Source organism: Styela clava, chromosome 4, assembly GCF_964204865.1.
Source record: "Styela clava chromosome 4, kaStyClav1.hap1.2, whole genome shotgun sequence".
In the NCBI taxonomy this organism is placed as follows: Eukaryota; Metazoa; Chordata; class Ascidiacea; order Stolidobranchia; family Styelidae; genus Styela; species Styela clava.
The window spans coordinates 23,869,959-23,930,906 of record NC_135253.1 but is presented as its reverse complement, the minus strand read 5'-3'; the positions used below and the strand labels follow the sequence as shown (position 1 = coordinate 23,930,906).

Below are 60,948 nucleotides of genomic sequence, written 5' to 3'. Positions count from 1 at the left end.
GACTTACAATTTTTTGTAGTTTTACAGCGAAAGTTTGGTACTATGATTTCTTGGAGAAGTCCAAAATTTAGACTGCGTAGACGTTTGAAATTTACGCTACTCTTCAAGTATGCGTACCAAGATGGTGGACACCAGAACGTAGTATGTGTACCTGGTTAGGATTAGGCAATAATTTCAGGTACAAATACTACGGTGTAACTTGGCTAGTCCCCGAACTCGTAATAGAACTGAAATGAGGAAAATTAGAAAAAATTGAGGCCTGACCCTAACCTGCTACAAATACTACGTTCCGGTGTCCGCCATCTCGATCGACTCTGGCTAGTATGACCTATAAGTTCACACCCAACTAGGCAGAGAATGTGAGAGTAATAGAAAGTAAACGACATGGAAAGGTAAAATGAAGTTACTGATTCATATATATATACACAGTATTTAAAATAAGAAAGCATAATTTTCAATCAAACTTTAGTTATGTTTAACACAATGGACCTTTCCCCGACCTTTGACCCCCGAAAATTTTTTCCTATACTTTACCATTGCAAAATTTTTGGGGCTATTTCGAGAGTGCTTTTGCGAGTTGGCGCCTGTAAAATGGGGTATGTGTTTCAAACCATCATAATTATTCATCGCATACAACAATCAGTTTTTTAAAAGTACCGGTAAAGAATTTCAGCCCAGTCTATCACAGCTATTTCTACACTAATTTTTTATCACGTAAAACTCAATTAAATTAAAACTCATAGGAAGACAGAGTGATCATTAAAATATCTGATTTATATTTAAGTTTCCGAAACACAACTAAAAACTAACGAATAGAGTTCAAAAACGCGAAAACGAGGTATGGTTTACAACCACGCTTGAAAATCTGTCTGAGTGAGAAAAGTGTCTGAGCGGATGTGAAATGGGAGCATTTTTACGTCATTTTTTGCATCTTCCTAATGGAAGCCAATGTCACGAAGTAAACAAGGACGTTGATGCTCGAGGAAAGATCCATTCTGTTTTCGCGACGCACTTAGCAACTCGCCACGGCGCATTGGCGTGCCGCCCGACTCTCAGGGTACGCTGGGTTACACCATTTTTCTATGCCAATTTTACCGTATCATTCTTGGTGTTCCACGAGGCCAGTTAAAAAAAACGTAAGTGTCTTTGTATAAAAAGTTTGGGAAACGCTGGACTCTAATATGTAGATCAGGAAATTCTTTATGGTTTATTGCCTGCACTGAAAACCAGTATCGGTTGTTGCTTATAGCACGACGGTAATTCTGTTTGGCGTTAGGACTTGCTAAGTTTTTAGTTACATATTCAACGATAATATATCAACAAACCTGTCGTGTACGAAGAGTTTGTTCCAGTTTTCAATAGTCACAAATGACTGATCACTTTTCTTGGAGGAAGGTAATCCTTTTTATAACATTGATGACCAAGTATTATATCTGAAACTCAATGCAGTCTAATACCCAATGAAACTGAACTAAAAAAAGTAATGTGCACATAGACAAAGCATACATAAATGGTGACAAAGCAACACAAAGTCAAGAAAATACCACGTGGACAAAGCTGCATACATGGTGACAAAGCAACACAAAGTCGAGAAAATACCACAAGATAGTCTTTCCGTACTCACGGGCTGACAGAACAAGCGCAATACAGATGCTTTACAGCGTCTGTGCGATATTTATATTATTGTTTTAGTACGAAATCAGAAAACAAAGGTCGATACAATATGACATAAGTTTTTAAACATCACTCTAACTTCAGATTCAAATTATTGGAATAGAAAAAGAAATACCAAATAACGACTAGGCCAGATCAGGATTCTGTTTCGCATGCAACTGCCATGGTGGTGGGTAGTGAAACGTGCTTCCATCGCGCTTCAAAGCAGTGGGCACGAAACCCAGTAGCCTTATAAGCTAACGGCTTCGGACAATAAATAAAACCGAGTATTCAACGAAATTATAAAAGAAAAATGCGTATAGACAAATCATGAATAAAACTGCATACATGGTTACAAAGCAACACAAAACCAAAATGACTGCAATATATAGTGCACAGTGCCATCATAAGATTCTAAAACTGACGCCAACAGTAATTACGGCGCAATTCTTATCCTAAAAAACACGATCTTAGTTACCGCTTATAACTAAGAAAATATTTAAATTTAACCAAAATATTTCGTCAGATTCCAAAAAAATACAGCAAAATTATTCGACCTCCATACGGCACTGATGACGTGGTTAGGTATGATCGTGGTTAACTCTTTTAACCTGAAAATTGTATATATCCCAACCTATCTAAATATTTCAAAAAATAGAGCAAAATTATTCTACTTCATTACGGCATTCATTGATTAACAGGACAACCTAATTCTAGTTGTTTTATTGTGTCTGAGGTGGTGGTCATACTTTTCCTAACTATAATACTTCTGCATGACATTTATATTGCCGTAATAGGAAATTATAGTACAATTCTCATTCTACCAAACATGATCATGCTTGACGCTGATGACTTAAACAATGTTACATCCAAACTTAACTAGAGGTATTATCGTTCCATAATCAATATCGCATCACACAACTACGAGAACTGAGAATTTCAACAACCAGGTATAGGGAAATAACGCAATATTACTCTATTTCCGTTTGCCACTCACCGACTAAGAAGACAAGCAGAATATCTATATTTTACGACTTTTGCGCAATATTTGGTACTCCCGAAGTATGTGTACAAAGATGGCGGACACCGGGACGTAGTATGTGTACCAGGTTAGGCCATAATTTCAGGTACAATTACTACGGGAGTCACTTGGCTAGTTCCCCAACTCGTAATAGAACTAAAATAAGGAAAATTGAAATAAAATTACGGCCTAACCCTAACCTGTGTCCGCCATTTGGTTCACATACTTCGGGAGCACACGCGTGGTATGTGTACCAGGTTAGGGTATTGAGCCATAATTTCATTCCGATTTTCCTTATTCTAATTCTGTTACGAGTCCGGGGACTGTCAGTGTTAGCCAAGTGAATAGACCCCCTTCCTATAGGCTTCCTTCCCTTAACACAACTTAATGCAAAGTAGGCGAACAAAATTAGTTACTCCCAATGTTCTTGCTTTCCGACTCCGAGGTAACAACTTCTTAATTTAACTTGCTAATCTATCCTAAATGTATAACGGCAGGGTCAGATCAGACTGCTCGCCTTAGTATTGCCATATCAGTGTTGCCAGATCCCAGTGATGAAAAAGCCAGGACAAGACACAAAAAAGCTCACAACTATAATCTAGAACAGAACTTCCCAAACTTTTGAGCTCGCGGCCACTTTCAATATCTTAAAAATTTTTGCGGCCCTGTTCCCATTAATCATGCTAAACAGTTCAAAATATAAATTATTGATATTTTAAAGGAATCAAAAAAATATTTGAATGTATGTGAATTTTCATCTTTTAGTGGGCCTACTCGATAACAAAAACAAACAAGTAGTTATTCAGATGAATCTCACTGAATTATTCAGTGTGATGGGCGCGATTGCTTTTTGCAGCACAGCAAGTTCACTCACCAAATTATCAGGAAAAAACTTACGGCGCACCTACTCGAAAAAAATGCTGCCTTCAAAAAATCACAATTTTGTGATCGTTAATGTATACTTTCTGTTTATAAACATGTAAGCCTGAAGAATAAAGGAAAAAAATTAGCTTCTCTTCCTTATCACTGCCCGGGTTTCCTTTAAAATGCTAAACAAATTCACCAATATAAGCTAAACTTGGTTAATCAAATGAATAAACTGCAGCGTACGAAATTGCAGCAAGGGTTAATCTCTACTGTTACGTAACAATAGACCCTATGTAACAGAAAGGTAAAATAATTTTGATTCATATATACATCGTTTACAATATTTGAAAAAAGAAATCATTCAGAAGAATCAAATTTAGAGATGTACCGATACCACTTTTGTCGCCGATACCGATACCGATCCGATACCAGCTAAAAACGCCGATACCGATACCGATACGCCGATACTACAAAAAGGCCGATATCACCGATATTCCGATACCGATACTATGTAATTATTACTTTATTAGGTATGCTGTGTAGGGCAGACGGGTTAAAACAATGGTCTTTAAGCGTTGTTCATAGTACACATTATTTCAGATTGAAAAAAAGATATATATATCACATAATATGAAATTAATGTTTGGTATCCATATGCTGTAACTGATCAAGATACATTGTACGGTAACGCTAGTAATCTCGGTGTTCAATTAGAAAACTCATAAGCCGGGATGTCCAATTTGAATTTAATGTTAATATCGCGAGCTTCAAATATCGTTATTCGTGTTTAAAAGAATATCGACCCACACATTCTAGCGCCGCCGTCCTACGTTCAAATTAAAAGCATTTTACAAATATTTAATTTAGTGGCTAATCGTAATCGTCGACGCAATAAGTCAAAGCCAACATGGAAGAATATCAATCAGCAACGACAAAAAGAAGGCCCACCGATAACCGTTGAGGATGTTTTTTTACTTCACTATTTTATAATATTTTACAATTGCCATCCTATATTTTGAGACAGTCTAGGGCTAGGCAGTCAAGTCAATATATCTATAAAGAAATCGTGTAGTTAAGCAGAATTAAAATTAATACCTGTGTAGTGGGATAATTGTGTCGGAATTTAGTTTATCGATGTCGACGGACTAAATGACACTTGTACTTGACGACAAACAGTCAGAATTTATACCCGTGCCAAAAGTCCATGTGCCGTTAATAAGGAAGGACCCCAATTCCACTGTATGATTTAAAACTGGGCGCCTAGTTGCTTTTTGTTATGTGCTGTGTTGATATATTTCTTCATAAAAACTATGTAATATTAAAAATGTCAATATAAAAATTTGACAGCGAAAAAAGCCAAATAAGTTGAGCTAGTTTAGCTGATAAATAGCTAAAAACACGTGAATCCTATTCTCTCGCAGGGGTGGGGACATGTATGGCTCATAGCTCACGATCTCTCCAGACAAAAATAAATTAAAAAGTAGTATTCCAACTTATCTTTTAAAACATTCTGGACCATATCAAAAAGGTAAATATATCGGTAATATCGGCCTTAATCTAACCGATACCGATACATGGCCGATACCGAAAAAATGGCCGATATTGCCGATACCGATACCCGATACCGATACATCGGTACATCTCTAATTAAATTATGTAAAATATTCCATCGTATATTAGTTAATATTTAACACAAATCTTCTGATTGTCGAGGCGCACTTAGCAATTCGCCTTCGGGGACCACTGGCTTAACGATTAAACCGGCACTGTTATGCAAGCACACGCAAATCGGGTTATACGATCAGAACAGTTGAGCGCAATGATTCTACCGTGTCTTCCTGAAAATGCTACCTAGCCTTAATTTTAAAAATGATTTTAATATAAGTTTGCACCTTAAAACTAGTTTTAAGTGTTTCTAATCAAGTCTAAAAAAAGTACAATAGATATACGACTTGTGTAACATTGGTGTTCTTTTGGCGGCCCCTAGTTTGGGAAGCTGATCTATGATTATATCGTCGCAGTCAAAAAAGGTTTCTACAATCTCACTTCAAGCCTGTCCTCGGTTTTGATTTTACGCACTTGCGAAAGTCGGAAGGTTCTTTTTAATAGGGGTACGGTAGCCAATCGGGGTCTAGTGGGGTGTAACGTTGCCTATTGACTGCGTGATAATTTTTGGATACGTTACTTCTGACCCCCACCTGTAAACGTCATTAAAAATTACGTCACTGCGATCGTCGTTATACTTTGGCAAGCTTTGTTACGTAGCAGTGGCGTAATTTTTTAATGACGAAAATAGCTATTGTTGCGTCATAATTGACTTATTGATCACTGTTTCCGAAATAAAGAGGGAAATCGATGCCCGGGAAAACATATATTAAACATTGGCGGCGCGACACATCCAGTGTAAACGCACCTATTACAGTATTTATTACAGTTTTGGTCTGACTGGGACTTGTTTGTTCGGCAAGTTCAGTCTATATTCTGTACACTTTAAACGATATCTAAGGTTTTTATTAAGGTTGAAGGTTTCGTCAAGAAGTAGTGGTGTGTGTTAACTCACCTAAAATTATTACATTATTTCAAACACGCGCCCACCACACACACACACTCACAGAGAAATTATGTAAGTAAAATGAAAACGCGGTAAGCTTAAGGTAAACTACACATTAAACAAAAAATACTCAAGAAAAAATTATTTGTTTATCATATTAGTAATTTTGTATTGGTTGCCACCGCCAAATTGATCGATATTCTAATCGGGAGTGAACAGTAAAGATAAAGTTTTATTGTAAACTTGTTGTCAGGCTGATTATAGTTGAAGTCAAATGCAAAATATAAACAGGCAAAGCCTCGCTTGAATGTAGGTATTCTCCTACATAATCTGTTCTCCTGCCTCAGTACCATACTGCCTTAATTAATTTTAATTATAATTACTTATACTAATTGGTTATCTTTGATATAGTCTGGACTCCAATTTGGCTCTTTTGGCTTTGATTAATGAAGTGATCTAACTCAAACACAGATATGTCCAATCCGACAAATATGTGCGGGAAGATTTGCCGTCGAACCTTGATCAGCCGTTTACAATAAGAGTTAAGAGGAGTAAACCTAAGTGTATCTCATTTAGAAGAAATTTCTTGTGTATTGTAATATGATGACGCAATATTACACCCAAGTCATGCAACTGGAGCATATTATAAGCTGATTCAGATTCAGATAATTTATTTCCATCATGCAAGAATCAACAAAAATATCAAAGCACGAAAAAAATGTCAAACGTGTATAATGACAATCGTAAAAATGTAATTACAGCTACAGTCTGGACAAAAGAGAACGCTTGATGACGAAATTTGACAGCTACATATAAAGGTTGGGAAGGTTTTTTTGTTCAATAAATCGACAGGACCGTTGTTTAAATATTCCGTGAATCTTTTTCGACCTTCATGTATCATAATTTGAAAATACATTTCGTGCTCACGCACATTGAAAATAAGGAAAAAGAGCCGACGAGAAAAAAGCCAAACTACTGTCGCTGAGTAGCGGTTTGAAGGAGCAGCAAAATGCTTTCTCATGAACTCAGTCCAGTGGTTCTCAACCTTTTTTCGTGGCCCACTTTTGTTGCATAAAAATTCTGCGGCCCACTAACTTTCTCATGCTAGGGAAAAACTACAAGAAAAACAAGACTCTTTTTGTAAAAATAAATACTCTCACATTAATAATCAGAATGAAAAGCAGCAGCATCCTTCATTGCTACTACAAAAAAAATTTGACTATAATGACACGAATAAAACTAAACTTTTCAATAACCATAGTACTTTTTAATAAGCTTGTGGCCCACTTGAAAATGTCTCTATGGCCCAGCAGCAACTGCTAGAATTCAATTATGTGCTGCAGGGCTACTTACCGGTGTAGGGTGGCTCATTCAAGTTACGTCTTCCTCGACCTCAAGTCAACGCATCTGAAACAGATAATTAGCTAACTAATTTCATACCGCGCGGCGCGGCGATGTGGCTCAACGGGCTAAGCGTTAGGAATACGCTCGCCACCGCACCTCTAATCACTCTGCATGGGTTCGCAGGTTCGAATCCCATGCAGGGGTGGTTATGTGCGAGAGGATTGCTGGACTCCTCGCCGTCGTTGAGTGGTTCACGTAACCGCTGGTCGGTTACGGCTTCCTCCACCACCAAGTCCATGCTTCCGAAAACAAACAATACAGTAAAAACTAATCCCATACCCGACTTGGAATGGTAACCGGATGAGAGGCCGTGGTTCGCCATATGGATGAGCCGTATTATCGGCTTTCCTTTCCCCCGGGATAAATATGTAAATCCTATCCTATACCGACATGAACTGGATTAGTGGCGTGGTTCGCCACACTGCCATACGATTAAGTCGTCTTATTGGCCTTTCTTTAACCATGGAAAAATATGTAAATTCTATCCCTGTACCCTAACGTTAAATTTAGAATGGTGTTTCTCAAACAAGATCCCGGTATATTAGAAAAAATAGTTATATGTTCCGTAATTATTTCAAGTCTGGCGAAGTAAAGTTGTAATGCCAAACAGACTTGTTAAGTAAAGTTTTTATGTTTTTTCTTCTTGACAGACGCATTTTCAGTTGTTCAATTTTCATCTGAGCAGGATATACGGTACCTTGTGCGAGACAAACTTCTATTTAGAAAAATCCATGACATTTTTGACTCACTAACGCCAGCGATCTCTCTCTTATCGGTATCGTTACGACGAGAAAACGAGAGAATTACCTTGCTCGATTTCGGATGATGGTCTGCGCGACCACTACGTCACTGCGACTTCGTAGTGATGTAATTTTCGGATGACGTAGTCGGATGGAGGCTAGGAATGACATGCAAAATTGTTGAGCCAGGCCAAGTAGAGGTACTCGCCCACCTGACTACGTCATATAAAAATTACGCCACTTTAACATCACAGTAACAAAATAAGGCCCATCAAATTATACGGATTGTCGTCCAAAACACGCGGACGATCACCCGAAATCAAGCAAGCTATTTCTCTCGTTTTCTCACCGTAACGATCCCGATAGGTATATGATCAAGATTGCTGGCTTCAGCGAATTCGTTATCGTTGATATCGAGATACTAATTAGGGCGATCGTACCGGTACCGGTAGCTTTTTTGGCAAGCTCTATGGCGTGACTGTGACGTCTTAGTGACGTAATTTTTGGATGACAAAGTCAGGCGGGGGTTAGGAATAACATATGCAACGCTACGCACAACAGAAGTAGTTGTGGTACTAAACTGGTACCGGTAGGTACCGGTACCAGACCCGAGTTTTTAGCAAGAAAAATATGACAGTCTCAATGCAGCAATGATTTCAAATTAATATAGACGTAAGCATGGCGGATTCTGACGCCACTTCTGTCATGCCGGACACCTTTCTGCCTTTGTTACAGAGAAAACTAGAGTGTTTGTTTTTTCTTGAACCAAATGTTGGGACATCTTGAAATTAGAGAACTTACCGTACCGTACTGTCTTCGGGTCTCGTGTAGTTTCGTACCTAACGTACTTCTAGTTTGCATAGCATAAATTTTTTTTGATATGTCAATCCTAACCCCCATCTGACAACGCCATCCAAAAATTACAATCACGTCATAGAGCTTGCCAATGATACGTACAATCGCCTGAAATGGCATTGGCGCCGACGATGAAGAACTGATTGACATTATCGATCTTTCTCCTATTGGAATTGTTGCGATGAGAAAACGAGAGAAATAACTGTCCGATTTCGGGTGCTCGTTTGCGTGTCTTGGATGGCAGTTCGTAAAGTTTGAAGGGCCCTATTACCGGTACGTCACTGTGAGGTCGTGTTGACGTAAATTTTGGATGGTGTAGTCAGGTGGGGGTTAGGATTGATACATGAAAAAATTGTCATGCTACGCCCACTAGAAGTATGTTAGGTACCGGTACGAAACTACATGAGACCCCTGTCTTCTGCCAACTCATGGTCTGGCATACCAATTGTATAACCTTAATATTTTTCAGCAGCTTTTAGGTCCACTGTAAAAATGTATTAGTAGCTTCCATATATTTATAATCATGTCTTCGCACGACTACGGCGTCGAAAACTTCATTTTAAACAGCAGTATATGCAATGTCAGTATCGAAGATAATGTATTAGTGATAAATTTCCTGCCAGATGGAAATACAGATAAAAACAATTCTGCAAAGCCACGGAAACTTATTTCATTCTCGGAAATATTATCTGTGAAATTTACTCAGCCGGAGAATCTTACAGAAAAAAAAAGAGGATTGAATTTTATAAAGAAAACAAAAGTTTTTTGCGTCGAGATTAAAACTGTTAAAAAATGCAAGGATTATCGATGGAAACTTACAACGGTGAAATTAAAATCCGCAAATGATGGATTTTGTAAATACTGGGTTGATATTTTTAACAAAAAATTATCTAAAATTAGTGATTGCCGCCCAAAAACGCTGTTAGTATTTGTAAACCCATTTGGGGGTAACGGTGAAGGGGTGAATATTTACGAGAAAAAAGTTAAACCTATTTTTGGCGAAGCTAAAATAAAAACAGAGACAAAACAAACTGCCTTCCGGCATCATGCGAAAACATTTATAGAAACAAAAGATTTGTCCGTATATGATGGTATCGTAGCAGTGGGAGGGGATGGGATGTGTAACGAGATCATAAATGGACTTTTATGCCGAACACAATTTCAACAAGGTGTTGGTATACATTCTGAGAAGGGAAACCCTCGCCAATGTCCGAAGTTTGTTCGTCCAGATTTGAGAGTTGGAATCATACCTGCTGGTGAGTGGGCTATTTTGTATTTGAATTTGCCCAGAACAAACCCATATGCACTCACACAAAAGTCGACTCATCTGTGAGAGAACTTATTTGTACCCATTCAGAAGTAAAGGAGACTCATAAAGAAGCCTGAACTCTGACTGGAAGTATATAAAAATTTGTGACCCTGACTCCAAATCTGTGAAAGTCAAAATATGATAACAAAAATTTTGACGGATCCAAGATTTTGTAATTGACTGTTGAGAACTTTTAGGTATCTTGTTAATTATTTTTATTTTTTTTGTAGGAAAAATTCATCTTTGCTTAACACCATTAAAAATATGAAATTCTGACTAAATAATTTTGATTTTTTGAATATTCGTAATAGCTTTAGCTAATCGTTAGATATCAGCTTCTACTTTGCATGTTTGAATCCCATGTCGGGATAGTTATATGCGAGGGCATTGTAGACTCCTCGCTGCTGAGGTTCAAGTAACCGCTGGTTGGTTACGGCTTCCTCTACCATCAAGCCCAAGCTCTCGAAAACAAATTACGGTAACTGGCGAACTAATTCCATACCCGACCAGACTGATAACCGGACGAGAGGCCGTGGTTCACCGTATGGTTAAGCCGTCTTATCGCCTTTTCTTTCTCCGGTATAAATATGTAAATCTCATCCTTGTTCAGAGCAAAATACATGAACAAACAACCTACTGAAAATGTATTTTCGTTCACAGGGTCTACAGACTGTATAAGTTATGTAACGCAAGGAATAAACGACCCAGAGACGTCTGCGTTACACATAGCTCTCGGCGACTCTCATCCAGTTGATGTGGTCTCCCTGCACAACTCAGATGGGTTACTTGCACAGTTCTCAATGTCTTTGAATGGTAAGTTATGTTAGAAGTAGGTCAAGGTTTTAGTTTGGTTGTTGCAGCATCAAGCAGGCTTGATGGAAGTACCCAACGGACCGGCTTCCCTCTCTCCCCGGGGTGATAAATATGAAATTCCTGTCTGTAAATAGTTTATCTATTAAATGCAAAAGGTAAACGCTTGTCCCATGCTAGTAATAATAGCATGATACAGGGAGTCCTCGCTTTACGACGGTCGCGACTTACGCTGTTTCGAGGTTACAAACGCACTTCATAAAAATATAAAAGATAATACTGTACTGCAGTGTTCACTATTAGCGCACTTTTTTGCGAAAATTGCGAAGCACTTTCGCAACTTTTTTTAGGGACTGCGAAATAGCACTTTTTTCCGCTTTTGAAGAGAAACAGCACTTTTTTCCGATTTTGAATGGAATAAAAATTCAAAGTTAACAAATATTTTCGAGTATTAAGTTGACAAATAAGTAACATACTAGTACTTTTGTAACTCAATTCTGCATATCATAACGATATTTACCGGAATTTTAACCTATGAGATGCAGACATAGGAGATAAAGCTTTTGCATAAACGGCAAAATTCTTGTTTATAATATGATTATTATACAGCACACCGATTCCGCTTCTCCCGCAAAAAAACGCTCCCGGGTGATTGAAACCAGATGTTGGAATAATACGCAGTGCGTTTCTTTGAAGAGAGTGGTCATGTGACTATCAATGATATCGATGAATTCAAAATGACTATAAAAGTGTTATGTGTTATAGTCACTTTGGATGAATTCTGACCAAACTGCACGATTTTCAAATCAGACGAAACTTTTAGCAGCATGTCACAGATTTGCAAAATCACCAAATTCACAAAATACCATTAAGTGCCATTTTATTGTAATCACAATGTTGAAAGGAGTGGCATTTTCCGTAATTTTGCAATATTTACACAACTATTTCTCATTGATATGCGAGGACGGGTGGGCAAAATTCAATATTTTTTTGAATCGAATATTTTTAAGGAGTACCGAATAAACGTTGGAAACATTAAAAAATCGGCAACAAAGCCTTGTAATCGCTAATTGTTCTTGTCACCGATCGTTTTGGCGGCGATATCCAGGTTTTGGGTAATCTATATTCCCGCCCTCTCTTTTTTACAAATATGAATTCTTGTGGGTTGGCGGACATCGAAGTTTTATATTTCGGGTTTACCGGTTCGTTCACATCGGCAACAGCTGTTGAAGACATTGAGGACTCAAATTAACATTTGCGTTGGCCTTAATATTACCTATCAAGATTTGTATATTTACCGTCCCAATTTTATGCGAATGGTAATATTGTTGTCCATACCGTGATGCAGATATTTATTAAGACGATAATTAACTTTCTCATGTATTTCTATGGTGATAAACTTTGCAAATCTGAAATTGTGCCAATCCTGAATGTTGATTTAAAATAGTGATTGAATAATTCGGCAATAAAGGCATTTCTGCGTGGTCATAAGACGATATGACGTTAATGAACAGCACTTCTTTTACAGGATATTTTACGTATGCGACTTAATGCTAAAAAGATTGGGCTCGAGTGCTTTTTTTTTCGAATTCTGGAGTGCCTAATAGAGGTCAGGCGCTAATTGTAACTAATTCCCTCAGGTTTCAACTGTTTTCAACAAAACAATACCCCGGCGATAAATATAGCTAAAATGTTACCGAGCAATTCACAATTTTATTTATGGAATTTGCAAATTCACCAGTTTCTTGACGATTTTGATATTGTCACGCCCTAATTATTAGTGCAAAAAATACTCCCCTTCTTCCGCGGCGGTTTGACAGGTTCTTTGTTCCAATCTTCAGAAAGTTCTGACACGGGGGATATAGAATACTGAATCCGGAGGGTTGAATCCCTGTCCACTTACTGGTGATTTTCCGTTTTAAAATGCGTGAAACATTCTCTATTTTAAATTAAATGACGTTTCGCGGGCTAGAGTTCTCCCCGGAAATGATGTGTTCCAGGCGTTAGTTAGACGATAGATAAAACATTAGATTAATAATTTTCGTGACGCCCCGTTTTCGAAAATACAAAGTTATATCGCAAAAAATGCGTTATGATACATTTGGAATGAATCATTATTTACGGTTAATTCAGATCATATTTTACTCTTCATGACACCCGGTATCCGAAAATACAGTTATATCGCGAAAATGTGTTATGTTACTTTTAAAATAAAACATTTTTGCGATTAATTTAGATCATATTTTACTTTTCAGGACACCCGTTTTCGAAAATACAAGGTTATATCGCAAAATGTGTTTTGTTACATTTAAAATAAAACATTTTTGCGATAAATTTAGATCAAATTTTACCTTTCACGGCAACCCGTTTCCGAAAATACAAAGTTATATCACGAAAAAATGCGTTTGGTTACATTTATTTTGCATTCCCAATAAAATACATATTTTCCCTAATTAAGGTCGTCGATGAATCTGTTCCTGTCGTTCAAGCTGGACACACGTTTGGACGAGTGTGGGGCGGTTTTTTGGTCGACGATAAATTAAAAAGTTGTCATATGTTATTTGTATAACGATAATAACTGAAAATTAAGATTTTATAATAGAAGTGAATTTGTCTCAAGATGGTATTTTACGATTCCTGCCAACAGAAAATAAACACGCTGACAGGCTTGGTTATAATTGATATTCGTTTAATTTATTTTACACTATTAATAAACGCGCCAGACCAATTGCGACCATATAAATTGCAGTCGCATCGGTATGGACTGTATGTTTTTGGCGCTCACACATTAATAATAATTTTCAACAAAACAATACCCCGACGGTTATTAAAGCTGATTTCGTTACCGAATAATTCACAATTTTATTTACGGAATTTGCAATTTCAAGATCTCACTTGACTATTTTGATGATTTCATGCCCTAATTATTACTGCTTAAATGCCTCAAAATACAACAAATGTAATCATTTTCGACGATAACAGGCGCAACAATTCGTAAACGAGACGTTATAACGAAATTCGCGATTGATTTTACCTCTCTCTTGTTTACAATTTTAACATCCCGCCGGCCACGTATGGTCGAATAAAATGTTCACATATTCGAAACATGACTTGGCCAAGGATGGAAGGGATCACTACAGAGCTAATAGAAAGTACATACTCGAGGGTATGATATTAATATCGAGAATATTTGTGAGCATATCACAGGACGGAAATATTTTGCACCCGGCTGTTTGTTGGCAGAACAACGATACGCTAAAGTTAATTGATCGAATACAGGGAAGTATTTATTTATCATCTCACTTGCGAACATCGAGGTTTTGGCGGAATTGTACGATCATGTTGTCTTTCTTAAATAATAACTTTTTCAATAAATGTTCATTTTACTTTTGCGTCTTTATTATATGTCTGGTTTTCATTTATTTTAAATTCGAAATTGTCCGAAATACTCCAACAGGTGTATAGGTACAATAATAATAGTACTTACCAAAGTACTTACCAGGGAAGTTTAATACTCACGATGTGTAAAGGGCGTCGTAACTCCCGTTTATTAATTATAAATTTTTTTACATTCTGCTTAAAAAACAACGGCAGGTCATTTCACGTAACTCTCGCGACCAAATATTTTTTGTTTTGTATGGCATCGTCTTGGCGACGAATTTATTGCCGACTGAATTTTAATTGTGTTTTAGGTTAGTTATTTTCTGTTTGTTGGTTTCTAAACTTTACAAACTTGGGTAGCAATTACTAATAATGTGAGATTTGTGCATATGAACGATTGAATATCGCGACTGGATGTCCGATATCTGAGAATGCGTAATTCTCTTTCAACATTAATTTTCAGGATATCAGCGTTCATGTGGTCGAATAAAAATTATTTATCAAATGAATTGGTATTTCGAGACACTCTCAAAATTATTTGGGATCCATTATCATATCATTCGTTTATTTTTTATATTCATGTTTTTCTCAAGGATCACCCTCGGTATATTTAGTGTACCTTCGCAAAAGAAAACTCTTTGATGTCATCGTTCCTATTAGTGTAATTGAAATATATGGAAACCTCGCAAGTGGCGTTGTGATGCGAATATTTGATACTAGGTCAGCAGCATTACAAAGAGTGCTATTTATGAATGCTGAAAGTACATGACATTACTAAACATTTTGCCAATATATGATGTTTTCTGCCCGATTTAAACTAACTCGCACGCAAACCAAAGCATGTGGACATTTAAAAATTACTTGTCTTTGGGTAAGCTCTGAAATAGTATAATATAAATGTAAATGAGAAATTAGGTCACGCTAGCTCACGAAACGGGAGGATTTTCAAAGTGATCTTGTGTAATATTTCGGAGAAAAAAGTTTGAAAGGAAAGTAGGTCAACCTATCCCCTAAAACAGGGGAGTATCCTGCATAATATTTCGGAGGGAACGTAGGTTAACCTATCTTTTAAAACAGCGGGTGGCGACTTTCAAAGTGGTTCAAAATCACAAATTAATAATTATCAGATTAGGTTTAGGGATGAATCGAAAAGTTAAATTTCCAGCGCACCTAACCCTAATTAATTGATTGCTATTTATATTTGGGGGGGGGGGGGGTTATTTTGCACCGGATTTGTACAAACGATCCACCCTGTAACTAATATGGTTTCCAGCCGACCGCGTGTCTGTTAGATGGAAGGAGTAACAAATGTGAAAGTCTTTGCTGTTTACGCGAGTAAGCAACTGACACCGTGATACATTGCATGAAAGTTTTGTCCGCGGCAGGTGTTAGCAGATATCATTTCGTTGCCGATGAATTCGCTTGTTTTAATTAAACATGAATTCGCTTAGTTAACGAAAAGGCTTCTCTTTAATTCATAATATTAACCGGAGGAGCGCTTTTTCGAGTATCTATGCCGTTTTAAATGGGTTATATGAAAGGCTAGGGCACCTAACTTGTTAAAATCGGCAAAAGCACTTTCGCACTTTTTTTTTGGACTGCGAAGCACTTTCGCACTCATAATTTGCTTAGAGTTAACACTGCTGTACTGTAATATCTAAACCTATAAACCGGATCATTGTGATCAAGAAAATTAAGTGTATGGGCTCATTGGTTTTTGTCATTTACATCGTGAATTACGTTGACAATTGCTATTACGATTATGAACAAATAATCACTAAGCTTCAGTCACATGGTACACAGTTTCAGTGATACTGTATGGCGCACGCCATTTTGGTTGTTTAAGCCATTTTTTTTGTAACTTGTTTGATCGTTTTTTTTTAAACTTTTTGCCATTTCTTATGGACTCAAAGCGTAAAAATGTTTCTGATACAGTACGATATGTATAGAGTAATTTATGTACTGTACAGTATAATGTTCCGACTTCACTGAAATTCGGCTTACACCGCTTCTCAAGATCGGAACGACGTCATAAGTCGAGGACTCCAAGTACATGAAACTTTTTCGTTCCAGTTCTTGAACATTTTCAATAAAATGGTGACTTTTATCCAAGTATGGCAGGAATTTAATTGAATGATCATAATTTTGTGTCCAAAATTTAATCATTTATGGATTCAAAAGTCGCACATTTGGTGCCAGTTAAGTTTTGGCTGAGCGATGAGTTTGCTTAAAAGGTCGTCGGACAAGCGTGATGGAATAAAGTGTTTCCTTGTAATGATTCAAAATAAAACAGAAAAATTTGGGTGAATTACTGAGCGTTACAGTTATAGTCCTCTAGAGCAGTGGTTCTCCACAAGGGGGGGGAATAGACAATATTTTGAGGGGGAGTATAGCTAAAAAAAAATATTTGTTAGATTTGATCCTGCCTGCCTTATTTTGAATATTTACATTTCAAAACTCCATTTATTTCATCATTTACGTTACATCCACGTATTTACAGCCTTTTTTTTTAATATAACATACTTTCGCCTTACTATCTGTTAGTGAGTATTATTTTTAGCTCATTGTTATCTAGGTATTTTTGAATTAGGGCGCGAGACTTGACAAATTCCAAAAATGGGGTGCGGCTCAAAACGTTTGAGAACCACTGCTCTATAGAATTCCAATCCTTTAAGTTCGGAATTTTTTTAATACGGTGGTGACTTTTTTTCTGAGAATAACAAAAATTCAGTAAAAGGAACGGTACTCCTTTAGTAGGCCTATGTGTACCAGGTTAGGGTTAGGGCATAATTGTATACAATTTTCTTTATTTTGGTTCATTCACGAGTTCGGGGACTGTCTGTGTTAGCCAAGTGAATATCATCCTCCTGCGTATGGGTTTCAGTCTCTTTACACAACTTGATGTAAAATAAGCGAAGAAAATTATTTACCTCCATATTGGTACACAACTTCGGAAGCGCCAATTGATCCATAAGTTCAGAAATTTGTGTCTAAAAATGTATCATTTGACTTTGCATCTTGGTTTTGTTTATTGACTTGTGACATAAAGTAAAGATAATAGCAATTGTGTTATCGAGCGTATTTACTCACCTTCGTACAATGTCAAATAACAAAAGGCGTGAATTCACACAGTGTTACCATCAATAATAAATCACTCTTTAAATAAAAGAGCAATACTCAAATACATGGGTGCAAAGGTCGTACATCGGTGTTAGCATATCTTCGGCTGAGCATGTGGTTTGCTGAAATGATCACCAGACAAGCATGACAGAATACAATGTTCCCACACTTTATAAAAAGTATACCCTTAAAATAACTGGCAAAATTGTGGATGAATTAGGCGGGTCCATAGGACTCGGAGAATAGAAAAAGCATTTTTCAACAACAACACTTTGTGTGACATCATAATTGGTGTTAAATGACCCGTGACATTACTATCAATTAAATAGAGAAAGATTGACCATTACACAATCTATAACAGGGGTGGGCACGGTTTTTGAATCAGGGCCAAATATTTTGCCCACCTAGACTGGCGGACCATGTGTGTATGACATGAAGAGTTACATTTTATGAACAATGTTTACAGTGTTGCTTGGGCAACAGTAGAAAACAATAAACCTCGTTGCAGAACTAAATTTAACCGCAATCTCAATGAATTCCTTGAGCTACATTTACCTTAAGCATCAAAATTTGGTTTCAGTTTGGCTGTGGCAGCATCAGGCCGGCTGGATTTGGCCCACGGGCCGTACTTTGTCCATGTCTGATCTATAAGCACACTTAGTGTGTAAAATATTTTCGTTTACAAATTTTTAAAAGACTTGTGCAGTATAACAAAATTGTTTCAAAATGTAATATACTTCCATACATGATTTTCTACTATTTGTGTATAAATCAACAAATCCAGATAAATAGGGTAAAGTCTAGAACTTTTTTTGAATTGCAATTGCAACATATTGACTTGCGCTAATGACTTGGTGTCTGCAGGAATAATCATTCATATTAATATTGATTTGATACCATGTCTTGTTTTTGACTCACAGATGTATTAAATGAAGTGAAAAATACCCAACAAATTACTGATTGTAAACAACAAACCTAGATATACTGAGATTTGACTTGAAATTGAAATTGTAAAGAGATTTTAATATGGACATCCTGGTATTACCGTTTATATCAGCGGTTGCCACACTCATATTTTTTTAGTGTTCAACACAATTCTGTTGATTTTTGCGGCGTACTTAGCAACTCTCCATGACGTACCCTTTGTGAACTGCTGGTTTAAAAATAATAATTAGTTTTTTATTATTTATTTATCTTTTTTTTTTTGCTTTGACCATGACCAACCCCAAGCAGCCACATAACTAACAATTCGTGATGAGTTTCTGGTATTTTGACTTGACTTGTGACATAATGAGTAAAGAGAAAAGCAATTGTGTTACCAAGCTTATTTACTCACCTTTGTACAAAGTCAAATAACAAGACGTGAATTCACACGGTGACACCATCCCCATTGAGCCCTCTTCACAATTCAAACAAGAGAGCAATACTCAAATATATGGGTTCAAAGGTCGTACATCGGTGCCAGCAAAGCTGTTAGGATGGGTTTCGCATATTTATCTCAGGGGGTGGAGGGAAGCTATCCGGACGGCATAATCATATGGCGAACCATAGCCTCTCGTCAGTTTACTAGTTCATGTCGGGCATGAGGTTACTTAGCCAGTTATTTTGTTTTCATATGCATTGACTTGATGGTGGAGGAAGCCGTAATTGACTAGCGGTTACGTGAACTACCCCTCGGCAGTGAATAATCCAGCAATCCTCTCACACATGACTATCTTCACTCTGGGATTCTAACCTTTAACCCATGCAGGGTAATCAGAGGTGCTGTAGCAATCATATTCATAATGCATAGCACGATGCATCGCCACTGTTTTGAAATAACCTAATTTTTTTGCTTACAGGTTACGGATACTTCGGTGACATGATGCGTCAGAGTGAGCATTTAAGATGGATGGGGCCTCCTCGATACTCACTTGCGGGAGCGAATGTTTTTTTGAAGAACAAATCCTACAGCGGGGAAGTTCATTATGTGCCAGCAGAGTGTAAAGAAGGTCTGTATATTCGTATATAAGCTCTTGTTTTCTATAAGATCAGGCTAAACCAGTCGACTCACACATCATGGTTTCTATCTGGTTTTTCGCATTTTTTTTTATCAGGGGGAAGTGGAAACCCCTCTTTTCATCTCTTTACCAGTTCAAGATAACAGAATGGTTGGCTGGTTATCAATTTAGTTGTGGCCAACCTTTGATAATAAATACATCTCTTAGCCTATTTTGGACCATTTACTTCTTCCTCACTATGTATAAAAACACCCCCTGGACTCAGATGAATTATGTGCCTAGATATTCATTAATATTAACAATACGTAACACCTTTCGAATATTAATGGAACGACACCAAATACAATTTATCACCATGAAACACCGTATTCCTTCCAGTTTGAGAAATGCCTAAGTAATTGTTTCATATCAGACAAAGGAAGCATATATCATACAGGAAAGTCCTTTTTTATTATTTGAAGCTTGGTGGACATGTGACTCATTTTGGGGAATTTTTGTTCATATTTCTGTGTTGATATCACTGCAAACTCAATATCAATCAAAGCCATATGCTTGCATGGTGTTAGTCTACCAGTCAAGTTTTTATGCCCATAATTATAATGGACTGCTATAATTCTACAAAGTTGCTGCAGCTCTTGGCAATTGTCATTTTAGTGGCCGTTTGTAGCTTTTTCAGAGATTTTATTTCTGAATGAGTGATCGTAATGCACCAACGTAATTCTGTATAGTTTCAGATCACTTATCATTTCATTTGTCAGCTGATCACTCTTAACTTTGTTCAGTTATGTGTCTAACCTAATTCTCGTCTTTTTTATGTTTATTATAGGTCCTAAAAGCTTAAGTTTTTGCCGAACCCCGTGTGAAATCTGTCAGGATGGATTGGCCGACAAGAAATCATCTTTATTCACTCCTGTGACCCCTAGCTCCTCATTTATAGACGCTGAGCAGAAAGGTTTGTTCTTTTTGATAAATTGAGTTGGGTCTCGTGTACTTTCTTACCTGAATAACTTCTAGTGGGGGCGGCGTAACAATTTTTGGATATATGATTCCTAACCCCTACCTGATGATGTCATCCAAAAATTATGTCACCCCCTAGCTCCTCATTTATAGACGCTGAACAGAAATTTTTTTTTTTCATAAATTGAGTGTCCGCTAAGAAATTCACAAATGGTTTATGAAAGTGGTGTATGTATAAATCCTGGTTGTTGAGCCAGAGTTGTATTTTCAGACCCCCTGGATTTAGGGTTGGTATTTTGGATTCCCCGAAATTGAAGTTTGAATTACAGGCTCTCAAATGATATTCGAGTGATAATAATAGGTTTCAATATTTGTTTTTTGAAAATTTGAAAACATTTTACTAAGCGTACCTAACAGTATGTTTTTCAGAAAGGCTTCCTTAAATCTAAGTTTTTATCACCAAGGTTTTTATCACTAAAGCTTTTATCACCAAGGTTTTTATCACCAAAGTTTATATCACCAAAGTTTATATCACCAAAGTTTTTATCATCAAACTTTTCTATCACCAAAGATGTTATCACCAAAGTTTTTATTATCAAACTTTTCTATCACCAAAGTTGTTATCACCAAAGTTTATTTCACCAAGGATTTTATCACCAAAGTTTTGATTTCCCTGAAATTTCCGAGCTGAGGTAGTCAAATTTTCAATTTTTTTTGTTAATTAAGGCATCATAGACGTCGCCTTAAATATAATTAGAGGTTTATAAAGTTGTAGTACATAAATACGCTACACAGACGCGATGCTTATATTCATGGCAAATTTAAATTGTTTTGCGATCTAGAGTTGAAGGGTTTTGCGACCCAAATTTGGGTCGAGACCCTGTATTTGCAGACTCCTGGGTTAGACCTTTCCTGGGCATGGACAGGCATCTAAAAATATAGTTCTATAATATAATTAATAGTGGTTTTTAAACGGGTTAAGCGAATGGGGCCATAAATCACTTCCGAAGGACTGCAATGCTAGGTAGGAAACTGATTTCATTTTACAAGGAAACACTTTCTGCTTAGTTTCATTGCTTGATAATGTTATTTCACAGGGTGTTTTCACTTTGTTAAGCATGAACTGTTTAAAGAATATAATGGGGCCAATCAAAATAACACAATGAATATCACTGTAATGACAAACAGGAGGGTTATCATTGCTAAAAGCAGCCTTCGTAAGGTGGCCACAAGCCATGAAACGTTGGGAGCCACTGCTCTAAAATAATCTCCTTTGAGTGATATCAATGTCAAACTATTTTATTTGAACATTCACAATAGCCAAATAACATGATGCTGCTATGTAAATACTAAAGGGTGCGACCCAATTACCTATTTATCCAAATACTTCAGCTGGATTGGTTTGAATAGTTACAGGTCTTATCTAAATATAAATTACTGAATAGAAATTTTATATTCAGGTGTGGAGAGGGTTTATATTTAGTCTAGATTGGGTATGGGAACACTGATTTCGTGAATCCCAGATTTGGCATGGGAACACCTGATTTTACCAATTTGACATTATTGGGCCGTGGACTCAAACGATAGAGCAATGGTTCCCATCTGGGGGCCCGTGGCCAAAGAGCAGTTGGAGGGGGGCCACTATGTCAGGCAGAAAACTGATTTTACTTTTCCTTTCACAAAAAAACTTCCCGTTTTTCCCAGTTCCATTGCTTGATAAAGTTATTCAACTTATTTCAGGAGGTGTTTTCCCTTTATTGTTTGAACACAATGGGATTTGTAATCAACCAGTCATAATTACACTATAAATGCCTCTGAAATAATAAACAGGGGAAAAGTTAGCGCCATCCATTTATCATGTGAACTACACTTTAGTGGCACGGAAAACTCTTAGAAGGTTTTATCTTTGAGGAAAATTATGGGTGACTCCTGGAATGTCTTGAACATGGAAATCAACCAGGTTTTTGTAGTAGACGTACAAAACCACAGTACTCAACCGCAGAGGAATCATACTAGTGACTACATGAACAACCTTATTAATTAATACAGCAGAGAAATTCAGCAATTCATTCTCAGATAATTATTTCCTGTGTAATTTTAAACCTGCAAATCTGAATAGGTTGTTCAGAGTTGCAAAAGTGTTACTTAGTGTGTTCCCAGTTATTAGCATGGTGTACTAACTGTTCAATGTTAGAAAAGTGAACCATTTGTTCTCATAATATAACTGTTGCTCTCACGCTAGGATGAAAAGAAATTTTGTTTTGTTTTATTTAGAGACAAAAGATTTTACTGAAAAGTATGTTTGTTTTGTAACAATTGTCCAATTGTTATGTTATCTATGGGAAGATAACAAAGACTTAGAAATAGAATTTTATTTTAATCAATATTTTTTTCTGCCATGGGCGATTCAGAATAATTCACTATTCTAGACTAGAGCAGTGTAAAACATCATTTTTTTGTCACTATTGGGTCACTATTTTTTGTCACTATCGCTTTCATATACAGGGTGCCCAAAAGTAGGTATACAGTTATTAAACTATATTATATGCTTTGAAGCTACTTGCAGTTCACTTTATGTTACTTGTTAAGTACCACAATAATTGCTTATTTTTTTAGATAATAAATCTAGTGTGAATTTTACATTAGTTTTCTAGCTGCTTGGAAGGTAATAAAAAGTAAATAAAATAACTGTATACCTACTTTTGGGCCACCCTGTATATGTATAGTTTATACAACTCTTCTAAGCAGGGGTTTCCAAACTGCGTCCACAGGCCAATGACCGCGTGTGTAACGATTTAATATGGCCCGCCTAATTTAAGGGAAATAGTTTGACATGTTTTTACCTTTCTGCGTTCTACATCCCGCTAATTGTTGCATCATCATCACAGTTTAAACATTTCCATAGTAGAAAAATTTTAAATTATACGTATCTCAATTATACGTACCGGTTCTGACCCCTCGCTGGCGCTCCCATTTCTATAGTAGAAAAATTTAAAATTTTTCCTGATTTTATAGTAATATGAGAACTGCAAGCACATTAAGAACTATTAATAAACAGAGACAAAGAAATTCGAATTGGTATTACTATAAAATCGGACACCCTGCATTTAAAAACCCATTAAAACCATTGTAAAAAAGCCAGAGTGCAAATTGAGCATTAGTCTATCTATGGATACATTAATAATAAATAATGGAAGCATAGTCTTTAATGGGACCTCCTTGAGTATGCGCACCAAGATGGCGCACAGCCTGAACTCAGGTTGTGTACCAGGTTGGGGTTCAGGTTGTACGACATCTTGGTGCGCTTACTTCAGGAGTATCCTTTAATGTGTAGTGAGTGAGGAATATAGAATTCGCAAAGAGAAAAAGGAATAGGTATATCAAGAAATGTTGGAAACTAGTTAGCTGGACCATTGTACATTCAGAATATTCAAATTACTGGTATATTTTTTTTAGATCCGACGACGTTTGATTAAATGTCTAATGTCTGTGGTTTTTAACCAAGGTTCCGTGGCTCCCTTAGGGTTGCGCCTTCACAGTTCTGGGATTGCGCAAGTTTCCATCCAAATTATTTTATCTATTTAGCTAATGAGACATTGAATATTGGGTACTCTCGTAGTAATGGTACCAGGTTAGGGGTAGGCAATAATTTTATTCCGATTTTCCTTATTTTAGGTTTATCACGAGTTCAGGGACTGTCCATGTTAGCCAAGTGAATATACCCCAAGCCAATAGGTTTCGGTCCCTTTACACAATAGTGATGTAAAGTAGGCGAACAAAATTAGTTACCTCCTTATTGGCACACACACAATAGTGATGGAGGAATATAGGCGTCCAAAATAGTTAGAAAAATGCACAAAAGGGATGAAGTAATGTATCAGAAAGTATTGGAAACGACTGCGCTGGACTATTGTGCGTTTGAAATATTTAAATTGCTGTTATAATATTTAGGTCTGACGTTCGACTGTGATGGTGAGAACGAAATCCCTGATGAATCTGCAATTGATGACACATTGAATAACAAAGAAAAAGTAACTGAGCATGACGTCTGTTGCGATGAGGAATCAACGCTTCCTGGTAAATATTCATTGTTTGATGACAATCTGTTGTATAAAAACATTTCCTGGTTGGTTATTGGCTTATTGGACAGAAAGTCATGCGCGCTCACTGAAAAGTGAAACCTTTCCATTCATAATTGAGGGCCCAAGCGCTGCTCCATGCATACTATTATAGGATGTAGAAAAGATGTAACTCTTAGTATTTTTGTTTGTCCACTCTTCTGTTACTGCAATCTTACAGTTTAGTTTTGACATGGGCAAACTACAGCGTGTGGGCCAAATTTGGCCCCTTTGGGTAATTTGCTTGATGCTGCCACAACCGAACTAAAACCAAATTTTGACGTTTAAGCTAAAAAATAGTTCATAATATTTCTTGAGAACGCTATTAAATTTTACTCCTGACACGCGATTCATGTGAACCAATGTTTTTGTATGTGACTTTTATAAATCGAGCACCTGTTCTGTCCGAACCCAGCAATGGTTCTTATGACTTTTATGTTTCAGGTACCTCAGATCTTTTGGATTCTGGGATCCAAGAAGATATGACAGAGACAAAGAAGAATGAGTCAGCAATTTTTATCAAACTAGAGAGCATGACTCATGAAAAAGTTGCAGATGGACTGAATGATGATAATGAAATTTCTGCTCAAGTTACAGAGCTTGAAGTGAGCTTTTATTATGTTTGAGACGTAGCCAGGAATTTTCAAAGACGTAGTTGTAAAATTCGTAATTGCTAAGTTAGACCGTAACAGCTAGCGGGTCCAAAAGCGTTTCAAGTTACGAAAAATCACTATGTATTATACAGAAAATGTTTTTTTATATTTCAAAAAATAGGTAGTTCCGACCCTCAAACCTCAAATTGTGTTTACTGTGTGGTGTCAATTTAACAAAAGGTTGTAAATACTTAGTTATTATTTAATTAAAAGTGAATGTTTTACAGGGCCACAGAGATGCGGCCATTGAAGATGAACACAATATTGTCGAGAACGGCAAAGATTTATTTATGACACAAAAATTAGATTGTGATGCAATAAAGAGTATTAGCACTCGGCCTATTAGTCTGGAACTGAAGAATTCAACCGTATTTGAGGATAAAGAAGAATGGAAGGTATTTTGAATTATCTGTGATTCATGAGAAGGCTGCTCCAGTGCTATTTAATGAGCTACTATAACTCATGTTGTATGTGGACCAAGATGGCGGATACCGGGATGTAGTATGTGTACCAGGTTAGGGTTAAGCCATAATTCCAGGTACAAATACTACGGGAGTCACTTAGCTAGTCCCCGAACTCTTATTAAAACTAAAATAAGAAAAATTGAAATAAAATTATGTCCAAACCCTAACCTGGTACGCATACCACGTTTCGGTGTCCGCCATCTTGATTTACATACTACGGGAGTGCCTATTTTTGGACGGACCGAAATCTTTCTGGTATGGCCTTTCCTATCCAATTTATTACACTTATTGTGAGGGGGGGCCATTAGGATTTGAACCAGAAATTTTACCTGCCGATGTTGTCCTACTCAAGTTTAACAACTAGGCCACCGTCCACAAATTTGTCTTCAAAAGCCGCGTCCACAAAATTGTCTTCAAAATCCCTAGCTGTCCTGTTCAAGTACTGTTTATTGAAATGGGAAATTCAATAGGACCCATATCCAATTTTATTCTGTCTGTTTGAAGGTCTTTTTTGTTATTTTCAGATAATTCAAGGCGACTTCATGGCAGTTAATGGAGTCTCAATGTCATGTGCATGTGAGCGGGCACCGTTGGGTATTTCTCCTTACTCCCATCTCTCCGATGGAGCGCTTGATTTGATTCTCGTCAGATCCTGCTCAAGATTTGACTTCTTGCGATATTTAGCTGTTCATGCTGGGAGGTTCGTATTTTGTTTTAGATTATTTATACCCTTTTCTACGTCTTTTGCTTCAAACAAGCCTAGTACAAGCAGACACTGATATTTTTTTAATATGTAAAGAGCTGGAATTCTGCAGTTCAGCATTGCCCAACTTAGGGAGTTGATCATGTTGACTAGAGTTCACATGCCCGCCATCATAAGATGACATCTTACAGCTAATTTGTTGAGCGTAGGACAATTAGCACGAGGACGTTTCAATAAGGTTAATGATTTAGTTGTCTTACTGCTTCTATGCGCACAATAATATATTGTACATGTGCAGTTATGTTTAAAATCTCTTTGCACACTAAAAAGCGGACAAATGCGTAAAATTATATTTTGTAACCCATTACTTTCCCGTATACAATGCCAATTGGGGACTAAGTGACGCTAATTCGTTACCCAACTAATTTGTTAGTCGTTACACTCAGAGTGAGGTTGTAGACAAAGATTTGAATCTGAATGAAGAACCTACAATGCCAAAACAGTTCACCGTTATCATAATAAACGTTTCAAGATGGAATAGTTTTCTCATATTTATCTCAGTGATGGGAAAGCTTATAAGACCTGTAATAATTCCATTTTATTTTTTAACAAACACTGGAGATTTGAATATCAGGAAAAAAATAAAATTCTGTTCTTATTCTGGATTCAATGCTTAAATTTTGTGGTAGTTTGTGTATATTCAACACAAGACACAGAATGTAAATTACAAATTTAGTTGGTGTCACATATTTATTCTTTTTACTGATGTTTATGAAATCTATTATGACTCGTAACAGCAGTGTTTGTTGTGTCTTGTGGGACAATAGCTTTATTTTATATGAACCTGAGATGTGCAATCTTTGATAATAACACAGTTAAGTCTAACGCTAATTCGGTTAATTCAATTAATCTTTGACTTTAATTTTTTGTTTGTTGTTTGTTCTTTCATATTTTTTATTTTCCAGGGGTGACAGGTTTGATTTTCCTTTTATTGAAGTCCACCGAGTGAAAGCGTTCCAGTTCATACCGTCAGTAACGCCGACACAAGCGGTGATAGAGAACGCATATTCACCTCCAAATTCACCACATGAGGTCAGTAGTGGGGGTGAGTCTATACATATAAGCCTTGAAGAACTGAGCGTTCGCTATAATCGTAAAAGCGGAAAAAAAAAGAAAAACAGACGAAGATCAATGAATAGGACTCAGAGCGAAGCCGCTAATATGCAAAGCACTTGGAATTCTGATGGAGAAATAGTTACAGATCCTAACATGACTGTCCGTGTGCATAGAGGGTTAATTTTAATGTTTTGCAGGGGTATAGAGGGTTAAATGAAATGATAGAATATCTTATAGGTAATTATTTTGGTATTACTTTGGCAACTACCAATTTCAGATATCACCAAAATTTTCTTAGAAATACAAATCATGCAATTACCTTACCACATTTGGGAATATGGCACTGACTTTAAATATATGAGACTATTTTGTAGAACAATGGTTCTTGAACCAAGGCCTGCGTATTGATTTAATATGGCCTGTCGAACTTCCCTAAATTTTTGCGTTTTGGGATACTGCCAATTGGGCGCTCCAGAAGTATGTGTACCAATATGGAGGTAACTAATTTTGTTCACCTACTTTACATCAAGTTGTGTAAAGGGACACCTATGGGAAGGGGGTATATTCACTTAGCTAAGAGAGACAGTCCCCGAACTCGTAATAGAACTGAAATAACTCTAACCTGGTACACATACTACGGGAGTACCACCAATTGTTATGTCATTATCACAGTTTAGGCACGTGTATATTCGTAGTAATTCAATTATATAATTATCTTATTTATATGTACGGGTCGCACTTTTGCAAGCGCTCCCGGTCCAGGAATATCCTTTTGCATTCAATTTTGGCCGTCGGACAAACAACTCTGGTGACCACAGTTGGAGAGACTCTCCTATAAATAAAATATAGGAATAAAATTATGGCCTAACCCTAACCTGGTACACATCCCACGTTCAGGTGTCTGCCATCTTGGTTCACGTACTTCGGAGCACCCCTTTATAAAAATAATAAATCAGAATTTTGTCTATCCCTGGCCAGATATTCGTGAATATTGTTCCAAAATTCAACTTATTTGAACTTGTCCCGTATTTATTGATAATTGTTAAAGGTGGTTGTATAGGTGAGGAAATATCATGTATTATTGACCACAATAATTGGTTTGCGCCTTCTGTACAGACAGGGTGGTAATTTATTGCCACACTTAAAACCAGTACATGTATTGTTTTAACAACCGTTGCGTCTTATAGTCTGGTGCAGGATATGTATGAATAAAAATGCAACAATCAAGAACAGTATTTATTGTATATATATTGCGATTATCGCAGAACTATTGCATGTGAACATCAACTACCTTTTTTACTCAATGCCATAATTTTTTGAGTAGAATTTTTGTTTTTAGAACTTTATATTGATCACGAGTAATTGTATTGCACTATTTAAATGATCATGTTTAATTTTTTTTCAAATTTAATTTATTTTATATATTGTCATATATTGTATCGTTATTAACCTTATTATGGGGGGTTATGACTAGGGCTGGGCATTTCGAATCGAATAGTAAATAATTCGAATCGGTTAAGAGCAAATTTTCGAATCGCCGCCATCTTGTTTTACCCTTTTCGCCAATGGTCGAGGTAAATTTCTCAATTTTTTTTTTCATTGAAAACATATTTTTTCAACACAATTCTGACATATGACTCTTTTCTGTATTGAAGTATTGATGAAAACTTTTTTATTTTTATTGTCAGTGATGTATTCTATGTTTTCAGTAATTTATGTGTCTGGAGGACCTAAAATGATAAGAAAGTTACATACATTATCATACCTTCCAAGTATTCAAGATTCGATTCGAAAAAATTATTCGATTCGATTCTGAAATCATCAGGTATTCGAAAATGCCCAGCCCTAGTTATGACCTCTAAGAAAGGGGGTGGGGGAAAAAGGGAGGAATATCTTAGGAAAGTGGATTTCATGAGAAATCTCAAATGTGTTTTAACTTGTTTGTGTTTTAGTCCCTTCATGGTTTAATGGCTTGTCTTCATAGAGATGAAAAGCTGATAAGACAGCTTAAACCTTTGGTGAACTTCCCTCTCGTCTAGGGGTAAAAGACGATAAGATAGCCTAACATATAACAAACCCTGGCCACTCTTTTGGTTACCAGTCCATGTCGAGTATGGGAATAGTTACCCAGTTAATTGTCCTTGATGCACCAAAAGTTTCTATTTTTCTTTCTAATTTTTGTCATTGGGAGAGATCTTTAAAAATGGGAGAAGGGGTAGATATCTTAGCCCAGTGGGTCCCTAATGTTTTCCCTTTGAGTTTTTGTCTTGAAAGTAATACGACAATTTAATCAAACGACACCCCACCGTCTCTCATCCAGTTACCAAACCATATGCGAATAGTCCACTAGTTTCACTAGTTTCAGATGCACGAAAAGGTAGTATTACTCCATATATAAATCTAACTTGAGGGCAGGAAAGTCCGTAAGATATGGTGGATCATGGCTTTCTCTCTGGTTATCTGAGACAAATAACTAGTTCCCATGCTTGATAAGTACTGGCAACAGGATGCGAGGCCAGGGTTAACGATATAATTAAGCAGTCGTTTTGACTTCCCTTTTCCCCGATAAAAAATATAAAATTCCTGTCCTTAACAATATTCTGTTTTCCACCATTTAACATGAAACTGAACATTTTTGCACATTATTTAATCTTGAGATAGCTTTATAATTTTACATTAATAAGACCAACTGAATATGATTAGTAGTAAAACCAGCACAACTAGTAAGAAACAAACGGGCGGTTTTCAAATGTGAATTAGTCAGCTAATCATGAACTATCAATTAATCTTTTTTGATATTTTCTACATCGAAGCAAGATACGCACCTCCTAGTACTGGAACAAAATTAAGCTCTGAAAGTGCGCATTATATATGGATGTTTTTTCCATGTATTGGGTGTTTGTATATTTGCTCTGTCTCAAGTAATGGTGTGTGCTTTTCAGGTGCCTTCAGATCAACCCAAATGCCTTTTCGGGTCACAGATTTTGTTGCAGTTTATCTGCGGGCTGCACATCAAATGATTTGCCACACACTATGAATTATAGCTAAACTGAAAAATGGTTGTAAATGATAAAAAGTATTACGCAATATTGAAGGTTATATCTTCAGCTAATGTTAATAAACTTCTTAACCCAACTTTTTAGACTTTTTCCTGTGTTGCTAATATTGCCCTGCGGCCTGCCCTGTTTCAAAATAAAAAACAAGAAGATCGGTCAGAGACCGAAGACTTATCGATCGAAAGTTAGGGATTCCCAAAACAGCGCTCTTACTCCATAGTGACACCTTGTGTTCCATCACTAATTAATTAATAACTCGCTAATTCTACGACATAATTCATCCAAAATCAATAGACTTCTGGTCCGATATATGATGAATGCACATGCAAAATCTGGAGCAGATTCAATATCGCTTTAGTGAGATATCGCGTTCATCTAACAGACAAACAGAGCGCTATAAAATGTTTGACAATTTGATTTGAACATTCATGATATCATGATATGACAAACTAAAAAGAGGGTCGAATTATTAGACACACGGAGCACTGTTTCAGCAAAATGATGCATACATGAACTCATTGGCTCATTGCAATTACAGAAAAAAACAGACAAATACTTATCAACATACTTAACGATTAAAATCGATAAGTAATTAGTAATTATCCGGTTGTTCTCATGGCTGGAAATGATTTGAAATTTGAATTTCCAGTGCAATCCCAACCAAAATCCTATTTGATTATTCATATATTAGTGGGGAGGTGGATAATGGAAAATAGCACTGGTATTTTTGATACTGGTGACATGGTTTGGTCGGGTGATGCGTTTCAGCATCAAAAACTCGCTGCAAGAAACCTTTCAGAAGGCTATGAGTTGGACATCCTTTTTCTGTAAATTTTTCGTTTTTAATCGAATGCAGTTATGTAAGACAATGTTCCCGGCATTCCCACAACAACCTCATTGAATATAAATTGACTTCTGTCATTGTCAAGAAATACTTGAATTGAAATGAACAACTTGACACTATTTGTGTAATTCATGTGTTTTAATCCACAACTACCGGTATTCTTTTTTTTGTGTGTACTTATTATGTTCTTTATAAATGTTTCATTCCAACTAACCATCTCTTTTTTTATAAAGTTGAATTATGACCACTAAAGGTATTCTTCGTTCAACAATTTGACGATATCAATGCAAACACTTTACAATGGCTGTTTATTGTTGGAATTCAAATATAATCATGTTTTTTTCAGAATTGCTTAAATGGTTTCACAACAAGCCACTTTCAATGCTTTCATTGCAACTAAGTATCTCTTTTTCATAAAGTTGAATTATGACCATTAGAGGTCTTCTTTGTTCGAAAATTTGACGATATCAATGCAAACACTTTTAAATCTCTGTTTATTGTTGGAATTCAAATATATCTATGTTTTTTTGTAGTTACCAAAATGGTTTCAACTTTGAGAAAAAAGCACTTTCAATGTTTTCATTCCAACTCCCTATGTTTCTATTTTTCGTGAAGTTGAATTGTGACCATTAGAGGTCTTCTTAGTTAACAATTTGACAATATCAATGCAACTACTTTAAAATCGCTGTTTATTGTCGGAATTTCAATTTTTCTATTTTTATTTTGTAACAAAAAAGTTTATACTTTGAGAACAAAGCACTCTCAATGCAATATTGAAACTTATATATACAAAATGGTGGACAGAAAATTTCTTTGAATGGAAATTTTTTATTATTATTCGATCGACTAATCCTGTACTTGCCTCCCTCCGAAAAAGTATGAAAATCTTATTTCTCTTCTGGAACCCCCCTCCAGTCCCCCCCCCCCCCCTTTTGTGTGAATTATCGCTGAGTGTGTGTGACTATCCCTATACATTTCATTTTCAATTCCTCTGAAAACTTTTCACATATACTATGGTAAAAATAGTTTGGTAAAACAATTTTATTATTTATTCCCTAAGTAGTCCTAGTATTCAGAAAAAAAAGAGAGTGTATTGTGTGTATAATATGCCTCCATCCAGGAGAAGTAAAAAAATATCATCTCTCTTGGGGGAAAATCCCAGCCCAACCCAAGCTGCTTGCCATAAATTGATAGTATGGATTCATTTGAATTAATGAAGTCTCGAATGGAAGTTTAAATTTTTGTGAAGAAATAGACAGATTTTTTCACTTGCGTGTGTGCCATTAAGTTTTTGTTATTTCTATGTTTTATGTCTCTTTCAATTCAATATTGAAACTTTTCATATACAGTAACTAATTAATAATCATTTCATTGTGTTAATTTTATGAAGATTGTCCATTCATGGGATTAGTCGTATTCATAACCAAATCTTGCATTCTACTGAACACTAACAATGTGATAAACTGCTTGTCCGATCTAGTCTGATTTTGGTCAGACGAAACATACAGAAATACATTTGTGTTAGTGTGCAGCAGGACTTTTGAATTGCATAGTATAGTCATGTTTATTCCTGCTATGCCATTCTTGCATTATACGCAGAACTAGCGCAAAAGAATTGGGAGTTAGACTTGCATATCCTCTATCGATTCATTGTTGTTGTATTGTAAGGAGTCTTGCTTCATTTCGAACAAAGCTCCGTGCAAGTAACCTCTGATACACTAGTATCAAGTATTTGAAAATATTGAAATATTTTCTTGTTCATATAGCCAATTTAATGCATCGTGAGTGTCACACAAAATTCAAATTTTTGTTTTCATATATTATTATGTTTATTTATGTACATACTGTGCAAATTAGGGTAAATAGAATAATTATGTTTTATTGCTTATAATGCTTGATTTTATTGAGTGATTCAAGTCATAGTGATAGACAGCGTTGATTTATGCTTGTCAAAGTTTGGTCGAATGAAACATCACAGAAATATGTTAGTGTTAATGTGCATCATTCTAGAATCACATAGAAATAGTAATCTTTACTCTTGTTACAGCTCCTTTATATGGTCAATGAACACAAAGGTATAGGGCAGCATATGTGACTGTGAAGACAGTGGTTACAGCGGTTTTCTGTTAAAATCAGTGGGAATTTAATGAAAGTATGGGATATAAAGTTGATTACTACTCACTTATTACACATCACATCATGTATAAGTCGGGAGCATTAGAAATATGTCCCATTAACATGATTAAATTCTGTCAAACAAACTTTCTCTACTTTCATTTTCCAAGTTGTCTTTATTTTGTGATAAAACTGAATTATTGCATCATTAGTATTTATTTGGCCTTCTTCTTAGTAAGAACTAGATTATTGCATCATAGTGGTTTTCGGAGAGTTTCAATAGCCATTGGATTGGAAGGCTCCAAGTAGGTTTGAGTTTGACGGGAAGGTTACCAACTTTCAATGCTGAAGGTTGCTTTCCTGTGGTATAGGGTGGGAATGAGTAGCTCGTAGCGACAATACATTGCAGAATTATACTTGCGTTAGTTTGCAACAAGATACTCTGACCTATTAAAATAGTTGTTACGAATGTGTTTCTGATAAAAATGGCTCGAAGGTGTGGCGCATCGTGCTAAGCGGTAGGAATACGCTCGCCACCGCATCTCTGATTACCCTTCGTAGGATCGCAGGTCCGAATCTCATGCGGGGATGATCATGTGCGCGAGGATTGCTGGAGGACTGTAGGGTGGTTCACGTAACCGCTGGTCGGTTACGGCTTCCTCCCAATACCAAGTTCATGCTTCCGAAAACAAATAACTGGCTAACTAATCCCATACCCGACCTGGACTGGTAACCGGACGAGAGGCCGTAGTTCGCCATACGATTAAGCTGTCTTATTTCCTTTCCACTGGGATGAATATGTAAATCCAATCCTATGCTGCAAAACAAGTGCTGAAGCCACCAGGACTCGCAGAGAATATTGATCTTTATTGTTGCTATAGAATCCTTGTGTCATGGTAAATCCTATTTCAAAGATTTTGTCTCTGTGGTGGTTAGACTAGTACTAGTCGCCTGTTTCTCTGAGATAACTTGATTCTTAGAAAAATTTGATTTGAGCCAAACTCTGACACTAATTGTCACGGCCCTTCTCTCGTGGTTTCCATAAAAAGCACAATCATTCAAGCAGTTACCTATTGCTTCTGTATTCAAAATTGTCCCGAATAAGAAAATACTAAATATTAAACTAACTACAGAACAAAATAACACCAATTATATATTATATTCTAAATAAGAGTCCGTTGTTTTAAATACGTGTACTTAGATTTTTCCCAAAGTCAACTTCATTGATGCTTGGGGCCAACAAGGAATATAGTTTCACTGTAAATATGAGCCAACCAATAAGCCAACAGGTGTCCATAGAAACTCGATTCAATTTCTCTATTAAAACTAAATTTAATTGAAAATTGATTAAAAAAAGGCAAAAATAAACATTTCATCTAAATAGGGATGAACAGATCAGGACAATCAATTAAAACAGGATGAACTCCACTTCCATACTCTGACTCAACAGTCTGGTTTAGGCAATAAGAAAATTACTAAATAGGCAACAGCAGGAAAGACAGAAAACAAATTTTTTTCTTCAAAATTTGAGATAATAACCTGAATCAATTCCTATCAACACTCGTGTGTTTTATATTAAAATTACAAAAATAAACATTTAACCTAGACACAAAGAAAATAGACCGGAAAATTACCAGCAGGACTATCATGGAAGAGTACAAATAACACAAATTTGGGCGCTCCAGAAGAGGGTGTACCATGTATTCATTTGGCTAACACAGACATGCCCTGAACTCGTAATAGAACTAGAATAAAAAAAATCGGAATAAAATTATCTCCAACTCCAACATGGGTACACATACTATGGGAGTACCAAAAATTGAGAACAAATTCTCATTGACACTCTGGTATTTTCAAATAAAGTAACAAAATAAACATACAGAAATAAACCAGAAAATGAATGGTGGGACTATTAAGTTCAAAAATAACGCATGTTTGTATTCAAAACTAATTAAATTTCTTTATTAATACTATCTTATTAATCTTGATTGGTAATAAAATAATCTTTCTAATTGAAAAATGAACATTTCATTGTTCAATTACGCTGCAGATGGAGCTGGCAAGCCATCAATAGGTGGAATCGTTTCAGCTTTTTTGCTCATTTCTTTGCTATTTCCTTCCTGAGATTCAGCTGTTTCTTTAGCGCTTTCAGTAGATTTAACTTCAGTGTTGCTTTGTTGTGCAAGTTCTTGTGTTTGGTTATTCAAATTTTCATTTTGTTTTGCTGGAGTGTCCTCCTTCTTTGGGCCTGGTGAACATAACAACAGTTCATAAATAAGTGAGCAATGCTCAAATTTAAGGACACGTAGGTCAAATGTTAAAGCTGTTTTCCTATAGATGGAAAAGAAATGGCAGAATTTGGAGTAACATATCGACTCCTGTAAGACTTTTTGAATAAAATTTAAATAACTGAAAGTAGTCTTCTATCAATTTCTCCCAATACTGAGAATATAAAATTGATTGGCTCATAGTTGCAGAGAGAAGCGATTTTTTTCACATCAAGAATTATACGAATGGATCCATAATATGCTGTGTTTTCATTGAGGTTGCGAATCATAGCTTTTGAGCCCAGGTTGAGTCTCAGTAAAGGACTGATTGACTCTAGCCAAGTCCAAAAATTAGCAGCGCTTGTTAGAGTCTGAGAGATGAGTCATTGACTTGAAGTGCTTTGTTTCGAGGATTCAAATTGACAAAAGAGAAATGCTCCATGGTGATTTGATAAGAGTTTTTGAAATAGCAATAGAAATCTAGTGAGGTATGATTTGAAACGTCAAATAATGTATTGAAATAATTTATTAGCAATAAGCTAACTTGAGCCACCCTGCAACCCTACCTTTTTAACAAAATGGTTCTTACTTTTCTCTCCTTTTTGGTCGTTTTTCTTTGAGCTTGAAGTCTCCACATTCCGTGTAATAGGCACCGTTGCGCACCGATGTAACAGTTTCTTATTCCATGGAGTGACAACAACTTTCCCAGAATCCGTTTGTAGAATTTCATCCCAAACAAAGCTACCATGGAGCTAAAAGATGGAAAAGGACATTTGTGCATGGTCAAAAACCCTAGCCCTAAAGCAGTGGCTCCCAATCTTTTATTTTCAAGCGGCACAAATTTTTTATGAAATCATGTGACCCAGAAATATAATCTAATTCAGAGAACATACTTGTCACAGGTCATATAACTTGTTATTTTGTTGTAAGCAGCATTTTTTTTTGCAATACCCCCAACGACTGTGAAGCCAGGGCCTTGTATAAATAAATTTGGACTGTACAGTGATATGAACTACTTTCGGAATCATTTTAACAATGTTTTCCAGCTAATACCATACAATTCTCTGCTCTAAAAGGATTAATAACAGGTGACTCGTGAGGATTTTCAGGCCATCCATCTACGCGTCGTGACCCACAGATTGGAAACATTTATCCTTTTAATGTCAAGCAGTATTGAAATTTTACATCTCCCTCCATATATAATGTTATTTACAAGGTCACAAATGCCAGACTTCAGAAATATTTGGGGGCTCCCGAAGTATGCGAACCAAGATGGCGGACATCGGAATGTAATATGTGTACTAGGTTAGGGTTAGGCCATAATTTTACGTATAAATACTACGGGAGGCTCTTGGCTAGTCTTCGAACTGATAATAGGACTAAAATAAGGAAAATTGGAAAAAAATGATCGCCTACCCTAACCTGTTACCCATGTTACGTTCCGATGTCCGCCATCTTGGTTCGCATACTTCGGGAGCACCAATATTTGAGTCAAATAAAAGAATGTAATCAACAAGCTACTCCTACCTTTCCTCTGATTGGTTCATTTCTGTCCAATCTTGAATTGTAGTCATGGCGATATGATATTTTTTCGAGCAAGACATCTCCTGGATCTTCTTTGGTTTTTGGAGTATTCACTGGCACTAGACAGAAAAGGAAATGCTTCTGAAAACAAATAACTGGCTAACTAATCCCATTACCCGACATGGACTGGTAACCGGACGAGAGGCCGTAGACGCCGTGTTATTGTCTTTTTTCTCCCCCGAGATAAATATCATAATCAAGGTCTACTCACATATTCCTTTTGATGGGATTGTAAATGGATTGCTACTGTGCCGTGTGTTACCTCGTACCGGAGCTGAATGCTGGTAATCAGATCTAGAAATTGAACACAGAATAATAATGGTGTATGAGTATGTAATCTATATACAATCGTTTTCTACAAAAACGTACATCTAGACTCGAATTAGTTACTGAATCAATAAGTTTCCCTTATCAGACCTTGTTTTGCAATCAAATGAGAGTTTATAGCTTGGCCGCCATTTAGCAAGAGTCAGGGACACGCTTGTCAAGGCACCTCTCAATGGCCTAAGCGAGCTCGAATCTCGTTGGGAGATATTTATGTGCGAGAGGATTGCCATTGTAGGATGGCACACATAACTGCTGCTTCATTACGCACCATTAATTATTACCATGTCTAAAGAATAAATAACAAACTATTCTTATATCCAACATGGACAGGTGACTGGACAAGAAACCTTGGTTCAATATATAATTATCCAGAGAAGGGCCAGGTTTTTGGACCAGGAGCCAGAAATTTTGCCCATCTAGACTGGCGCGCCATGTAAGTGTGACGCAAAAAGTTACATCTTATGAACAATATTCACAGTGTTACAAAAGCAAAAGAGGAAAACAATAGGCCTCCTGCCAAAGCTAAAGTTATTCATAATCTCCACAAATTCCTTGAGCTATTTTTCAGCTAAAACATCAAAATTTAGTTTTAGTTCAATTGTGGCAGCATCAGGCGGGCCATATTGAATTACCCAACAGGCCGTAATTTGCCCATGTCAGTAATTATCTATTTCTCTCTTCTAGGATAAATATGTAAACCCTATCCATTCTCTTATATCAGTTCATGTCATACCTTTGCACTGTATTCATTGTTCTGGCAGGTACTTTCAATGGTTCATCGCTAGTCCTTGATGGCCACCAGGAGTCTTGCTCTAAGTCCGTACTTTCCGTAGCCATTACACAGATTGGTTCATTGAGCAACCTTAAATAAATTTGGAAGAAAATGGAAGAAACAACATAAAAACTCGAGTTGGACAATTTTAATCGATTTTATGGAGTCTGTCGTAACTAGGGCTGGGAATTTCAGGGAAAACACTTTAACTGTTAACTGGGCAGAATTAACCGGTTAACTGCCGCGTGACAATTGACGTGATAATTTATAATTTCAGCTTGTTACATCACAATGCTTATAAAGCAATTTCGCGTGTTCTTATCCCGGCATCGCTTATTAAAATTATTCACAAATCGAGATAGTTTCATTATTTCTCTGCTGCAAGAGATAGGCAGCGTGGTTCGGGCGTGTGGAAGTATTTTAGAAAACCTGATTCCGTTGTTAAACGTCATTTATTTATGTGACGATCCTCGAGAGAAGTTATGAGCATCCACTATATTGCCAAGAGATACTGACACTATAAAGCGGCGGTTCTCAACTGGGGGCCCTTGGCTCCCAAAGGGGGGCCACAGAGCAGTTGAAGGGGGGCCACAACGTTAGGTGCAAAACTAATTTCAGTTTCCCTTTACAAGAAAACTCACCATTCATTTCAGTTTAATTGCTTGATAAGGTAATTTCACAGGGTGTTACACTTTGTTGAGCATAAATTGTTCGAACATAATGGAATTTGAAATTTACCGATCGAAATAACTCTATAAATTCCACTGGAATGATGAACAGGGGGGCCATGATTGCTAAAAGCTTCAAAAAGGGGGCCATGAGCGATAAAAGGTTGTTAAACACTGCTATAAGGATTGTGTATTAGAAAATAACAAGCGGTGTAAGAAACTAGGAAAATAAATTGCATTACCTGGCATTATGCCTTAAAAATCTGCTATGCCATGGATGTGGGCAATTTCTTCTTTCAGGTTCTCGTGGATGTGGTGGGGGAGGGGGATTTTTTCTTTCAATATGTAGTTTATTCATCCGGGAATCCCCTAATGAATCATCACCAACTTCTCGATCAAATATCCGATAAGAGTCGGGGCTGGAAAAGAAAGATCAATTGATAAAAATTTAACACATTTAAAGTTTGTTCAAAGTTTGATTTCGCTGAATCAAACGCATAGATCAGTGGTTCCAACCTTTTTACTTTTGCCGCACAAAATTTTGTTGGCCCGTTAATTTTCTCATGTAATAGAAAAACTGCAAGAAAAACAAATCTTTCCGCAATTATATATACGTCCCCTATATTATTAAAATGTAAATAACCCCTCAGTAGCAAAAAGCATCATCATTGATTGCTACTACAATCAAAATTAATTAATTAATCAATCAATAACTCTTGACAAATTGTAATAGCTTTGTGGTCGACCTAAAAATGTTTTTGTGGCCTAGCAGTAGGACGTGGCCCACTGGTATAGATTGTGGGACAACTCACACAAGACAGCATTGCATTCCAATACAGTCTATTGAGAGAAGAAGGTCAGCCAACATTCCAAATGTGCATGCAGTCTTACTTCACGGCGGTGTGGCTCAACGAGCTAAGCGTTAGGAATACGCTCGCCACCGCACCTTTAATTACTCTGCGTGGGTTCGCAGGTTCGAATCCCATGCAGGGATGGTTATGTGCGAGAGGATTGCTGCATTCCTCGCCGTCTTTGGGTGGTTCACGTAACCGCTGGTCGGTTACGGTTTCCTCCACCACCAAGTCCATGCTTCCGAAAACAAACAATATGACTAATCCCATACCCGACTTGGAATGGTAACCAGACGAGAGGCCGTGGTTCGCCATATAGATAAGCCGTCTTATCAGCTTTCCTCTCCCCCGGGATAAATATGTAAATCCTATCCTATCCCAATTCTTTCTTACAAAAAGTACATTTCTACAAAAATGATCCCTGCTGGGTTAGTCCAAATTTAGGGTGTCGCTGCTCTACAACCAGTGATAATTTTTTGGAGTTTGCCTATACCCTGGAATCATTTTTTAATTTTCTTCTACATCATATATATACGTTACGTATTTTCAGCATTGATTGAAAAATAAATTACTGACTACTAAATTCTTAATTATCGAGATGACTAATCGTACCAAAGTTCAATAATTTCATACAGATAAACTCACTTGTAATGCTCTGGAACTTGCTTTTTACGAGCCATGTAAATCTCCATTGTTTGATACATGGCTCTCGCTGTGGTTAATCACTCCCAAATCTAATGTTTGAATATAATCATTTGTTGATTTTATCTATCTCTAATAACCACGTAGATAAGTAAACAATCACTCATTTATTTGTCAGCACGATATAAATGCATCATGAACTAACACACCGTGCTGAGCTTTGGGAATACGCTCACCACCGCATCTTCGAATATCCTGTGTGGCCTGGCAGGTTCGAGTCCCATGTGAGGATCATTATGTGCAAGAGGATTGCTGGACTCCTCCTCGTCGTAGCATGGTTCATGTCACCGCTGGCAACTATATGATTGGCCCGTTTAATCAGCCTTATTCTACTCGGAATAAATATGTATATCCTATCCTTAAAAACATTACAAATAAGAAATATGAAAAACCCAAGTCTGAAAATTGTGGTGGAGCAGCTTTGTGGGAAGATTGTTGCTACCAGCGTACGGTACTTGCTATTCCTACATTTCATAGCTGGAATAGTAACCAAACAATGGATTTAACAGTCACTTTCTTCACCCCCACCTGACCAAATAAGCTCATATTTATACAAATCTTTTCTGGAAGTACTCGAGATTGGGGATTCACCGCGTTCCGGTAACTATGGAAACCACTTCATCCACTAAGAGTGCGCGTGAGCAGTAAGCAGATTTTTGATTTGAATAAAAAGCTTCGTTTTAAAAAATTTCATTCTGAAAAATTAAGATAAAATTAGGCATATAAACCAATTTTTGTTTGAATATTAATACAAAGCGACCACCGGCAAAATCATTGGTTGTTGTCTTTTGAGTAAATTGGCGCGACGGTGTGGCTCAACGGGCTAAGCGTTAGGAATACGCTCGCCACCGCACCTCTAATTACTCTGCGTGGGTTCGCAGGTTCGAATCCCATGCAGGGATGGTTATGTGCGAGAGGATTGCTGGACTCCTCGCCGTCGTTGGGTGGTTCACGTAACCGCTGGTCGGTTACGGCTTCCTCCACCACCAAGTCCACGCTTCCGAGAACAAACAATACAGTAAAAAACTAATCCCATACCCGACTTGGAATGGTAACCGGACGAGAGGCCGTGGTTCGCCATATGGATAAGCCGTCTTATCGGCTTTCCTCTCCCCCGGGATAAATATGTAAATCCTATCCTATCCTTATTCTCGCGAGTACCGTATTTCGCTTCGGAGAAACACACTTTTATTTTATTTGACAGCAGCGTAGCTCTGCATGAAAAAAATTGTTAAAATATTCTATTGTAATTTTAAAAGAATATACAAAACTTTGATATTATTTCAATTTTTTTTTAAAATGTGTATAGCATGTGCTGCAGGCTGCGCTCCAACGGACCCGACCCTTGACTCCCAAAAATTCTTCCTACACTGCACCATTGCAAAATTTTCGGGGCCTATTTTAAGAGTGGTTCCGCGAGTTGGCCCCTGTAAAATGAGGTATTTGTTTCAAAACTTCATTATGATCCATTGCGTACAATAATCTGTTTTTTTAGAAATACCGGTAAGGAATTTTATCACAGCTATTTCATACTGAGCCCGACTTATGGCGATCTGTAATGCACTAGATCACAATGTACAAACACAAAACAATGTGTAAATTGAACTACTTCTATAAAAATCATCAATATTTTTTTATACTGTTTTTCATTGTTTTCATTATAGTCTAACTCTCTAAAAATTATCGATATTATTTAATATTGTTTTTTCATTGTTTGTGGAAATAAATCTCTCTCTTTCTCTCTACCAATTCTCCATTAGGCCTACTGCGATTAAATTGAAACTTCTAAAAAGACATAGTGATCATTGAATTATATGTTAATTTCCAAAACACGACTGAAAACTGACGAATATAGTTCAAAAACGCGAAAACGAGGTAATGTTCACAACCACGCCTGAAAATCTGTCTAAGTGAGGAGAGTGTCTGAGCGGATGCGAAAAGGGGGCATTGTTACGTCACTTTTTTGGATCTTGCTGATTGGCCAATGACACGAAGTAAACAAGAAAGTTTGTGCTCGTGGAAAAGTCCATTGCAAAATGTTCGGGGCTTATTTTAGGAGTGGTTTCGCGAGTTGGCGCCTGTAAAATGGGGTGGTGTTCCAAACTATCATTAGATAAGATTTTATTTCGATTCATTCGCAAAAACAAAATAAACACATATACACAAAAGATTAAGGCGAAGAAAAGAATCTGGAAAGTGAACAAAACCTAATAAAATAGGTTTAAAACGTATTAAACGCGTTCACTTACCAAAGAAAAAAGAAAACGAGTCACAAACACAAACAAATAAACATGAATATTGACGGCAGTCATTACTCAGGCGTTTCACTTGGTAATCAGGTTGCGTGCGATCTTTTCAAAGACAAAACAGTGAATTAAATATCCGCTGTGCGTGTGATGCGGCATGTAAACAAACAGTCCGAAAAATCCTAGAATGAGGTGCGAATGCATGTTTCCGTTCCATGCTCAAACATATATCTAGTAAAATCTACTAAAACGTTAACACATCAATGTAAAAATCGATTGTGAATTTTCAAATATCAGTTCGTGCAGTTTAACCGTAAATATATACCACCACCATTATATAATGGCTCTGGTTTAACCGTAGAAGTATATATTTACGGTTTAACATTTGTATACCAGGTCTTCTCCATATTTGAGCAGAGCATAATTTCGTCCATCACAAAATCTTCCATTTTGCACCCATGTTGCACATTTCCAGTCCATCATTAAAAAATCTGCTATTTCTGTCATTTGTTCATTGATGTCACTAAGTCTGGGATTCACTTCTCGAATGCATATCTTCGGCTCGAGGTAGCCACGTACGCACGTGACGGCGGTCGGTAGGTTCGTATAGAAAGCCATCATTATGATTCATTGCATACAATAATTTGTTTTCAAAAATTACCGGTAAAGAATTTTAGCCTAGTCTATAGCAGCTATTTCTACACTAATTTTTTATTACTGCAATTAAATTAAAACTCCTAGAAAGACCAATGACATTAAACAACATGATAGGCAACTCTGACGTCACTCCATAAGACTACAGGCAAAACATTGTATTTCGTGATACGCTCCAATGCACATATTTCTCGTCGCCTTTCGCGTCCGTTTTCCGCTCGCTTTTGCTACTCGGCGTCTTTTTTACGTGTAGTACCTGCCTTTTTGCGCCTGTAACGAAACAAAATAATCTCTATATCTAAGAAGTTTTGCTTACTTGGAAAGCTGGAATAACAGGCAAGCTGTAAAGAGCAATTCTGGACATCATAGTGGTTTTTTTTTTATCAGAGAAGATTACAAACGCGATAGCGGAAAGATTTGTGTGGAACATTTTGCAGATAATGACAAAGTTCAAAGTTAGTAACTTTAATGTTTGCGCTTAATCATTGAAATTTCATTTAAAGAGGGTGTCATACAAAACTGTTCTGCGATACAATTCCATAACACAAAGTTTGCACCTATCGAACTTGCTTTTGTAGGTGAATTTATTAGACATATTACATATTCAGTTAATCGTAGGTAACATTGCTGGTACATAATGCATCGTAGATAGGTTTGTTTAAATTTAGGAATTTAGCTCATACCCCACTAATTAATATTATCTTCTATGCAGGAGGTTGCAGGGCTGAATTCAGCTTGCAGCCTTACCGATCACCTGACGATGCTCATTTAGTTTGGCTCGAGCAAGTCTTCTTGAAATGCTTGTGTGGATGGAAACTACCTATATTTTTTGCCTTCCTCCGATTTTAGACAAATTTATTCTGAGGGATTTCGCATATAATTCTCACTGATTGTTGGCTGTTTATAATTCCTATTGATTGTGAATTCTGATTATAACAATGAGTTGAAAATTTTTTTACCTAATTTACTGGCACCTTTTTCTTGTCAATACTCCAAGCTGAGGTAATAAACATGACAATACATTTATGTCATCTGGAAGCAAAATATGCACACTAATTAATAGTTTGGCACATTGAGATAATACATCATGACAGAAAATACAAGTTAAAGATATGTATGACCATCACATGGTAATTAAAATTAAAAAAAATTAATATGGGCTGTGGAGTATGGAAAGTTCAAGACAAAGAAAAGAACAAATGTTCATAGCTCATGAACTCTCAATTTTGCCTCCATTGCTTTGTGAAGGCCAATATATTTCGAGTGGCTGAATTGGTTTACCTTTATGATAGCAACGATTTTGTATTTAATATAGCGAGATTATTTCAATTTAATTGAAGTGATATAATTTCCCAAAGCAATGCTTGAATCGTCTAGAATAGATCAGTGGTGTCAAACTCATGGGTTTTCGAGAGCCGCATTGCATTTTGAAAATTGTAAAAAGAGCCGCAAACAGTTTTTGATAATGTATACTTAAAAGATATTTTTAAGATAGTTTTAGTTTGTGACATATATTGTGATGCAACTAAACAGTTGGATTAAGTTTTATTATTTTCTTCAATTTCAAATGCAATTACATATTAATATTTGCATTCCACTATTATTGCAACATTTGCAAGTTACAGTATTTATTATAAAAAATCGTAAAATTCTATGTACAACCATCAAAATCATTTTTGAACAAGCTTTGAATAAGGAAAGAATAATACATACACTAAAAATAACTTAATCTAAATATATGAACCTAAAATTAACAAAAATACTACAGTATAAACTCAATGTTTTAATAATTACATTTGTCCTGGCATTTGGCATCTTTTTTGTGTCACCAGCATACTAAGGCCAGTCTGAAATGATTTTATAGTACCAACTCTAACTAACGAGGCCACATGATCATGGGTTTATCTGGATCTTTACGAATGTTTAATTAATTCCAGTAATGCAAAAAAGTTACTTTTATCATTTCATGTATAGATCAGTAAAAAAACAAATGACAGATTTTTTCGACAAGACATTTCGCACTACATTGCGTGGCATAGGATTGCTTGAATTATTATTGATATTGATTTTCAGTAACTAAGTCGTTGTATAATTATATTAATATACAAACACATGGAAATTTTCTGTTCGAAGTTGGTCTTCGAATTTGTCATATTGACTGCTGAGCTTATTGTGTTTTTTGATTGTATTGATGGAAATATGACAAATTAAACAATGTGCTTCAAAATTTTGTGAAGAGCAAAAATGTTACAACTCCCATTTTCTTCGAAAATGCCACCTTCTTCATGTACTTTGCGTTTAATTTAATTACTCAAGTGTTTTATTCAAGTATTCTTTTGCTAGCTTGATGTGTATTCTTAATTGGGTCAAAATGTGGACAAAAAAATTAATATTCCAAAACTACTTTCAGTAAATTGTTTTCTGTGTGAATAATCAATTTCACTTTAGAAGGTTTGAAAAATCTATTACATTTAGATAAAAAAAAAACTTCCAAAATACTATTACAATTATCGTTAAGCGTTCGAGGGCCGCACTGTAAGTTCTCTGGGGCCGCGAGTTTGAGATCCCTGGTCTAGATTGAAGTTGTTCAAAAAATATATGATAGTATTTTATCATGAATGATGATTATACCCCTTCCGGAATTTCTTCTATAGTACTACCAAAAGTTGATGAACCAAATATAACACAGGTGCAGTGAGGTACCCGTAATCCTCATTTCCAAAGCTGTTTTAAGTATGTCTGGCGTGTTTTGTGCCTTTTTACAAATAAGACCGCTTATGCAATCTTACGCTTTGGAATTTTTAGTTATTTTCCTCAAGCCCTGCAGGATGAGGGGGCCATACACAACTCTACCGGAGGGTCAAATGTCTTTGCATGCCTCCATAGGTTGTTTTTCTATTGCAAATTTCTATTTTCAATTGCATTATATTTCTTGGAATCACACTGTCACTGATATGTCGCCAGACTTCTGATATCTCCCCGTCTGCTATAGTTGTCCTGTGAATAAATAATAGGAAATTGAGATTAGACGAATAGTTGAAAGTTTTGCTTTATGTCGGCTTAATTTCTTGATTGATATACTTACTATTTCTGCTATTGCCTCTTTTGCTGCAAGAGTCTCACAATGCTTAGACAGGTTTGTCCACAACTTTCACATCTGAAGAAAGAGAGGAGATTTATTAATTTTCGTTAAGAATAAATAAAGCAGTCTATATGATTCAGAATGGAAAAGCTAATAAATCCAATATCTCATGTTTTATTTAAAAAATATTTTACTGAATTTGGTATATAAACCAACTAATAAAAGGGTTTAGTCAGAAAATTACAAGCATTCGTGGCTCCAAATACTTGAGAAATCAGACTATACAATATAGACCAGTATGAGTGAAATGTTAGGTGAACTTGTTAACACTTTGATTCGATACGCAAATAAAAGTGAATGCGTAATAGTATGTTACAATGAGCAGCAATCAACAATGAGTATATATCATCACTGATTAAAAAAATCTAACTGGAGGTGCATGAACTATTTGAAACCATAAGGGGTAAGTAAATATGTAATTTCGGCAAATGGGCAACTACGTACCGTACTGAATTAATAACTTCGTAGTATTTGACAAAGGCTGGCTTTCCCACATGTACTTAACAGTGCGATGCCCGGGTGTGATATACAACAATAGTATTCACCTTACCTTTTACCGATTTCTTTTTACCCCAACTTTCAAAAATATCATTAAAATCGACAACAACTGTCAAAGCAGGCACGAACACCATTCGTGCTACGCCTTGAAAGCAGCACACATCCGCTCGTTTTCGTCTCGTCAAGTATGTGCATTGGAGCGTGCTATCGAATACGATCTTCGGACAAAAATGCCGGAGTTGCGCATCATGTTGTTTAATGTCATTGGAAAGACAGAGTGATCACTGAATTCTCTGACGAATAGAGTTTGAAAACGACGTAACGTTTACGACCACGCCTGAAAATCTGTTTGAGTGAGAAAAGAGTCTGAGCTGATGCGAAAAGGGAGGATTGCCACCTCACTTTTTGCATCTTGCTAATTGGCCAATGTCACGAAGTAAACAAGGAAGTCGATGGTCGGGGAAAGGTCCAGAACGTCAAAGTCGTGGTAAATTGGTACAGGCACCTATTGCCAGTTTGAACTTTTTTCCATGTCAATATATAAATTTAAAAACACTAAAAAAAAAAAAATTAAAAAAAAGTTGCATATTAAACATAGGTAAATTAGATATATACGATATTGTTATATAAATTCATTAGGATAATCAAATATAAAGCCACCAAACTATGTATCGTGAAAATAATCGATAATGATTTGCGTATCCGGCTGACCAATATCTGGCAACCTTAGAACTTGTCGGCAAAACGTCGGCACGCGTTTGGCGCTTTTCTGTTTGTTTTCCCGAGTTAGCGTGGCTTTCTCACGAATTCTTCAAAATGACGACGGTTACGGTGGAAATGTTATACAAGAGTTTTGGCGTGTTAGCAGATGCAAAAGACAAAGCTTCCGAGCATGTAGATTGCTATGAGACAATTTTAAAAGGCGTACAGGGAAACCAATCTGCGAAAAGATTATCAGCGCAGTTTATTTCAAGATTTTTCCGATATTTTAAAGACAAATCGGAAGATTCCCTCAATGCTATCATGGATTTATGTGAAGATGACGACTCTTCAATCAGGCGAGCTGCTATTAAAGAAATACCCAACATATGCAAGTATGATCCTCTTCAAATCCAGCGGCTGGCTGACGTCCTTGTGCAACTGACCCAGACAGATGATAACAGTGAATTGAGCTCTGTTAATATTGCGCTTGTTGCTCTGTTCGAACTCGACGCAAGGGATACATTGAAAGGTCTTTTCTCTCAAATTCAGCAAGGTGAGGATGTTATCCGGGAACGTGCTATCGGGTTTTTATGCAACAAGCTGAAAACATTCTCCGAATCTGTCATGACGAAAGACGTTGAGGAATATGTGTTGACCGAAACGAAAAAGATAATGGAGGACGTCACTGGTGACGAATTTCAACAACTTATCAAAGTCATTTCATCATTGAGTCACCTTCAAACGTTCCAAGGTCGTCAACAAATTCTGACCATTATTATCGAAAAAATTACAGATGATGAATTCAGTGCTTCAGATGAAGATTCCGTCAGCAAAATCATTCAGTGTATGAAAATTGCTCAACCGTTATATTCAAAGAACGTTCATTCGTCGTTATTTGTTAAATATGTTTGCGAAAACATCGTTCCGAAGTTGAAAGATATTCAGGTCGAAGAGGAGAAGAAAGAAGATCGGCGTTTGGAAATTATCAAGTTTTTAGCCGAAATGTCACCGTTTATCGGCGATGGGTCAAAGGTTATCAGTTCTATTGAACCGCTGTACAAAGTTCTCATTGAATACATGCCGTTGCCACCAGAGGGAGATGATGAAAATTCAACAACACCTGGGGACCCTACCCTTAATTTCTCATATGTTGAGTGTCTTCTGTACGCCTTTTACCAGTTAACTTCAAAAAATCCAGATTTTCTCACAAACGAAGAGGTAGAGGAACGACTCAAAGATTTCCGCAAGCGTTTGCAATATTTTGCAAGAGGATTGGCACTCTACATCAAGCAGTTACGTATGGCTCTTCAAGGAAAAACACGCGAACAACTGAAATCAGAACCGCAAAGCAAGCTAAAAGTTGTTGCTCTTAAAACTTGCAACAATATCAACACTCTGGTAAAAGATCTGTTCCACAATCCCCCATCTTACAAATCCTCGATCAATTTATCTTGGAAACCTGCAACAACAGAAGCCGACCCAAAACAAGCTCAAAAACGACCTGCCAGCACCCCTTCTGCTACAAACGGGGACCAGAAACGTACCGGAAAAGGGGAACGACAGCTTTATCGCACTCCTGGTGGGAAATACAGCTCTGGAATGGATGGGGGAAGGGGCAGAGATGGAGGGGGTTTCAGAAGACGTGGGGGAGGCAGTGGAAGAAGATACCGTTGAAATGCTCGACTTGAAAGCGCCAGCAGAAAAGCTTGAATTTTGGTGATAAATGACACGTTTTTTTTAAACTGTTTTGCATTTCTAGAAAGCGGTAGCGCTATTTCACAAGCTCGATTTTTGGTGATAGATATTGCTATTTTCCAAAGTTTTATTAGTTATGCTGATCTTGTCGCATTGTCATAATCGGAAAAATTTGAGTTTTTATTTCATAAGAAAAACAGTTAAAAATTTAATAGGCTAATAGGTAACACAATCTAATGAGTGAATGCGCATAATGTACTATCATACTTCTCTATAGAATCAGTAGCTTTGTTATTTGAGTGATCTTTGCTGGCAGATGCGTTATATTCACTTATGAGTGAGTGCACACGATAAAATCTGACTGAGAAATTGCGTGTGGTTTCATTTATTGATTTTGAGTGAATTCCCGTAAAATTTAACCATGAAGTTTGCTATCCCATATGAAAAGTGCGAGTTTGGGTTCGATTTGCAAAATGATATGCTGATTATTGCTGACGATATACAGTTCTCATATGCGATATCTTTATATAATTCCTGCCAATGTTGTACTGACTAGTTCTAACTAGATATTAAGATTAGGAACCGTTCTGTGGCATATTTCAGTCTGTTTTTCTAGTGAGTTTTATATGTTGATCTATGGCAGTGTTCTCAAACATATGGGTCGCGACTCAAAGCTGGGTCGCCTGAAAATCTTCTTGAGTCGCTTAATTTTTAGATAAAATTCCATAGCAGCGTAAATTTGAAATATAGCTTATACAGTCTTGGGGGGGTATTTTGCATACTTGTCTGAATGTCCTTGACAACTGGTTTGAATGAATTGAACTTCTCCTTTTTAATAGTAATTTCATAAATTAATGAATTAGAAAACACTGTTTTATGTGCCTCATATTTCTTATTTTATGTGGATGTTTTGCTGAAATTTTTTTGACTGAATGCATTGTGACTGTATTTTGTTATTCAAAATTTAATAGCCAATTGTTGAACAAGGACACAAGTATGCCGGCTCTTCGGCTTGTGCCAGTTCAACCCCAGTGTGCCATTGTACTCTGAAGATATTTCAGAAATTTGGCAGCGGATGCCAGGCCAAAAAAAAAATTTCAGTTTGTCTGACTGAATGTGTGTGGACTTGTGTGTGTGTGGAATATCCTGGATTTTTGTCTTTTAGAACCTCAAGACTTGAAATCCCATGTTTTTTCGCCTCAGACGGACCGGACTGCTGTTACAATCCAACTTGGCGATTACAAATTTCAGAACTTTTCGAAAATTCCTGGCGCCTCTGCCACTGAACACCCTAGCTACTCAAATAAACTGCTTGTATGTTATGAATACCCATAGTAAATCCAAATGTATGGAATTTCAGCATCGAAAAAAAAGACAAAAAATTTAAATTATAATTTTTACTTGAGCTTCCTATTTTACCAAAAGTTTTTCAATTTAGATTCTGATGTCTGTCAAAAAAATCTGCTGTTTGTCTGCCCGACTTTATTTTGTTTGGGACTTGTGTGTGTGTGTGGTTATATTCTGTGTCCCTGTCTATGATTTCAACCCTAACCCTCTGATCTTTCCTAGCTACCTAAATAAGCCGGTTGTATCTTGGCATTGTACGCGCGCATGAAAAAAAATGAAAATTCATATTTTAAGTCTTTTGCCGACTTCTTGCTTTGAGCTAATTACCCACTAAGTTTTCATAATACAGATCCTGATGTCAAGAAAACTGGTCTTCCCAACATGCTACTTATACATCTGAGTACAGAGTAAAACACATCTCGAAAAATAAAGAGAATGATTTTCTCGTTTTCGTCATTTTGTCACCATGTTCAAGCTGATTTGCTGGCGTTTTCTGGATGATTTTGATGATGATTATCAACATTTGAAGGCAGACAATTTTATAAAGAACAATTTTTATCTTGTGCAGTTCGTGCTGTAATTTTTGTTAACTGTTTCACAAAACATTTCTTGCTCTAATAATGCCTCTCGCGGATTATTTCTTGACATGGCAGTTTATTAAATAACTTGAGTATGGCGATTGCTTTTGTTAAGATAAACAAGAGAGCTATACTGAAATATTTGGACAGTATTTAATTAGACCATCTTCGAGAACTGAAAATTAGTTGCAAAGAAAAGTGATCTTTCACAACAATTTAGTAAAATAATTCATACATGCCAGTTTTTTTTTCCAATTTAACTTGGATTTTGTGTAATTTTTATGAAAATTGAAAGTGATTTTTTATTTATTAAATGATAATTCTTATGTATCGGGATTCATGTGGGTTATTTAAAAGTGTATCCATGTAAAAATTAGAAATTGACATTTGGATAACTAGCTTTTTGTGTTTTGTATAAGAATGTCAGTTCTGAAGTTTCATAAGGAATACTTAAAATTGAATTGATATACTGCTTCATGCTTAAAATCGGGGAATTTTTATTCGACAGTATTTTCAGCACTGCAGCAATCTGAATCATAAACTATTCATACTAGTTTAATGCTGCATACCAAATGTCAAATATATAATCTCAAAGTTTAGACTCCATATTGCAGACTTATGGCCATCTTTGAAGAATTGTGTCTATTAGATGTGATTTTGTTAGTGTATCAAAATTGAAATATCGTTTCATGTGTAGAATTGTGGAATTTTTACTCAAATTTTGTTACATATTTGGGCTCTTTCAGTGATGTATTTTCATTATAAAACTATCTACACTAGTTATATGCTTCACTTCAGGTCAAAATATTCGGCTTTTGTATTGTGTGTCTGTGACTAAGCGATTTTTTTGTGAAATGATTTTCTAGCTTCAGTCAATTTCCTCATTTCTGAGTGACCATCTGTGTGAAATGGTATCATGTAGTTTGCTCTAATAAATTAGATAATGAAAACTGTTTTATATGTGAAATTGGTCAAAGTTTGATTCGAAAGATGATGGTTGTTTTTTTTTGAAATTGTAACTATCTTTAATATTCGTAATTTGACTTGATTGCAGATTTTGGGGCTTGCACATTCAAGATACATATTGTGCATAGTTAATTCTTTCAGTTTTTTCACTTATGATGTTTATTCCTGACTAGTTTTATAATAAATAATGTGACAAGTCTTCGCTGAAAATGTTATTATGATTTAATACAAAGCAATATTTATCCAATATCCAGTGATTGTCAGTCATTTTGAGCCATCGCTTGAATAAAGCTACATTTATGGAATGTACTGCTTTCGTGTTTAATAATTATTTTTCTCCACTCAGTAGAATTGTATTTTATACTCAACAGGATAGTTTGAGAACATAAAAAAGGGAAATTGGAAATTTAGCTGTTGCAAATTATACTTTCTTTCAGTGCTGCATATATTACGTTTTATAAACAGCACCAAAGGGAATCTTTTTTGAATTAAATAGCATAAAGTTTAATTAGTATATTTGGAATGCCGTTTTCTTGTCTATTTGCTAGGGCGCCTAATTTTTCTTCAAAATAGTGTATGTAGCAACTCGGTGTTTTGTGTACCCTGTTTAGTAATAAAAGTGTGACTCAATTGTTAGTCCAATCAGTGTAAACAAGCACAGCATTATAGTTTAATACTTGAATTTAATGCCTTAGCTAACATGTAGCTGTGAAAAGTGTGACCCCATATTTTGTCCAATTGTTCTTGATAAGATAGCATCATAATTTTATACTGAAAAATATGTCATCGACTTTAATGCTTCATGTGCTATGTGTAGTAGGAGTAGATGATTCTGACTCCATTTTTTGTCCAAATATTTTGCGACAAATGTGGCAACATAATTCTATAATTATGTCTATTGGAGCTCGAAACTATGTGAAATACATGTTTTTTCGCACCCTGTGTAGCAGATAAAGTGTGACTCCATTTTTTGTCTTAGTAATGTTGACAATTGTTTTCTTCTGAGTGATGCCTCAAACTGACAGTGATTCTCACAGCTGATTAATTCATTTATAATTTGAACCTAGCAACACTGTATCTTGCCTTGACTTTTGGTAAAGCTGTGGATTATTTTTTAAATTGGAATAAATTTGTACAAATCCGTCAGTATTGCCAGTAACTGGTGAATACACATAAATGGAATGGAGGAATAGAATGCTGGCCTGTAACCCAGAAAAATTTGTCATACTTCACTATCGCATTCTTATTTTGAGAGTATTTTGGCGGGTGCTCCCGAAGTATGCGAACCAAGATGGCGGACATCGGAACTTAACATGGGTAATAGGTTAGGGTTGGGCGATAATTTTTTTCCAATTTTCCTTATTTTAGTCCTATTATCAGTTCGAAGACTAGCCAAGAGCCTCCCGTAGTATTTATACCTAAAATTATGGCCTAACCTAGTACACATATTACATTCCGATTTCCGCCATCTTGGTTCGCATACTTCGGGAGCCCCTTTTGGCGTGTCTTATTGCTAGTTTGCTTATTGGATATTATTACGAAAATAAGGTCGGTGCCCTGTGAGACATCGAGCAGTTCCAAATTATTTAGGGAGAGAGTGAAGAAGGTGACTTCATCGCATAATGCGAACCAAGATGGCGGACATCGGAACTTAACATGGGTAACAGGTTAGGGTTGGGCGATAATGTTTTTTCCAATTTTCCTTATTTTAGTCCTATTATCAGTTCGAAGACTAGCCAAGAGCCTCCCGTAGTATTTATACCTAAAATTATGGCCTAACCTAGTACACATATTACATTCCGATTTCCGCCATCTTGGTTCGCATACTCCGGGAGCCCCTTTTGGCGTGTCTTATTGCTAGTTTGCTTATTGGATATTATTACGAAAATAAGGTCGGTGCCCTGTGAGACATCGAGCAGTTCCAAATTATTTAGGGAGAGAGTGAAGAAGGTGACTTCATCGCATAATGCTGTGGTTACCAAATTCAAATTACCATTCAAAAATACAAGCAATGCTTGCGTTGCGCACATTATGGGCTACTTAGGTAAAGCGGAATGCATCGTACGGCAATTGTCGCCTCATTTCCGTTTCCAAGAAATATTATAAATTTGAACATGATCCCATACTCGACATGGAGTAGAAACCGAACAAGAGGCCGTGGTTCGCCATATGATTGAGACGTTTTATGTTTTTTTCCCCTCTGGATAAATATGTAAATCCTCTCCTAACTAATCCACAGTCCTTAGAAAGTTTAATATTGCGATTACTGGCCGCTATATGTCGCCATTGAACCATGATGAGAGAAGGGCTTAAAAAGCGAGCCGATGTGTTATGATGGTGTTGTATTTTTCAAATGCAAATAAATTACAATTTGAAAAAAACAATCAACATTCGACAAACGGAAAGACAAAGGCTAGGCTTTGAGGTTAACAAGGCCCTGTTTGATATAAATTACAGCAGCGGTTCCAAAACTTTTTGTTCGTTCATCACCAAATTATCAGGAAAAATCTCGATGAATTCATCAATCCTTTTTCACATCATTATCTTGCAATGAATCTGAACACGCAAACCCACGAAGGTTCGGTGGGCAAGCATGTGTAGGGCGGGGGGTATATTCACTTGGCTAACACAGACAGTCCCCAAACGGGGCTCCAGGCTGTGCGCCATCTTGGCGCGTATACTTCTGGAGGTCCCCCCGAACTCGTAATAGAACTAAAATAGGGAAAATCGGAATGAAATTATGGCCTAACCCCAACCTGGTACACGTTCCATAATGTCCCCACCATATTGTCGGTGCAAGCAAACTGTTGTAGAAATTTTATTTATGCAAAAATATTATCGTGCGCCGTATATTTTGTCAATAAAACCCCTACTCCTGATGGTACACAATATGTATATATGTCAAAAAAATATGAAAAAGGGTGGTGGGTGTGTTAGGGTAGACTCAGCCTCAAACTCGCCAACCGTTGAGCTTTACTGCTTATTAAACAATTGCAATTTTTTAATAATACCGTACATATTGTACTCTGAGAGTTGTATTATTGGCCAAAATATTGTCGTGCGTCGTATGTGTTGGCAATAAAGGAGCTGCTCCTACACATATTATGTATGTAATCGGCAATATTGACAAAATATTGCGAAATACGGGGGCGGTTAGAAACCTTTCACCTAAGTATCACGCGGCATTTTTGGATATATATATAGATACAACTAAAGGAGTCATTGGTTCATCATTTGGGGGTAACGTGAGATACAGATTTAAGAGTTACCATGGGTTTGTCATTTTGGGGTAACATGCAGCTGTGAGATTTGAATTTGTAAAACGGGGTCTTTTTTGTATTAAACTCACTAACAACAGGTTCTCTCATTTCAGAAAATATATTAATGTCACTTCGTAAGCTTCATTAACATGGCGCGTTTCACATAAATCTCATACATAACTTTCGAAGCGCCAGATATAACTCGATCCGTCAGTTGCGGTAGACGCTACCAAAAATGCTTCAGTCATTGAACGTCTAAAATAAGAAAGGGTTCGCGTGAACGAGGAGTGTGCAACCTGCGGTCCGCGGGCCAAATGCGGCCCATAATGAGCAATTATGCGGTCCGCGGATGAGTGCCAATTTTGTATGGCGTGCGGCTCGCGGAACAAGTTTTTAGTTTAATCTGGTACGTGGTGGTGATTCCAATCTTTTTGCGTTGCAAAGCCTATACCTGAGTCCAATTTGTTATCTATGTTTATGACGTTACAATACCCTACAACTAACTTGTGCTAAGCGACCAAAGTCTATCAGATGATCAATATTCAAAATAATAACTAAGAAGTTATGTTAAATGAAAGTGCGACCCGCAGTTCCAACCAGATATCTGTTTCTGGCCCTCCTCTATTAGAGGTTGCACACACCCGGCGTAAACCCCCAGAATTCTACTAACATAGATGTATAATTATAACTATAGTGTTGGAATTCAAAACTTTAAAAGCAGCTTTTCTGTTATCGAATTCACTAACAACGGGTTCCTCATTCCAGAAACCACGACGAACTAAAAAAGGCGCCCATTATCACGATATTACAAAACGTGTCCGGAAAATTTTCCGGAGAAAATTTTGCCGTAGGAACTCTCGCCGCAGAGAATTTCGCTGCGTAGGAATATTTACCACGTGGAAAATCGCCGCAAGAGCATTTTGCTGTAGAACTTGAATTGAATTAATTCTGGCTTCAAATGAATATCTGTTTGTATTTAAAATCCACTGTGATTCTTGCTAAACGCGATCTTATGATTAATTTAGAACTCTGAAACTGGAACCTTTTGATGATTTTTTGTTTATACACCAACACATTAATATGGGTGTCGAGTCACAAGCAAACTTGAATACTGTATTTCAGTGTTCCTCAACCCATGGGTCACCAGACTGTATAAATAACCTCTGTTTCAAAAAAAATATGCAGAAAAGTTAGAGTCCTGCGAGGACAATCAGTCAATCGATTGAATATTTGAAATTTACCATGAAACCGATCTTATGATTATTATTCGTAAACTTCTTAATGAATTTGTATAAACAAACACTTTAACCTTAGCAAAGGTGTCTGGTTACGAACAAACTTTACTGAATAAATCGCGCTATATATTGCGTATTTACCATCCCGAAAAGATTTCCGTCCTTCCTAATGATATTAGCGCTCACAACCCTGGGATGGCAGTCAGCATTGTCCTGTAGGTCCTAAGAAAAGTGTACGGCTGAAATTGAACCACGGTTTGGAAGATTTCTTTTTATGCAGAAAATGGGCCACAAGAGAATAAAGGATGTAAGCAGCAGGGGTACCGCTTTCGAAGTGATTTTCAAATATTTGGAATTCTATATGGAACAAATTTTGTGAATAAAATTACTGTATTAGAAAACCTATTCTTGGGTCTTGTTAATGAATTTGTTGTATTTGTATAAACAAACTCTTTAACCTTAGTGTAGGTGTCGAGTTAAATCGAGTTAAATGGCTAAATCGGCTATATATTGCAAATTGTTCCTGGCAGAATTCACACAGTTAATTTTGAAATTTACGGTTTAATTATGGTATTATAAGAACCCTGATTCTGTAAACTTGTTAACAAATTTGTTGTGTTCGTATACACTAAGTCGAGTTACAAACGAACGTGACTGACTTATTCCACCCATATATTGAACATTTAATATACCGAAAAAATTCCAGTCTTTCCAAATACTACCTCTTCCAACTGTGGGAAGACAATCAATGTACGCCGGAGGTTGAACCAGAGTTTAGAAAACATAATAAATAAACAAAAAGATTAGCTTGATCATTAACACCTATACTGTATTGTTCATATCAATAAAATTGAAAAAAAAATTGTGATATATACTTGTGATATAAATTTAGTGGGCAAAATTTCTTTTGGCGCTCAAAATGAGCCAAAAAATAATAATGTGAATAGCAGGGATAGACGCTTCTGGACTAGTTTGACTCATTCAGTTAATTTTTCGAATATTTGAAATTTTCAATGAAACCGATATCGTAATTAATTATTAGAAACGTATTCTTGGGTAACGTTACCGAATTAGTTTTATTTGTATAAACTAACTCTTTAACCTAGTTAAGTATCGGGTTACATATGAACTTGAATGGCTTAACGCAGCTCTTCCAGACCTGGAAAGCCAATTAGCGATTCCCAGTAAGTCCCAGAGAAATGTATGACTGAAATTGAACCAACGTTTGGAAGTTAAACTTTAACAACACAGTGAATAGACTCACGTATTAGTTCGGCCCTTAACACTTTCACTGTTCTTATTCAAGAAAAAGGATTTTTAATGATACTAGGAATTTTTATTTTGTAGACCTAGAATTTCTTTTTAAGCTGAAAATGGGCCACAAGAGGATAAAGAATGTGAACAGCAGGGATAGACGCGTCTGGAATAATTTGACTCATTCAATGAATTTTTCAAATTTTTGAAAATCTCATTGAAACAGATCATCTAATTATTATTAGAACTCAGCCTTGTTAATGAATTTGTTGTATTTGTGTAAACTAACTCTTTAACCTTAGTTTAGTGTCGAGTTACATATGAACTTGAATGACTTATTCCAGCCATAGGTTGCATGTTTATTATGACGGAAAGAGATATTTGAAATGGGTTTCCATTGGGCCTACATTAGGTCCCAAGAAAAATATATGTTTGAGGTTTGGAGGTTCCACTCGACAAGCTGATAAATAAACAATTTCACTACATTTTTTATGTTAATAAAAAAACCTTTTTTGTTTTACTCTGAATTGGAGGTTTGTGGGCCTAAGATTCTTTCAAAACTGAAAATGAACCACAAGAGAATGAAGGTTGTTAACGGTGGGTGTAGACGCTTCTGGACTAGCTGAATTCATTAATGAATTTTTCCGAATATTTTGAATTTTCGTAATTATTATTAGAATCGCTATACTGTAAACTTGTTACTTATTGATCGTAAGATTGGTAAGTATGTTGATAGGTATTTGTCTGTCTGTATGTCTGTTAGATGCACGCGATAGCTCACGAAAGCTAGGTTGAATCTGCTGCAAAATTTGCATGTGCATTTACCATAGCTCGGACCAGAAGCCTATTGATTTTGGATGGATTATGTCGTATAATTAGCGAGTTTTTAATAAATTAGTGATGGGACACACGATGTCACTATGGCGTAGGAGCGCTGTTTTGGGGATCCCCTAACTTTCGATCGATAAGTCTTCGGTCTCCGACCGATATTCTCGTTAATGAGTTGAATCTCATTGAAACAGATCTTCTAATTATTATTAGAACTCAGACTTGTTAATGAATTTGTTTTATATATTTGTATAAACTAACACTTCAATCTTAGTTTTGGTGTCTAGTTACATATGAACTTGAATGACTAAATCGGCTATATATTGCAAATTGTTCCTGGCAGAATTCCCCCAGTTAATTTTCGACATTCTCAATGAAACCGATCTTAAAATAAATTAATATTAGGACTAGTATTCTGTAAACTTGTTAAATGAATTTGTTGTATTTGTATAAACTAAGTCTTTAATCTTAGTTTGGGTGTCGGGTTACGCCTACGAACAAACTTGAAAATGGCTAAATATCACCATATAATGCATATTTATCACACCGATATCCTTTCAAATAACTGTAACTCCTTACATAGAAAGCTACTTACATATCGTTATCAGGGGCCGATTGGAAGATTCCAGCCCTTTCGAATAATTTTCTTGTGACCTCTTACAACCCTGTGAATCAAACGGTGCACAATAGTTCACAAGAAAAAATATGACTGGAATTGAATCAAGGTTTGGAAGTTGATAAATAGACACAAAGATTGGTTTGATCATTAACACCTTTCTGTATTGTTTATATTGATAACAAAAAATTTCATAATGCTTGAAGGTTTTATTAAAGGTTTTGTGGGCTAGACTTTCCTGAAGCTGAAAATGGGCCACAAGAGAATAAAGGTTGTAAACGGTATAGGTGTAGACGCTTTTAGACTAGTTTGACTCATTCAATGAATTTTTCAAATATTCAAAATTCTTGATGAAACCGATCCTGTAATTATTATACTGTAAACTTGTTGATGCTTTTGTTGTATTTATATAAACTAACTCGTTGACCTGTCGAGTTACTAGAGCTGGGAATTTCAGAGAAAACACTTTTACCGTTAATCGGGTAAAATTAACCAGTTAACCGGAGCGTGACGTTTAACGCAATGATTTGTAATTTAAGCTTGTTACGTCACAACGGTTTCAAAGTATTTTCGCGTGATCTTATTCCGGTATCGCTCATAATTACCGTATTCACGAATCGAGGTAGTTTCATGGTCGCCCTGATGCAAGAGTGGTTCGGAAGTATTTCAGTAAAACCCGATTCCGTTATTAAATGTCATTTACGTGACAAATTTTCAGTGCTCGATGTGCAGATTCTACTTTGAGATATCTTAAAGAAAAACAGCACCAACTGCACATGTGTCGAATGACATTAAATATACGATTTTGCAATAAAATCGTGAACAATATATTTCGACCTAAAACTGATTCTGAATTTATCATTGTCTATTTTCATAATCAGCAATCTTGATACTTCAATTATTATTTTTTCTCACATTTATTGGGTCCTTATCGATACAGTTAGTGATATTCTTTTGAATCAAACGCCGCAGGAGATAAATTTGAAATGGCCTCATCATTTCTGAATAAATTGTACATT

At 36.4% G+C, this 60,948-nt stretch overlaps 3 protein-coding genes across 3 annotated transcripts; 2 read left to right on the top strand and 1 right to left on the bottom strand.

Moving 5' to 3' along the window:
• Positions 1 to 9,540: 9,540 nt before the first annotated feature.
• Positions 9,541 to 29,884, top strand: LOC120326007 (ceramide kinase-like). Its single transcript, XM_039392206.2, has 9 exons — positions 9,541 to 10,347; positions 11,061 to 11,213; positions 19,553 to 19,702; positions 20,538 to 20,663; positions 24,620 to 24,745; positions 25,231 to 25,391; positions 25,667 to 25,834; positions 26,428 to 26,603; positions 27,572 to 29,884. The coding sequence occupies exons 1-9, from the start codon at positions 9,615 to 9,617 to the stop codon at positions 27,933 to 27,935; spliced, it is 2,157 nt and encodes a 718-aa protein (XP_039248140.2). The 5' UTR covers positions 9,541 to 9,614; the 3' UTR covers positions 27,936 to 29,884.
• A 4,910-nt stretch (positions 29,885 to 34,794) lies between these two features.
• Positions 34,795 to 41,020, bottom strand: LOC120326236 (uncharacterized). The gene is made up of 7 exons (XM_039392494.2): positions 40,852 to 41,020; positions 39,598 to 39,774; positions 38,649 to 38,777; positions 37,800 to 37,882; positions 37,532 to 37,647; positions 36,594 to 36,756; positions 34,795 to 35,985 (listed from the first exon to the last, which is right to left on the bottom strand). The coding sequence occupies exons 1-7, from the start codon at positions 40,908 to 40,910 to the stop codon at positions 35,777 to 35,779; spliced, it is 936 nt and encodes a 311-aa protein (XP_039248428.2). The 5' UTR covers positions 40,911 to 41,020; the 3' UTR covers positions 34,795 to 35,776.
• A 7,148-nt stretch (positions 41,021 to 48,168) lies between these two features.
• On the top strand, positions 48,169 to 53,954 carry LOC120325718 (apoptosis inhibitor 5-like). Its single transcript, XM_039391834.2, has one exon. It carries the CDS (start codon positions 48,265 to 48,267, stop codon positions 49,822 to 49,824), a length of 1,560 nt encoding a protein of 519 aa, XP_039247768.2. The 5' UTR covers positions 48,169 to 48,264; the 3' UTR covers positions 49,825 to 53,954.
• The last annotated feature ends 6,994 nt before the right edge of the window (positions 53,955 to 60,948 follow it).

Coding starts and splice junctions, on each gene's coding strand:
- LOC120326007 (XM_039392206.2), top strand. CDS start 9,615: ATGTCTTCGCACGACTACGGCGTCGAAAACTTCATTTTAAACAGCAGT. Junction 20,664..24,619: donor TATAGACGCTGAGCAGAAAG/GTTTGTTCTTTT, acceptor TATAATATTTAG/GTCTGACGTTCGACTGTGAT. Junction 24,746..25,230: donor TGAGGAATCAACGCTTCCTG/GTAAATATTCAT, acceptor TTTATGTTTCAG/GTACCTCAGATCTTTTGGAT.
- LOC120326236 (XM_039392494.2), bottom strand. CDS start 40,910: ATGTATCAAACAATGGAGATTTACATGGCTCGTAAAAAGCAAGTTCCA. Junction 37,883..38,648: donor ACAATGAATACAGTGCAAAG/GTATGACATGAA, acceptor TTCAATTTCTAG/ATCTGATTACCAGCATTCAG. Junction 36,757..37,531: donor ATGAACCAATCAGAGGAAAG/GTAGGAGTAGCT, acceptor TCCATCTTTTAG/CTCCATGGTAGCTTTGTTTG.
- LOC120325718 (XM_039391834.2), top strand. CDS start 48,265: ATGACGACGGTTACGGTGGAAATGTTATACAAGAGTTTTGGCGTGTTA.